The sequence below is a fragment of the Cynocephalus volans genome, chromosome 2, assembly GCF_027409185.1.
Source record: "Cynocephalus volans isolate mCynVol1 chromosome 2, mCynVol1.pri, whole genome shotgun sequence".
In the NCBI taxonomy this organism is placed as follows: Eukaryota; Metazoa; Chordata; class Mammalia; order Dermoptera; family Cynocephalidae; genus Cynocephalus; species Cynocephalus volans.
The window spans coordinates 83,193,581-83,265,669 of NC_084461.1; the positions used below are offsets into that span (position 1 = coordinate 83,193,581).

The 72,089-nt window shown below is 38.8% G+C and overlaps 1 protein-coding gene across 1 annotated transcript; it reads right to left on the reverse strand.

The window, feature by feature from the left end:
- Positions 1 to 18,989: 18,989 nt before the first annotated feature.
- Positions 18,990 to 56,538, reverse strand: PCSK1 (proprotein convertase subtilisin/kexin type 1). Its single transcript, XM_063086897.1, has 14 exons — positions 56,359 to 56,538; positions 52,941 to 53,045; positions 49,592 to 49,702; positions 47,497 to 47,643; positions 46,041 to 46,117; positions 40,385 to 40,473; positions 37,355 to 37,527; positions 36,116 to 36,328; positions 33,540 to 33,640; positions 25,544 to 25,777; positions 24,430 to 24,587; positions 22,834 to 22,967; positions 20,892 to 21,053; positions 18,990 to 19,364 (listed from the first exon to the last, which is right to left on the reverse strand). The coding sequence occupies exons 1-14, from the start codon at positions 56,536 to 56,538 to the stop codon at positions 18,990 to 18,992; spliced, it is 2,259 nt and encodes a 752-aa protein (XP_062942967.1).
- Between the last annotated feature and the right edge of the window lie 15,551 nt (positions 56,539 to 72,089).

The window sequence follows — 72,089 nt, forward strand, 5'->3', positions numbered from 1 at the left end:
ATGGATTAAAACTAGAAATTAATAACAAACAAAACTCTGGAAACTATACAAACACATGGAAATTAAACAGCATTCTACTTAATGACATATGGGTCCAAGAAGAAATCAAGCAGGAAATCAAAAAGTTTATTGAAACTAATGAAAACAATGATACATCATACCAAAACCTGTGGGATACTGCAAAAGCAGTATTGAGGGGAAAATTTATTGCATTAAATGCTCACTTCAGAAGAATGGAAAGATGGCAAGTGAACAACCTAACACTTCACCTTAAAGAACTAGAAAAACAAGAACAATCCAATCCTAAAGTTAGCAGACGGAAAGAAATCATTAAGATCAGAGCAGAACTGAATGAAATTGAAAACCAAAAAACAATTCAAAAGATCAACGAATCAAAATGTTGGTTTTTTGAAAAGATAAATAAAATTGACAAACCATTAGCATGGCTAACAAAAAAAAGAAGAGAGAAGACTCAAATAACAAAAATTAGAAATGAAAAAGGCGATATTACAACTGATTCATCTGAAATACAAGGAATCATTCGAGACTACTATAAACAACTATACGCCAACAAATTTGAAAATCTGGAGGAAATGGATAAATTTCTGGACACACACAAGCTCCCAAAACTGAACCGTGAAGATGTAGAAAATTTGAACAGACCAATAACAATAAAGGAGATTGAAGCTGTTATCAGAAGGCTCCCAACAAAGAAAAGCCCAGGACCAGATGGATTCACAGCAGAATTTTACCAAACATTCAAAGAGGAATTGACACCGATTCTTTACAAACTATTCCAAAAGATTGAAACGGACGCAAATCTCCCAAACTCATTCTATGAAGCAAACATCATCCTGATACCAAAACCAGGTAAAGATATAACCAAAAAAGAAAACTACAGGCCGATATCCCTGATGAATATAGATGCAAAAATCCTCACTAAAATACTAGCAAACAGAATACAGCAACACATACGAAAAATTATTCATCACGATCAAGTGGGATTCATCCCAGGGATGCAAGGTTGGTTCAACATACGCAAATCAATAAATGTGATACACCATATTAATAAACTCAAACACAAGGACCATATGATCATCTCTATAGATGCTGAAAAAGCATTTGATAAAGTTCAGCACTCATTCATGACAAAGACCCTCTATAAGTTAGGTATAGAGGGAAAGTATCTCAACATAATTAAAGCCATATATGCCAAACCCACTGCCAATATCATCCTGAATGGGGAAAAGCTGAAAGCTTTTCCTTTAAGAACAGGCACTAGACAAGGATGCCCACTCTCACCACTCCTATTCAACATAGTGTTGGAAGTACTAGCCAGAGCAATCAGAGAAGAGAAGGAAATAAAGGGCATCCAGATTGGAAAAGATGAAGTCAAACTGTCCCTGTTTGCAGATGACATGATCCTATATATCGAACAGCCTAAAACCTCTACAAAAAAACTGTTGGAATTGATAAATGATTTCAGCACAGTAGCAGGATACAAAATCAACACACAAAAATCAGTAGCATTTCTTTTCTCCAATAGTGAACATGCAGAAGGAGAAATCAAGAAAGCTTGCCCATTTACAATAGCCACCAAAAAAATAAAATACTTAGGAATTGAGTTAACCAAGGAGGTGAAAAATCTCTATAATGAGAACTACAAACCACTGCTGAGAGAAATTAGAGAGGATACAAGAAGATGGAAAGATATTCCATGCTCTTGGATTGGAAGAATCAACATAGTGAAAATGTCCATACTGCCCAAAGTGATATACAAATTCAATGCAATCCCCATCAAAATTCCAAAGACATTTTTCTCAGAAATGGAAAAAACTATTCAGACATTTATATGGAACAATAGAAGACCACGAATAGCCAAAGCAATGCTCAGCAAAAAAAATAAAGCTGGAGGCATAACACTACCTGACTTTAAGCTATACTACAAAGCTATAATAACCAAAACAGTATGGTACTGGCATAAAAACAGACACACTGATCAATGGAATAGAATAGAGAATCCAGAAATCAACCCACACACTTACTTCCATCTGATCTTTGACAAAGGCACCAAGCCTATTCACTGGGGAAGGGACTGCCTCTTCAGCAAGTGGTGCTGGGATAACTGGATATCCATATGCAGGAGAATGAAACTAGATCCATACCTCTCACCATATACTAAAATCAACTCAAAATGGATAAAGGATTTAAATATACACCCTGAGACAATAAAACTTCTTAAAGAAAACATAGGAGAAACACTTCAGGAAATAGGACTGGGCACAGACTTCATGAATACGACCCCAAAAGCACGGGCAACCAAAGGAAAAATAAACAAATGGGATTATATCAAACTAAAAAGCTTCTGCACAGCAAAAGAAACAATTAAAAGAGTTAAAAGACAACCAACAGAGTGGGAGAAAATATTTGCAAAATATACATCTGACAAAGGATTAATATCCAGAATATATAAGGAACTCAAACAACTTTACAAGAAGAAAACAAGCAACCCAATTAAAAAACGGGCAAAAGAGCTAAGTAGGCATTTCTCTAAGGAAGATATCCAAATGGCCAACAGACATATGAAAAAATGCTCAACATCACTCAGCATCCGGGAAATGCAAATCAAAACCACATTGAGATACCATCTAACCCCAGTTAGGATGGCTAAAATCCAAAAGACTATGAACGATAAATGCTGGCGAGGCTGCGGAGAAAAAGGAACTCTCATACATTGTTGGTGGGACTGCAAAATGGTGCAGCCTCTATGGAAAATGGTATGGAGGTTCCTTAAACAATTGCAAATAGATCTACCATACGACCCAGCCATCCCACTGTTGGGAATATACCCAGAGGAATGGAAATCATCAAGTCGAAGGTATACCTGTTCCCCAATGTTCATCGCAGCACTCTTTACAATAGCCAAGAGTTGGAACCAGCCCAAATGCCCATCATCAGATGAGTGGATACGGAAAATGTGGTACATCTACACAATGGAATACTACTCAGCTATAAAAACGAATGAAATACTGCCATTTGCAACAACATGGATGGACCTTGAGAGAATTATATTAAGTGAAACAAGTCAGGCACAGAAAGAGAAATACCACATGTTCTCACTTATTGGTGGGAGCTAAAAATTAATATATAAATTCACACACACACATACACACACACACACACAAACCGGGGGGGGGGGAAGAAGATATAACAACCACAATTATTTGAAGTTGATACAACAAGCAAACAGAAAGGACATTGTTGGGGGGGAGGGGGGAGGGAGAAGGGAGGGAGGTTTTGGTGATGGGGAGCAATAATCAGCTACAATGTATATCGACAAAATAAAATTAAAAAAAAAAAAAAAAAAAGAGAAGGACATCACAGAAAAATCTTTATATATCCATGAATATTTGCTCTATTCTGGAACTTTTGACATAGAGAAAGTGTAATGGAAAGCATACTGGACTGAAATAATTTCTGATTTCCGCTCTCCAGGCTCAAGATGAAGGAAGTAGGAATGGTACATAAAGAGAACACTTCCAGGGCCTTCTTTGTGGCTCACCCTATTATCTGCTTTAACCTGAGTAATCCATGTGTCAGTGAGAACAATAGGCACTTATGGCTGCTCCACATCTTTTGAAAACACTCTCTTGAGTCTTGATAGTTTTCCCCATTTTGAGTAGTGCATTGTAAAGCATGAGGCAAAAACTGCATGGTAATCTTACTGCTTAAGGTACAAGCATATGACCTAGGTTTTCCCATTTGGATGCGGCCCTACGAGATATGATGAGAAAGGGGAGAAAGGGAGCAGTGTTAGCATGTCGTCACAGAGAGATTGACTTTCTGGCAGGTGTGGTGGCACAGGAGTTCTGTTTCTTCTGGGGTCATGGTGGTGGAGTTTCTGGCACCCAGTCTTAGGTATGATCAGTATTGAGCAGTGGGTAGTGGCGGCAGGGGTGTTTTCACATTCACACATCCCCACAGGTGGATGGGCTCTGTTCCTGTATTCCTAACTGCTTAGCATTTTAAATCTAGTTCTCTGAATCTCCTTGAGATTCTGACAAAGTTTTTATGCTTAATAAATCCTATTTTGCTTAAATTAATTAGAAATTATCCTGTGATATGCAACTAAGAGTACTGACCAGAATAATGAAAACAAAAAATAGTAACAAAGAAGCAGTTTAACCTCAGCTACAATAAACAGGAATGGTGTTGAAAATGAAAAATTGTAAGTGACCAACAGAATAAAAGAACATGATAGAATTTTACAGAGGTCTTCAAATGTAGAAATTCTTTTCTTGCTTAAATATAGGAATGTTTTCCTCAACTTTCTCCACAGCATCCAAGGAAAGACACTAAGGGAAAAAATCTTGAGTATTTTCAAGAGTTTATCAAATAGCATGAAGAAAATAAAAACTGTCCCAAATCATTGTCTGAAATAACTAATTATTTGCTTTTTTTTTTATAAATTTTCTTTCATTTCTTACTACATATATGCTTTGGCTCTTATGAGTTTGATTATACAGTATAGGTTCATTAAAGAAAGGTTAGAAATGCACAAAAGAAAAAAGGAAAACTTTCCTGTGATGGTTAATTTTATGTGTCTACTTGGTTAGGCTACAGTAACTAGTGATTGAATTAAACATAATCTAGGTGTTGCCGTGAAAATATTTTGGAGCCGTGGTTAACATCTACTATCAGTTGACTTTATAAGTAAGGAAGATTACCTTGGGTAATCTGTGTGAGCCTCATCCAAACAGTTAAAGGCCTTAAGAGCAAAAACTGAGATTTCCCATAGGAGAAAAAATTCTGCCTCAAGACCGGCATCAACACCTACCTGAGTTTCTAGCCTAGTGGCCTGGCCTTTGGATTTTGAACTTGCCAGTCCCCACAATGCTATGAGTTAATTCTATGCTATAAGTTAATGCTATGATTATTGCATGATCTCATTTGTATGTGGAATCTAAAATAGTCAAACTCGTAGAATCAGAGAATACAATGGTGGTTTCCAGGGGCTGAGAGGAGGGGGAAATGGGGAGATATTGGTCAAAGAGTACGAAATTTCAGTTATGCAAGATAAATAAGTTCCAGAGAGCTAATATACAGCATGGTGACCACAGTTAACAAATACTGTATTGTATGCTTGAAATTTGCTAAAAGGATAACTCTCAAATGTTCTCACCACACAAAAAAATGAAATAAGAAAATAGTAACTATGTACATAAGTTTATATTGCACTTTTTTCACTTAATGTTATATTATCATAAGCAATTTCTTATAAAATTTTCTACTTCATTTTTAATGACTTAATAACATTCCACTTCACCAAATGTACCATAATTTATTTGTGCGTTCTTCCAATTTTGCCACATTTGTATTTCCTTAGGATATATTCTCAGAGTGAAATTACAAGGGCAAAAATTAAGAATTTTTATGAGTTCCTGATACCAGTGAATGTTCTCACCAGTAATGAATGTGTCTGTTTCACCATATCCTCATCAATCTTGACTATTGGTTTTAAAAATCAGGAAAAACTTCAAATGTGGTGGGCAAGATCAAAACAGGTATTGCATTAAAAATACTGACAAGGTTTAATTTTGTCCCCCATCTAGTTTTATTTGCTATTTATATTTCTTCTTCTTTTTCCTTTTTTTTTATAAATAGGAATAAATATTTGAAATAAGCATTTAATGAGTCGATTCACATTGGAGAAGATGTCTCCAAGTTCCTATATTTGCACTAACTTACATGGTAGCAAAAGAGAAATAGCTAGAGCAATAAAAATGGAGTTGATGAAGTATATAAATTCTAAATTCTAAATTTTAATGTAAAAACCTTTTAATTACCTGTAACTTTGATGTTGAAGATAATTTTGCAAGTACCTGTAACTCACACTGGAATGGCTCAGTATAAGTGGAGCTGCTATTGTCTATGGAAGCAGATCAGTAGACAAAGGTGAATCATCATAAGGAAACAGGAGTCTTTTAGGACTGGATGAGCCACTACCATGGATGCTAGCCTAGATGCCAGTCCCCTAGTATAAAAGGATTCGGGGTTGACAGAACAATCACAGTGATGTAGAGTTTGCTGTGTTTATATTCACATCAAAGTTATCTTTAAATTAATATTCTCTCTCTCCTACACAGCATATTTGTATTTACGTTTGATTCTATGGCATAAGTTTAGTTCTTCTCAACCAGCCCTTATAACATTTTTGTTAAAGATGAGAGGTTTACCTGCATTAAGGGGAAGTATCTTAATCTGGGTTAGCCCAACCCATGTTAGAAGTTACTACCTGAGTGCCAGGGTTGGACAGATCAAGTATATAGCAACCTGTCCTGAACAGGACCATTTCTGTTTCAATGTATCCCCCCCACTGGTTTCAACCTATATCACATAGGCTTGTCTAAAGGGAACAATATTGATTAATGTTGAAAATTCTCTAACACAACAGTTCTCAAAGTATGTCAATACACCTCTGACAGTCCCAACATCCTTTATGGTTGTTGTCAAGCCAATAATAGTTCTGACATGATTTGCCTTTTTTGCTTTGTTGACATTTGCCCTGATGGTGCAAAAGCCATGGTGGTGACTTAGCAAGAATCAAGGCAGTAACATACACACACACAAAAATCCAGATACCCTTAAGTATACTTCTGGTGAAGCAGTAACAATTAAATATGGACCCTTGAATATGTGCCTTTTAGACTGGGTGATGAAATGGAATTTATATAAAGTGCTTTGCTGCATGCCAAATTATCATGGTTGTCTTGAGGAAAAAGATTTGTACATTCATTTGAGTTGCAAACTGAACTAGTTGCTTTTTCTTCATGACATACTATTTTTACTTGAATAAATGACTTACAAACTATGGTTATTCTGACCTGGTTATTTGGCAGAAATTTTCTTGAAAATGAATAAAATGAGCCTGTCTCTTCAAGGAAAATAATTGCTAATATTTGTTGCCAATGATAAAATTTGAGGTTTCAAATGAAATTAAAATTTTGGAAAATTTGTATTCATCACCAAGAGCTTGACAGTTTCTTAGTACTTAGAGACTTTTCTTGTGAAACTGGTGATGGTATTAACTAGTGTAACTTTTAAAAATAGTTGTATGATGAAATGTGTCAACATTTGGAACATCTCAGTAAATCAATATTGTCCAAGTAACAATGCATGGTATTACAAAATTATGCATGGATAAAAGCTCTATTTATTTATTTATTTGGCAGCTGGCTGGTACAGGGATCAAATCCTGGACCTTGTTGTTATCAGCACCATGCTCTAACTAACTAAGCTTACTGGCCAGCCCTTTGATAAAAGCTCTATTTAGGGTTCAAGATAGACTAAGACATTTTAATTTAAGGAAGTACAAAAAGTTTATTGATATGGTTTCAGAGTCTGTGTTGTATCTTTTAAGAAACTACTTGCTGAGTCTTGGTGGACTATCAAAAGATATCCACAACTATATTCCTTCTCTTTTCAGCTCTATGTGAGGATGCACTTTCTTCATATACTCCAACCAAAACATATTGCAGCAGGTTGAATGCTGAAGTGGATAGAAGAATATAATTTTCCTCTAATAAGTCATACATTACAGAGATTTGCAAAAAATGTAAAACAATGCCATTCTTCTCACTAACACTTTGTTTTGAAAATATAGTTATTTTTTATAAAAATATGTTATTTATGTTAATATGTAATGGGTTTATTATTGTAATTTTGGAATGAATTAGTAAATTGATATTTAATTTTTTTAATTTTAATTTTAAATATAGAACATTTCAATACATACAACCCACATAAACAAAAGCTCTTTGAGGTTCTCATAATGTTGAGTATAAAGGGGATCTGAGTCCAAAAATTTTAAGAATTGCTACCCTAACAAGTTATTCATGGAGAATTTTGCATGTGAATATCACAAGGCTATACCAAGCAAGTTCCTGTATTCAGCAATAGAGTAGAATGACCTCCTGATTTGAATGGAAAATTGGGTGTTATGACCAATAACAGTCACACGAATAATTAATTGAGGCATCAAAAAGAAAAGCAAAGCTTTAAAAAGCCTCTTGAGTGCTTTGCTCACATGCACCAAAGACCTGTTGGACTTGGTCACTGACGTGTGACGGGGAGCGCAGCTCTCGGTCTCCTGGAAGAGCTGTTTGCTTTGCCATTTCATACACACGCTTCTTTGATCTCAGATACTAGTCTTCTGTCTGGCTTCCTTGTGTTTAATACATCTGACATATGGTTTGTTTCTTTTTCTACCTTTTATTATGTTATTTCATAAGGCTTCTTTGAAATCAGTATGAGGAATAATCGGCAGACTACAATTCGGCATTAAGTGCATTTCCTTATCAAAATACGTAGAATTATATGGCATTCTTACGATTCAGTGCTTCAACTGATGACATATCATGTAGAGTTGAATAAAACTATATAGCCTGACATAGTTAAGTCTATTATTACCTGACATAGAACATAAAAACAGAAGAGGTAAAAAGGTATATGAGACTTTATAGATAACCAATCAGCTCAGTGAAAATAGTCAGAGAAAGAAAGCTAGTCCCCTGCTGCTTTTCTGATGCTGCCATTTCCCTTTCTGAGCCTTGAATTTCTCTTCCTGTTTTCTCTTTCCCTGGGACTCTGGATTCTCAGCTAGAGTTTGATACAACTTAAGGCTATTGTCATGCAGTGTTGTTATCTGTGCTCATGCATCTTCACCACTTACTGGCTATGTGACCTTGATCAGGCGACTTCAGCTATTTGTGCTACTATTTCTCTCTCTGCAAAGTGGGGATAATAATAAGTGGATCTGCATTACTGAATAAAGAGTAAGTGAAACAATCCACACACTGGGCTTAGGCTTCTGCCTGCCACTTGTGAGTCGTACGTGAGTATCCACTATTCTTCTCCTCTACCTTTACTCATTGGGCGCTTTCATCTTATTTGCACATTAAATCAGTGGGAAAATAAAGAACTCTATTAGTTAATTCAATAAACACATATTAAACAACTATTACATACCAGGCATTGTGCTAGGGCTGGGGACACAAAGATGAATAAAAACAGTGCTCATGAGGGTGAAGGCCATGTCCATGGAGCACATTACTCTATTTCTGGCCTCTATCAGAGTGCCTGACACATAGTAGGTGTTTAATAAATATGTGCTGAGTAAGCACATAACCAATCTTATGAGGTAAGCATAATTACTCTTCCCATTTTACAGATGAAGACACTGAGACTTAGAAAGGATGAATCTTAGCATCAGCATTGAGACCCACCTCAGTTAGACTCTGGAGCCTGGGCCCAGAGCCAGTACCTGTGCTACATCCCTAGGAAGAAACTGCTAATGCTGCCAATTCATACTGCTTGAGAAGGGTGAATTTTGCTTTCCAGTTTCTAATTTCTGAAGCATATCATGGCCTTGCAGCTAAGCCAAATGCTCAACAAAATATTCCATAAGCATTTATTGAGTATCTGCCTTATTGTACAACACTGTGCTTATTTGGGGGGATATAGCAGTTAACTTGAGAGGTGTTAGTGGAACATACATTCCATCCAGGGAGACAGACATGAAACAACTAGGTATGTATGTGGTTGCCCTTGTGATGAATACTGCATAGGAGCATATATCAGAGGCTCTGACTCAATCTTGTGCAGCGGTCAGAAAGGCTTCCTTGAGGAAGGAATTTTTTAAACGAGCTCTGAAGGGTAGGTAGGAAGAGCATTTCTGTCAGAAGAGCATATCCCTGAGAATAAGATAGAGCATGAGAGCAGCAGGGAGAAGGCCAGTGTGCTGTGCCCAGGCAGTGAGTGGGACACAGATGACAAGAAGATATACAGACAGATCAGGCCCAAATTCTCCAGGGCTTACAACAGAGGCTAAGCATTTTGGTTGTATCCTAAGTACAGTGCGTTTTCAAGAAGAGAGTGATGTGATAAGATATGCAATTTAGAAACATGGCAGCCTGAGAGGAGACCAGGGAGAACTCTGCTGCAATAGCGATGGCAAAGAAGATGGCAGTGTGGACCAGGATGGTGGTGCTGGAGATGGAGACGTGGGTAGACTTGAGAGATGCTCAGGAGACAGAGTTCATAGACTCAGTGACTGAGATCAGGGAGATGAGCAGGAGACAGATCTGGGTTTTACAGGGCCTGAAGCTTATGGAATTGAGGAGCTCTTGTAGAAATGGCTACTGTATGCAGGAAGGTCCCCAGATGGCCGTTGAAGTCGCAGGTGTTCCATATACACACAGTGAGGTCTGAACAAAGGATGGGAGGTGCTTCCTTCCCTGCACCTCTGTTTTATTGAGGAGCAACACTTTTCTCAGTATCTTCCCCAGCATCCCTCTCAAGTGTAGGAAATTGGATAGAGAAAGAGATAATCCCTTCCAACTCCAAGACTCAATGATTGTGGTGGGAGCAAAACATCTTAGGAAATGCATTGACATCTGTAAGCCATGAAGACAATCCATGCCTGTGCTTTAATAACAGGATATAATTATTATCCAACAAGATCTTTGAACTGATAATTATGCTGGGACAACAGGGCTTAACAGAGGCTGTCCTCAACAAATTGGGACAAGGGCCTCTCTACTATGGGACATAAGAGACTGGGTGGGTCCACTCCCTTTTTCCCACATCTGAGGTGTCTTCCCTCGTGAAGATGACTTCCAGCTCTCCCCTTGCATCCCTGCTGGTGGGCTCTGACTCACTCCCCTCACAGGCCACAGATGGCACCTGTTTTCTGTCAGCTGACTGGCACTACAGCACTTTCTGCTGAGGCAAGGATAAAGCATGAGCCATAAGCTCTAAGAAATAAACAGACATGTGGTGATCCTAGGCCTTATTTCTGACAGAATCCAGAATCAAGCCGGATAATTATTAACTGGAGGTAGTTGGTTAGAAGATAATGTCTCCCTGATTGAGCTGAGAGAACACTGGTCCTAGAAGATGCTCCAGGAAAAAAGGATTCCATCTGGAGAAATGCTGAGGAATGTATCCCCATCTTGGAGTCACAGCATACCCCAGTATATATAAAAAGGACTCCTGAGAAGTCCTACAATTAAGAAATGCAAAATACTCACTTTTTCTACAAATGTACAAGACAGGGAATTTGTTTCAAATACATAGACACACACACACACACACACACACACACACACACACACACACACACACACACACTGTGATCAATACGCTGAAGAACATTCTTTGGGAATTAAAAAAAAAAAGAAAAGAAAAAAGAGGATGAAGACACATTAGCACCAAGGCAGGAAGTCCAAGGAACAGGGAGAGAAATGAAATGGCCCAACATAGTAGAGTATCCCTGGAGTCAGTACCCCGGTTCTCTATATGTTTTGGCAGCCGTGGGTCTGGACTACACATGAATTCATGTGGGGTTGGTTCTTGATCCAAGGGATGCCTGAGCCATCGGGTTGGTCTGTTACTCCCCTAAGAGCTTTGGCTCACTTCAAGATGGGTCAAGGAGTAATGATTGACAAGGACAACTGCCTCTCTCAGTTTTAAATTTATTGGGGTTTCCAAAATTTGAAGTAAAGAATCAGTATAAATTCTATCTAGGTGTTCCAGGAAACATAAGATTGCATATTAATGCATCAGTTTGAAAAACTTGAAAGTAAAGCTAAAGAGTAAAATAAGGTGAAACAGTGAAAACATGAGGAGACAAGTTTTAAAATCCTGGCTTAGCTGTATGACTTTAGGCAGGTGACTTAACCTCTCTGAATTTCAGTTTCTATATCTGTAAAAACACTTCACCTGCAGGATAATGCAAGCATTAGGAATAATACATCTTATTCTCATGAATTATTATATCATCATTGTGAAAATATAGAAATCATGTGCTTAACACATTGTGAATTTTCAATAAATAAAAGCTATTTTTATTATTTCAAGTAGCAGAAAAGAATCAATAGTATAAAACACACAGTACTCATTTGATTCCCACACTATAAATATCTTCTAAAATGTTATGTCACATTTTTGTCTTGCTAATGTAAGGCACAGCCTGAATTCTGAAATTACTGCCAGGTTAAAATCTCAGTTCTACTATTTACCATCTGTGTGACCTTGAAAAAACCATGTTACCTCTCAGTGCCTCAATTTTCTAATCTGCAAAATAGGGACAATAATATTATTTATCGTATATTTGTTTTACAATTCTTGTGATAATTGAATTAAACAATGCACTGTGCTGTGACTATAAAGAACTTATTGTTTTTATTGTTATTTTAGCACTTCATAATGCTTTATAAAAATTTTTAATTTGAAAACTGGTACTCTAACACATTCCACAAGAAGTGACTGGACATAAGACAAAATTAAAGAAATGATTTCTTTTATTCATTATCTCCTTTCTCCTCACTTGTCACCTCTGGCTTTTCTTGGTCTTAGGAAACTGCTTTCTGAGTTTCAGCTGTCACTTTGATTCCTCCCTGGTCATTACAGTTCTGTCCACATGGCAATGATTAAACAGTTCCCAATGTGGCCTTAGGAAAAGAAGATTCACATTTGAGTGACAATCCCCAAGGCAACACAATCTTAGCCAGCAACATTTTACAGTATTTCCATCTTCTTTATTGATTCTGATATATTCTCCTTTATTGGATTTATAGATAAGAGCTACAAATTCAAATCTGTTTGGCTGTAAAATTCATTTTCTTTTCACAACACGACAATAATAACAAGAACAATGATCTCACTAATAATAAAAACTGACACTTACTGAATGTTTACTATGTATAGGAACCATACTAAATTATTCCTCTGCACGATTTTATTTAATCTTAACAGCAAACTTATAAGGGGTAGACTTTATTGTTACAGATGAGGAAATAAGGCCCAGAAAGGTGAAGTAACCTGCTCAAGGGCACACAGCTGGGACGTGGTAGAGCCTGGATGCAGAGTCATGTATGCATGGTTCAAGAGTCCACACCTTTAGCCATTTTGTATTGCTGTTACATTTTCAGAATTTTTTTGCCCTTTGATGATTAGAACAGTATAATTTACAGTAACTAACTGAGAAAACCTAAGGCTTGTGGCTTTTTGGTTTCTGTAAGTAAAAATAACATCATAACAAGAGGGCAGCAGGCTCAGCGCCATTCGTTCATGTCATAAAAGCCTAGTGAATGTGAGCAAAGAGTGACCGGAGCCAAGGGATAAACAAAGTGAGTCTGATCCACCTCTGAGAGGCCAGATAGATGGCAAGAGAACTTGAAACCACCATACATCTCTCTATCATTATAAATATCTCTTATCTTGAAAATGTTGGCTCAAAATTTATACTATCCAAGATTTATGTCCTGATTCAAAACAAACTGGCGTTACGCACACTACCATGGAACATTCAAGTTGCACTCATTTCTGCAAAACTGTAAACTGAAAATTGTGCATGAACTGGGGGAGCACTGGACCCTCCCCCCAAATAAGTTTGGGGCTGGGCTCTGGTGATATCTGAAAAAGGAGAAGTGATAATAAAAGAAGTAACTAAAATATTTAAGGCAGAAGTAACTGTAAGATATTTAAAGCAGAACCAAGCCAAAGGCTACTCTCCTCACATCATCTAGAGTTGTAAGTCACCTACCCCTGTGGCTACTAGGGACAGGGACAAAGAGAACAATCATGACAACCCCACAGGTACAAATCTGAGAATGTTTTCCCCTACTCTCTTCTAAGAACAAGAATTCCTTTTGAGCTTGTGGCCCCCTCTCCAGGTAAATAGTCAGTGAAGATACCTGTAGCATAGGGGTGTGTGGAGGTGGTGGGTACTGGGCTGTGGAGGAGAGTGAAAGTGCTGCATGGGTCCAAGCAAATTGACTGGAAGTAGCATGCATGGAAGAGACCCCTCATAGAAACCTGGACAGTGGCCTCTGCCTCCCTGACATATGCCATGACTATGATGGCCACATAATACTATAGTCACTTCCTTGTACCTGCATTGACAATAGACTAATGCTTACAAAATATCCATATATAGCAGCATACATATAGGCAGTGTGTATAGGTTGCATGTCAAAAACCCAGGCAAGCCAAACTTTACTTTTAAATATTAGAATTTTATTTCTGTTAAGAGTTGCCTTTCTAATAAGTGTTGTGAACTTGATCTCAGCTAATCACATGTTTTCCCCCTTACTCTAGGATTGCATCTAAGTTCTGAGAAAGCTGATGTAAATGCCAAGGCAGTGGGTGGGGTGGAGGTGGGGGTGACATAGTTGTCTGTTCTGAGTTGTCTTCCATCCATGCCAGTAGGAGCTGCAATATCCACTCAGCCTTTGGGAAACTTCATGTGTGATGGCCATTGATTGCCATTTCCATGCTACTCTTGGGTATGTGTGAATCACATCTGTTCCCTGCTGTTACCTCCTAAATAAAATACCTGTACAAAAGTCATTATCTGAGGTTCTGTTTTCAGGAGAAACTAAAACAGATTTTTAAAAATTAGAATTTCAAAGCTTGGTCTTTGTTTTGCTAGGGGATCAGCATTAAGAGGGATATGGTTTAAAAGCAGCTCTATTTTCAAACTCTAGGCTCAAGAAGACACAATTTGAAAGGGATGGTTATTGGTGGAATGAATAAGTGGAACTTTAATTTCATTAGTTAGTTTTGTTACCTCAGTAAGGCTGACAACAACAAGCATTTATTCTCATGCTCACAAGTTGACAAGGTGACAAGTTCAGCTGATTTAGCCTGCACTCAGGATGAAGCTCTGCTGGGCTTGGTTCCAGAATGTGGACTTAATTTAGATCTGTTCCACATATATTTGTTCTGGGGACCAGGCTGAAGGAGCAATAGCTTCCTGGGGCATGCTCTTCTTATAGCATCAGATCACTGAAAAGTAAGAGCTGCCAAACTCTGCAAGCACATTTAAAGCCTCCGCTTGCATTACATCCGTTAATATTTCACCGGCCAAAGCAAATCGCATGGTCAAGCTCAACATCAATGATCCAGGAAAGTATACTCTTTCCACAGGGGCAGAGGGAACAGGGTGAATACTCCAAACTATCACGCATATTAATGCTATCATCTTGCAAATTAAAATGCAGTTAGAAAAATATTTCTCTTCCTCCTTATGGGTTTAAATTTGTATTTAAGAATTAATGTCTATCCTTGGGACAGGTGTGTATTTGTGTTTGTACTCATAGCCTGTACATAGTCAATCCAATAGTTATGAAATGGACATGAAAAAGAAAACAGAAACCATTGATGGATGAATGGATAAAGAAATTGTGAGATATATCTATATCTATATACTCTTTCTATATATATATATATCCAGCCTTAAATAAAGAAGGAAATTCTGTCATTTACAGCAACTTGAAAAACCTGGAGGACACTATGCTAAGTGAAATAAGCAGACGCGGAAAGAAAAATACTGCATGATCCCACTTATATGCGGAATTTAAAAAAAGATCAAACAGATAGAAACAGAATAGAATTGTGGTTACTGGAGCAGGGAGGGTGGGGAGAAAATAGGGAGATACAGGTCAAAGAGTACAAAGTTGCAGCTGTGCAGGATGAGTAACCCTAGAGATCTAACATACAGCATGAGGACCATAGTTTGTAAAATTGTATTGTATATTGGAAATTTGCCAAGAGAGTAGAGTTTATGTGCTCTTACCACAAAAGAAGACCAAGGAGGAGGAGAAAGAAAGAATGAAGAAGAAAAAAAAGCAAAGTGAGGGGTTGGATGCGTTAATTTGTTCGACTGTAGTAATTACTTCGCTATGCATATGTATATCACAACATCATGTTGTACACCTTAAATATATACAACCCATCAATCAGTGAATGAATCAATTAGTGAATCAGAAGAAAACAGAGACATGTCTTAACTCATCCTGACGGGAAGACTTTCAAGATTTCTGGACGTGGAGGACAAAATCCGGTTAGAACAGTCCTTCTAGAATTCCTGAAAGATTATTCTAGTTTGACTGAACAACTATGACTTAGGAGAAAAGAGTGGAGTTTGGGGGAAAACCATGTAAGTAAGTCCTTTTAGTTTGGTTTAATTTTCCCTCAACATTTTAGTTAAGGCTCAGTCACACAAAGGAAAATGAAACATACCTTACTAAAGTAGATTCTTAAATTGCCTCCTAGAAAGCCTGTTTTCCTAAGAAAGAATTAGTTTTCTAATGTAAGCCTACTACTTTTTGTGTTTATAATCCATTTGGGAAACACAGTAAGAGAGGGGGATCCTGTTTTTTATTGCAAACATGAGATTTTTTTCTTTTTGACTTAGTGGAAACCATTTATTCTTCTGATTTATAAGCATATTTTACATATTGTGATTAATACATCAAGTATATAATGTGGGAGTTCCCTTAGGAATGCTAAGACCACACACGTTAAACTCAACTACACATTGTATTACACTATTAGACAAATTTCACTTATACTATCATAACACATATATATTATACTTTTTTTATTGACAGAGGAACATGCCTTTCAAAAATATTTTATTGGATGAAACTTTCTTATTCTCAAGAAAACTTTTGGTTCTTTAATATAATTTATTATGCCTTTTAAAGTTCTGCTTGGTAAAAGCATTGGTACATTATAAATACCTATAAAGAAAATATAGTTTAAAATTCCAAGGGAAATATTATATGTTTCCTCTCTTACATTTTCACAAAAAACCACACGGGTACTAAGAAAGACTGACATAACTATTTTATGTCTGAACAATATACTCCAGGTTGGAAACATTCAGACATGACTTCACTTAAACATTAAAGCTTCTCTAGGGTGAACCTTTGGCTACAACCCAATGAATTGGTTGGTGTTTTAACCAGGAAAAGATATTGGTAGGAAGGACTCAAAAGAAAGTTTCATATGTTTAGCACTAGATTGGGAATGGGGAAAGGATGAGTTTTAATTCCAACTCATTCATTTATTACCACTTATAGGCATCTCTGAACCTTAGTTTTTGGGTTTTTTCATTGAAAATTACTCTAATAGCTCTCTGGTCCTTTTCAGTTTTAATATTTTTTGATGTGCTGCAATATTCTAAATTCTATCCAACACTTTATATCAAGCAAAATGTGAAACTTGCAAGGACAGAATGATACTCCTGCAAATCTTTTAGACCATCCTCTAAGCACCACGGGCATTGCTTTGGAATTACCCTCAGTCTTCACAAATTCAAATGGTAGAATAGCAGGTGAAAGTTTGTCTTACCAACCACGCTTCAAGCCAAAGCAAGTGACAGATTCTAGTGTTCTCTTCCTGAACTAGTTCAATACCATGAGTGGCCTTATGAAGTTCAAACTTCATGGAAGAATTGCAAACAGCAAACTCAGTGGGAGAATGCCAGCATTGTAGGTGACTGGAGCCTTTGGGAGCATATTGAGAGAAGGAGGCTAGAAGGTTGGTGATTAAGGAATTAGTATAAACGAGCATCCAGGTGAGGTGAGAGTCAATAAATATAGCAAACTGGATTTCAGAGGTACTTTCAGCGTCTAAAATATTTTTTTTCCTTTTTGACTTATAAATGCAACCAAAATTAATTAGATCATAACTGTCATAATCATTATCCTATACAGATGTTGCTTAAAAGAAGGTGAGGGTAGTTTTTCTTCCTAATGCATTTATACTTTGTACACATTCGTTTAGTGTAGGAGTGGGCAAAATCAAATGCCTATTGGATGCTGACCAGTAATGAATAAGTGTAAGTGGTATGGAGCAGGGTGCTATGGAGACCCACGACTCAGGTCTAACCAGGCAGCTGCTACTCAGTTCCAGCCAACTGTTGCCATGAGGGTAGATGGGTTTGAGAATCAGGTTTTATGTGAAATCTCATACTTTCAATAATCATTCACATGTTTAAAACATTGTGCATATCAAACTCAAAGTATCTGAGAGAAAAACGAGGTCTGTGGGCTGACAGTTTGTTTTTTGGTTTGAAGCTTGGAAGCAATTTGGTGAGAATTTGGATACTACTAGCTGCAACATTGGAGACTGGTTATTGCCAAGGAAGGAACATTGTTTCAAAGATCCAGAACAACCTGTTCTAATGAACACAATTTGAAAAAACAAAAACAAAACCTCTCATTGGTTCTCCCCATTATTATTTTCCTTATTATATTGGTTCTGCATGTTATGAGAAGTTTCCAGTTATTATTGTTTAAAAATTTATGACTAGGAATTTGCCAAGTCCCAGGTGTAAGTTCATTCAGAGAAAGTGGCATAAATTAGTTCTCTCAATATTTAGTTTGTGGTTGAGAAAGGAGACACCTTCAGAAGAAGGGGAAATAGAGGAAGGCCAGGGTATTTAGCTTGAGTCACAGCCACTGTTAGAGCCATAGAGGCCTCTATACTGCGCACTGAGCAAAGAATGGTCTGAGACCACTCAGGCCAGAGAAGGTCAATTTCAAGGACTGCTTCTGGATCAAAATCATTTAGTTTTCCCCCCAAATGACCATATCGCCACTCTAGGAATGAGTAACTTTGTAGTAGAAAGGCCTAGGGTGTGGGTCTAATTGTGAACTCTTGTTAGAAACTTTCCAACTGCTTCCTTGCCATCAAATTTGAAGAGCCACATGGTAAAGACAGGGAACAAGCTATAGCAACCATTTACTCTTTTTCTCATTCCTTGCAGATTACTTTTTCATGTTAATCGATTGCCTGTGTTTTGCCTTTTCTTTTGAGAAATGAAATGGGCTCAGGTAGGTGTACTAATGAGGTGTGAGGGACTTGTGTCAACTGTGACTCCAGAAAGAACAAAACACATCACTTGCGCAGGCAGGGTAGACATGTTTTGAAAGAGCCATAATCAATTCTGGAAGCTGGATTTCCTACTTGAGCTCATCCCCCTCAAATGTACAGGTTGGGGAAAAAACCAAAAAGTACCACAAAGGATGTAATATGCATAGGAATCAATGACAAAACAACCACTTCAGACACAGGCAAAATCTAAGGGGAAGGAAGAAGCATGAATTTTTCCAACTTGGGACTTCACACTTATTTTAATTTTCCTCATTCAGAATGTCCACCAGAGCTTGCAGCAGCCGATCATCTCTGTGCTTGTAAGGTTTTGTGTTGTAGAAAACATCAACGTAGTCGTTATACAGACTATCCTCAGAGTCTTTAAGCTGGGAAGGTTTGTTCAGCTTTTCCAGGGCTTCGTAGAAGTTTTCGTAAGGGATGTTGAGCTTTGCACTTGGGGACTTTGGTGATTGCTCTGACCGCAAGTTTTTTCTGAAAGCACTTTGTAGGAGTCGCAGCATGGCCTCAGAAGGGGCTCCCTGTGCCAGCTCATCCCTCCTGTCTTCCACGCTGCCACTGCTGGGGCTTTTGGACGCCAGGAGATTCTCGTTAGGGTTTTCTTGTGCGGGCTGCTCCTAAGACACAGAATGCCAGCAACAAAGGGAAGAAGGTTTATCATTCACTGCCAGGTGAGCAGCCTTAATGCCTGCCCACCGCCCGCCCCTTGAGAGGCCATGTGGGCAGCAGAGACAACACAAGGGTTACTCGGGTTGCAGTTACTCGGGTTTCAAGCCTCATTTTTTCATCTTACTGATGTACCCTAGGCAACCTTTTAAATCTCCCTGAACTTCACCTGTAGGATAGGAATAAGAAAGCTTCCCTTTCCTGTGGTTTTGAAGGCTGAGCGAGTGAGTGTAGGTATGTAGGTACGTGTCCAGTGTGTGTTGGTTCCCTTCACTTGTCAGCCTGCTGTGGTAGGTTCCATATGGGGAAAAAGAAGATATTAAAACATTCAATGACTCATAAGGCACTGACCAGTTGTCGTAGCGTGGGAGAGGTTTCCTAGAGGTCTCTTGCTCTGTCAGGAGCTACCTTTTAGCCATTGAGTTGTAAGAAGGGGCCAGGGGAGAGTTTAAGGTGGTGGGCTGGGGAGGACTGGAGAGATCAGAGAGTCATTCTTTGTCAACCACTGTGGAAGTGTTTCAACATTTTAATAATGGAAGGCTTCTTTAATACCCTTTAAGGAATCTCAGAGAGCGGAACACTCAGAAGGTTAACCCACTCTCTGGCGGGAAAGAAGAGGCCCTGGACTCAGGTCCTGGAGAGAAGCTGCTTTGAAGAATAAAACGGGGCCAGAATCTGAGCTGAGGCCTTCACACATAGTTTTTAAGTTTCTTGGATAAATGCAATGTCTTTGTATCTTCCAAAACACCCAGAACAGAGCCGGACCTATTCAGGGCAGGTCATTCTGGGAAGGGCAGGTCATTCTGGAAATTTTGAAAACTTACCTACTACATCTGAAGTACTGTGCTAGCTGCTGGGAGATACAGAAATAACATGTGGTTCCTGCCCACCATCTGATAGGGGAGAAGCCAGCAGCTTTAGTAGGCTGAGACCCAGGAACATAAATGACTGACTTTAGCTATCCTCTGAAATTTCCTGAGTGAAATCTATAGCTCCCCTTGTTGCCAAGAAGTGTCGGTTAAGAAATTAGTAAAGAGAAGCCTACATGGTTTGGCCACCAGAGCCTTCGTTCTCTTTCTGCAAAATGTGCATACTAATATACAGGGATTATAGGTTAAATGAGACAATGCAGAAAATGCTTAAAAACTAAATGCACTAGAAACAGTAGGTATATGTGAACATGTGGAATGTCAGTTTTCTTTGTAATCTGATATCTGTCATAAATGCAGAAAATTCATGTCAGGGAGTTTAATAATTTTGAATTTATCAATTTTAATTTCTAAATTCTGGATAAAAGAACAAATTAAAAAAAAAATAAGATCTCATCCTATGAAAAATAAAGACTTTACCATTACCACTGCCTTTCCTCTTCGTTCATGTGTGATTTAGTCCCTGCCTAAAAGTTAGGCGCAGCTCCACTCACCACATTGTCTACTTCAGTTTGAAAGCAAGCAAGCTGAGAACAGAGCCGCACAAACCTCGCCCAAGTCCACCATCTTCTCCACCCCTCTTCGGTCATTCTGAACGGTGTTGTAGGACGTGTACACGCGAGGCTGTTGCATGTGCTCTGGCTGCGAAGAGGTTCCATGCAAAATCAGCTTCCAGTTCACAATCCTTCCTTCATTTTGCATTCTTCCAGACTAGTGAATAAGTATACATATATTTTAGTGTGTGTTTTGAGTAATATAAACATATTTGAAATACCTAAAAAGGATTTCATAGCTAAAATCTAATTGCAAGATTCTGTACATTTCCATGTGCAGAGCTCTATGTTGAAAGAAATCATTGGATTCACTCTTGTTATAAAAATTAACAGTTTATAAGTTAAATATTTTTAAAACTGATGAATTGCTTCATGATCAAGCATTTAGTTAAAAAAGGAGAACACGGTATGTAAATCTTCTTTTCCATAATTGGATGTGTTCTTGAAAATTTGACTATCAATAGAATTATATTTTCCAATTATCAACTTATAGAAACGTTCCACTGGGAAAAAAAGTCAGCCTCTATGCTGTGTTATAAAGTCTCCAGCATTAATATCCCTTAAAAATTGTATATTTATATGAAAAATAATAATTTTTAGAAGCTGAATAATTATGTTATAAATAGTGTGCTGAAATCTAAAATATCTTGAAAAAAATCTAAAAGTACAGTGCCAGATTTTGCAGACTTGATATAAAATAGTCCCATCTTGGTAAGTCGATTTTTTTATTTTCCTGATGATGAAACAGAGTTGAAGAATAGATGATAAGTTCAAGAGCAGGTCCACCCTACTAAGAATATTTTCTTGTTCTCCCTATGAAAACAGGACTTTATACAACTTTCATTTCTAAATCACAACTTTAGCAGTCTTTAGGAGAATGCTATTCTCAGAGAAAAAAGGTGACAATGACTATGGAATTTATATTAACTTAATTGACACCTTCAGGAATTTAAAGTAATTTCTTGCAATGATACCAAGCTGACTCTAGTTCAAGCCTACTCTATACAGCTCATTCATCCTTGCAGCTCCAATGAAATGGTACTCTAAGGAACATGTCACAATTTATTTATCCACTTTTGTGCTGATGGTCATTTAGATTGCTATTACTAGATATGCTGCAATGAATTGTACTTGCTTTAGAATAAAGACAAAGTTGATACTTCCAAAATAAATAAATAAAATAAATAAAAAGTTATCTAGACATTGAAATCTACACTGTTAATACTTATTACATATTTCTCTCAGGAAAACTCAGAATCAAAACACTGTTCATTTATATTCTTACCTATAGAGAATGCTGGAGAAATGATGCAAAACATGAATAATTCAGCTACATCAAGCTTTTTACTTGACACTCTCACTGTGTTTTTTCATTTTTATGACTGTGTGTTAAAATTACAGAAAAATGTCAGAGTGTTAGTAAACAGAGTGAAAGTGAAAAAGAAATGAGAAAGCCTTTTCAGTTTGTTTCATGACTGAAACTGGAAAACAAAGTCATATTAAATAAGATATCTTGCCTAACATTAAGCTACTTCTAAATAGCTGCTGCAGAATAATTTTAAGAGTGCCTTTATGCAACTTTGGCAGATTATCATGCCAAAGCTGGTCTGAGCATTTGACCATTTTTGTGAATGTGGTTGATGCTGGTGGCTGAACAGATCATGTGGCTGGCTGCATTCAGACATGGGAATATCTGTCCGTCACATTCTTTATCAGTATATCTTTTTTTCTTCTTACAGTATGGCTGGTGCCTAATTTTCTTTTATTATTATTATCTATATAACTAAGTAGGCAGGGCTTGAAACACTATACTTTCTCTTCCATTAAGGAATGGTCAAGTTGTTCAGGGCCCTAACTGATGATGACATCAAACTTAAAAGTGCTTCAAAGTGTTTAAAAGTAAGCTGGTGTTTCTTCCTCCTCTCGTTCATACTTACCATGTCTGCAATTCGCAAAGTCCAGGTGCCTATAGGATTCTCTCCCCATGTGTGAACAGACATGAAGTCCCAATTCTTAAAGCCATTAGGAGATGTATCCCGCTCTCTTTCAGCCAACAGTACAGTGCTGGTTCCTATGTTCATGCAACAAACACAGTTAGTGAATGTCCTCAGAGCTCTGATAGCAGGATATACTCTAGCATCTGATAACTAAAAATGAAAGCTGGGAGAGATCAGTCCTCCTAATTTTCCCTTTTAGTATAAGACCAGGATAGACACATTCATGAGGAAAAACAACGTTTCTATCCACAGTATTTAGCACATTTCCTGGCATATAATAATAAGTATTATTTTCCTCAGTAAATATTGTGGAAAAATAAATAATGAATGAATATGTTGACTAAGGTTTATTTGAATAAGGAGAACACAGAGAACTACATTTACAAATTGGAGTAAAGAAGAGAGCAAAAGATCCAAAATACATTTGAGTGGAACCATCATTTCGAAATGTAAAAGGAAATCTTGAAAATTTAATAGGTGCCTGAATCTATAATCTAAGGTAGACATAAAAATTAATTTATCATTTGATTATTAATTATCATTAGTTATTTAATCAGTGTATTAATTTATTAAAGCTATATTAATTTAATAATCTCTGGTCATATAAAAACTAGTAATAGGAGTAACTCGATTTTCAAGTCCAAGCCCTCTATAGATCAATAAACATTTCTAAGTGAAAGGGTTAAATGAACTACAGGTCCACTAATGAAAAAAAGTTTTGTCACTATTTTAGGCCAATTCCAAGACATCTAGAAATCATAACTCCAAAATTAACAGATCCTACTCCAAACCTCTGGGAATTCACATCCTGGAAGAAAATCACAGAGATAGCTCATCTTTCTCATATAGCACCTATAGAAATTGAATTTCGTCAGCTAAGTCCTAGTAAAATGGAAAAGAGTAATAGGACAGCTTCTCCCATTGTTGTTTATGGATTGTGGTTTATGGTTCACAAGCCCTTTCCCGTCCACTATCTCATCTGAATTTGTACCCTCTCAGAAAAGGGAAAATGACCATTTATCATATCATACTGCCCTATTCATACCATTATGGAAAATTTGTTAGTCTCAACCTTCTTTCATAAATCAAAATCAACCTTCTCAACCTTCCTTCATAAATCAAAATCAAAATTCCCAGTTTTAAAATGATTCCTTGGATGTTTCAGATACATCTGTAAATTTCATTAATTAATTATCAAATTTCACTAATGTGTTACCTAAGAGAAATGAAAAATAGATCAGTAATCTAGGAAAGTGAACACAGTTTGAAAATGCATGACTCCAGAAAAGTTTATTAATTGGTCTTATTTAAATAGGCCTCATTCTCTGCTTATCTAAGAACCAGTTGGATGAGCAGAGCAGAGGGAGATCTAACACCGAGAAAAATGAAAAAATAAGCATGTTTTTTAAGACCCAAAAATATCTATTAGAGACTTAGTCCTATGAATAAACAAAAACAATCATTGATTTGATTTACACTTAAAAATATAAACAATGGTTTGGAAGTTTTTTGTTCTGTTTTGTTTTGTTTATTTACCGGCAGCAGAAGTGAGTGTGACATGAAGGTCTCCCCTACGGGAATATTCAATTGTTGCTTCAAATTGTACATGCTCCAGGGACTTGATGGCGTTTTCTTGTCCTTCACAAGCTCTTGTTGGAATTTCAATGATAACTTCCCCATTAGCTTTCAGGGCTCTAAGTACATCAAAGAATCAGCATTGAATAAAATATCTCTCTTCTTCCTTGCATTCTATGCTTATATGTACACATTGGTCTGGACTAGATACTCAACTAGGCTTGCTGTTGCTCCCTGTTCTGAATAGAATCCAATCCAGGATTAGCTATAAATGAATTTTAATGCATAAGAAAATGGTAAGGAACACAGAAATTAGAATATAATGCTATTTGCCATGGAATCAAATCCAGGCCTTGGATCTATCAAAAAAAAGTGGCTTGCTATTGCAATATCAAAAAGAACCTCTTAAAAATATTTATTTTATCTATAAGGCCTTCCTAAAACATGTGCCCAAACCTCTCACCCTCAGGTATTTTGTGCAAGTGAGTCTTCAGTATAATCGTGGTTGCCTTGATAGAAACAACAAAACACTCATAGCACATTCTGCTTCTGTGGCCCGATGATGTAGGCCAGAGGTGGTCTATGTACACGCAGTGTGATAGAGGATCCTTCATGGAAGAAAAGTCATGAATCACACTGCACCAGGTCATGAAGCGAGGCTATTCTGAAAGTAGGTTTTGGATAATACTGCTTAGCAAGTGAATTTTGTCAATTCTAAGATGCATTTTTTAGTAGTTTAACATCTGAATTTGGGATGTTTCTTAAAATTAATGGGTGGTTGGTCATAGCTTAATTGATAATGCCTTTTCATAGTGGTACATTAAACAATGGTGCTCCTTAGATTTAATGCTACATGGTATATGTGCTACGAGAGGAAAATGCAAATATGCTAAGATAGTTTATAGATCTTTGGTCTCCTAGTGATTCCCCATGGAAACCCACAGAGAACACTGGCAAACTCCAAATCCGTCTACTTCAAAAGGGCAGGTGAGAAAAAAATTAGGCAGAGTGACAAACACTTTAATCAAATGGTGCCATGGGCACATCTTTGTTTAAAATTCCTGGAGTCACTTACCTGGGCTCAAAGTCATTGTCCTTTACAACACACTCTTTCTTCTCAGGCACACTGCTCCAGGTCCTGGGATCAGCTAAATCCACCAAAGCTTTTGCATTAAGCAAGCCGAATCCAAACCGACTGTTCACCATCAAGCCTGCTCCGTTCTTCTTCCATCCAGGGTTATTGGCCAGTGGGTCATACTCAGAAGTCCAGACAACCAAGTGCTGCATATCTCGCCAGGTGAGATTTGGGCTGAAGGAGAAGTGACCCAAAGTATCTTTTAGTGCTAAATAAAAGCATCTCCATGCAAGGATTATGAAGTGCCTTTGCAACTGTACTTACATTATTATAGGGTGTATTACTGTTGGTATGTTTTTAAAATCAGAATTCAAAATAGAGTACTGAAAACTTCTCCCCATAACATATAAATTAAGCTCTTACTTTAAGCAAAATTCAGTCCTCAGCATTGTAGAAGTATAGAACTTTGTCCCTGATTTCTAATTACGTACATTTTATTTGAGCAAAAAATTAAAATGACAATACTTCCTTTGTGTCTTCCAATCTTATGCTGCCCATGCGAATCTTTAGCACTTTCAGCATTGTGAACCCATAGATGAAGCCTTGACTTCCATCTTAGAAAGAGCCAGATTTTAAAAACACAGGCTGGCTACCTACTATTGAACACATTTTGCCTTTTTTCTTTATATATCGAAAGTGGCAAGAAACTCTTAACTACATGAGGTCATACTTGCAAGACACTATGCTAAATACTGTGGGGATAATTAAGGAAGTGGTTCTTGTCTTTAAGAAGCTTACAATCCAGTAAAAGAATTAAGTGTTTTTACAACTATAATGTATCCATTGAATATTTTATTCATAGCTTCATATATTATGGGAGTTTAGAGGAAAAAGAATTTCCATGGAATAGAGAGATCTAGGGAGGCTTTGCTGGAAAGAAATATTGAGCTGAGCTTTGAAGAGTGGGTATTCTGTCAGAGAAGAGAGCATGAGGTCACTGGAGGAAAAGCACCAAGGTGGAGCAGGGTATGGCCAGATTGCCATCTGGTTTGCTGGAGCAGGAGGGGGCAATAAGGAGAACTAAGTTTGAACAATGAGAATCTTGAGTGCTGGAAGGTGGGCTTATCCTTTGTCCTTTGGGCAGTGAGAATCATTGAAGATTTTTGAGCAAGGAAATAGTAAAATCAGAAGTCTTAGTAAGATAAATTTAGCAACAATATAAAGATACATTGGAGATGCAAGGGATTGTTGGATCTATTATCACCCTACATAAAATTTCATTTCTCCACACACACTCCCAAGCTCTCTTATCCTGCTATACGTTTTCTTCTTCCATAGCACTCATCCCCTTCCATACAAATGGGAAACATTTGTATTGTCTGTCTCCCTTGCTAGAATTTAGCCATGAGAAGGGGTGAAATCTTATCTATCTTGTTTTCTGTATACCGAGCTCCCAGAAGAATGCTAGGCACAGGGCATATGCTGAGCGAGTATATTGGTTGGCTGAATGATTGAATGTGTCTAAGTGTTAACAGCCCCGAAATATAATTTTTAAACTTATTGCTGTTAGTCATTAGATTCCTTTAAGATCTCAAGCTTTTCCTTGACTGTGAGACCTGCACTGTTTGCCTCAAGCCAATCAAGCACTAATTGATAGATAAATGCCCAAGTGTTTGCTTCTCCAGGCTCCTGTCTACTGCTAGGTTGTAGAACAATCATCAGGGGAATCTGGCTCAATTTGCTGCCTTCTCCCTGAGGCCCATAGTCTACTGGTTAAAACATTCCCTGATGACAGGAAAGAAGCAATGTGCTTTCCTAAACATTGAGAAGTTTGGCTTCTTGTTAAAAACCTGTGTGTGATTTTCAGGCCTGACCTGGGAGATTACAAAGGCCTCTGGCAGGCCTCCCAAGGAGAGCTGCCCCCGCCCCCATCCCAGACTTGGTGCATGGCCAGCAGCCAGCAAGCAGCAGGCTTTGAGGGGAGTTGCAGCCAAGGCCTCAGGCCCCCTGGCTCATCGTGTTCTTTGCATAGTTGTATTCCCAGCCCCTGTGAGTGCCGTCATTCCCAGGTCTCTGCCTGAGCCTCTGGCAGAGGTTTTCTTCAGGTGTCTCTGCCAAGGCCTCCTTATGGGGGAAGGAGGGAAAAACCTTGAAGACACTTTTCTCCATTTTGACTCAGTACTTTCCCACTCCTACCCTCCCTCGAGCCTCCCCATCCCTCACCTCAGGGTCCTTAAAACTGCTGTAGCCTTTTGTTTAGGGCTCACTTAACAGTGAGACCATCCCCCCATGTTTGTGCTGGTCTCCCCGATCAGTGTGTCCTGTTCCATGGGGGAAAATGGAATAGGGCAGATTGGTGTTTTCTCTGGTTTTAGACTCTTGCTTATACCATAGCAGTAAGTTTGATTAAAGGTTTCACTCTTTCATTTTTGGCTTGTTGCTTTAATGGGCTACTCTGACACCTAACAGCTCAGCTCCCTCCTGCTCAGTTCACCTGAGCTCCTGACAGACATGCCACTTAATCCCAGAGAGTGACTGGTGGGGGCTTAGAGGGACTCCAGTTCAGTGATTCTCAGTGGGTCCCAGACTGTTTGCATCATAATCACCTGGTGCACTTGCAAATAATAATTCCTGAGTCCCACCCCAACCCTACTGATCAAAATATCTAAGGGTAGGGCATGATTTTTATATTTATAATTGGGAGAAAATTGCCTAGCCAATTCTGTATTAGAGTGAAAATAACAGGATTGGTAGAAAGATTATAAGAATATGACCGGTTAAGACAATTATGTCATTTCAAATCACAGGGTCAGCATAGAGAGCAATGGAAAGCACGTTAAATTGTATTCTACCACCAAAGAACTGTGTGACCTTAAGCAAGTCACTCTTATCTCTCTGGACCTGAAGTCATTCATCTGTAATATGAGAGGGCTGAATATGACAAACTCCAGAATTCCTTACTATTCAGACTTTCTAACTGCCTAATACCATAAATACCTCTTTGTAGGTCTCGTTTCCTTCTTGGCCATCCCACACTCAAGAATTATTAACTAGCTGAGCAGAAATGACTATTTTCTCAGTGAAGGAATTAATTCTGTCCCATAAAGCATTTTATTGTAATGCTTGCTTCTTTCCAATCCTTTAAATGGAGTTTTAGGTAAAAGCCTCTTATCAAGGTGGTAAATGGGCAACACACCAGTTTTCTATACGGGTCATCAGTGTGCACAGGTGTGTGTATGGAGGTGGGGATGGGACAGGGTACTGATGGTCATGATAATCACATGCGAAGCATAGGCTTTCTATATTTCTATAGCAGAGCATTTATTTTATATTCAGTTGCAGGTTTTATTGTTTTTTTCAATTTTCTTTTATCTAGTTTTTGCAAAATATTCAAGGAGCTTCGTTGTCACACAATTAGGAAAATTAAACCTATTTTCCTAACAGAGTTAGTCATTTGTGTGCTTGTATTTCATAAATGAAAAGGAGCTGCTAACAATAGTGCAACTCATTCCTGACAACCTTCCTTTATTAATTGGTGCTCAATAGCATCCACAGTAATTACATTTTTAAAAACTGCATTGGGCTGCTAATCAAAGATATGTTTATAGAAAATAAGGGTTATGAAGTTAAACACTGAAATGAAGCTTTGCTTCTAATTAGAGGAGATGTAGGTAAAGTAATCTAGAGACAAAATCCTAGAATGAAAAGTCTTAGGGGCTACCTGGGCCAGTTCACACCTACATGAGCCCGGATATTCAAGATTTTCTAACCTGGACTTTCCAACATTTCCCAACCTACCTGTCAAAGATTTTTTTCTTGTGATTTTTTGCCAAAGGTCTGATGGAACATTGAAAGTCCATTTCTTTTTCTCCAGAATTTAATAAAAACAGGAGTTTGGTTCACCTGTTTGTTTAACACCTCCAGAGGTGTGAAGGGATTCAGTGGTTCACTTCAGAATTTTTCTACTGTATTAAAAATTATTATGATTCTTTTGATCTCTTCTCAAAAGACCGATGCTATTGTCTGCCATTTTTCTTAAGTATATAATAATTACTACATCATAATAACAGTGCCACAAGCATTTATGCAAGGAATTTCTTTCTTACATATTCACTTCCAGGATATGCCTACTAAGTACTCTAATGGGCATCTTCACAATCATAGCTGGATGAGGTTGTAGGAAAACACAGTTGTAAAAGGAACTATAACAGTTGTATCTCAAAATTTGATTAAGGTACTACCAGCATTAAAACTGCCTGGAATTCTTGATTAAAATAGGGATTCCCAGGCTGCACCAGAAACTTCTGAATCTGAGTTGCTGCCAGTATGTCCTAGGAATCTGCAAATTAAATAAACTCCCCAAGTGATTATTACATATGCTGGTGTTCAGGAAACATTGTCTCAAGGAAGGAAAGCATTCCTCTGTACAGATTTTGGCCAGAAACTGTCTTTTCTCCTTCTCTTTCCTCTTTCTATTCTCAACACTCCAACTACATCACATTTAATGCAGCACAGTAAGTAGTCTGCTTGTGACAGGAAATTTTTTGTGAGAAACTCATAAATATATGTTCACTGATCAGCCTCAGTCTCCTAACCCTCTTTTATCTGAGGGATGACAGGCTGCCATTCAACATTTCCTCTCCCTCTCAGAGCTGTGGGAGGCAGCAGAGTGTAGTTGCTGATAATGCAGGCTTTGGAGTCAGGCGGACCTGAGTTTGAATCTCTTTGTGAGATCTTGGTTACATTTCTTAAGCTCTCTAAGTCTCAATTTCTTTATTTATAAAATGCAACTAATAATTTCTGTCATAAGAATGTTGTAAGGATTATACTTCATATTGTACATAAGAGATTAGCACATGTCTGGCCTGTATTAAGAACCTGATCAATACTGGGTGTCATCATTCTTGGTAAGTTTAGTCAAGATTTCTCCTGTCCCCATAGTTGTTCCTTGGGGTATGTCACATGGTTAAATGATTCTCTCAATCATGCGTGTCTAGGGAGGACATCTGATCACACCTCTAGAAATTCTGGCATTCAGATTTTCTAAATAGTAGCCTTAGTATAGACAATTGAATAGAGTTCAGAGAACTGTACATCTGAGAATAGACATCTCGGTAATCTCTATGTATTTTGGTAGGAAGCATGTAAATGTCAAGGTAGATCATATCAATCTTACTGATTAATTGAATCAAAATGAAGGGAATTAAACTTTCATGATATGCACCTGGGATATCATACAGTCTCAATGTCTCTTAAATGATGAACACTGTGAGAATCTGGTGAAACCTACAATCCACCCCCCAGAACAGTGCCATACACACACCCCTAAGCAATTCTGCACAGTGAAATCCATCTGTGTGTTTCATAGCAATGAAGCCCTGCTTTAGCAATAGTCCATCAGAGACTAACTAGATTAACAAGGCTAGATCATTCCCAGCTAATTTTCTCCTTGCCTAGAAAAAGGAGAGTTGGAGTTTTAGAAAACAGGGATTATTCTTTTTAAATTTCAGTTCTTATGTGAAATTAACATTCTGTCTGTTCAGCTAGAGTGATATTTCTACTATATTGGTTACTAGACAAGGATGTGCTAGGCCTGACTACTTATATTTACATGCATCTGACAAGTGTTGGGTACAGAAGAAGAAAGTCTCTAGACTTAAAATTTTAAGAATGGCTTTCTTTTAACAGATCCCTGGGGCTAAGAGTCTGAAATGATAAATGTCACAAGCCTATTTCGCAGGGTCCTGTGCTTCATAGAACCCCACTTTCTTCCAATTCAGACTTCTCACCATCAACATCAATATTTCATGTTGAATTATCTATATATATATTGACATCTTCAATTTCAAATCTGAGAATCTTATAAAGGGAAGAAGTTTGAAAAAAATTATCTGGTTTGACCCCTTCATTTTATAGATGGAAATATTGATTCCTGTATGTAAATTTACCTGACTAAGGTCACACAGCTAGTGATATAGTTAGAAATTGAAGCCAGGTGTCCCCTGAAATTTTTATTGCTTGGGCTATTTTTCCTCAAAGTTCATTTGGATCTGCTGATGTCAGTCTTAGCTTATGTTCATAGATTTTGTCTTCTGTCTATCCCCTTCCCATTACAAGTGAACTCAGATTCTGAAGACAGGTTTTATGTTGGGCACAAGATCTATTTTTGATTGAGCACCTGGATTTGCTTCTTCCCTTACCAAATGTCTTCTCAACCCCTCCAGTAGGTAGACTCTTGATAAGAGCCTTGCTAGGTCTGCCTTGCTTAGCACTGTGGCATCTCACAGCTGAGATTCCCAGGAACTATACCACATCTCCACAGGAAGCGCCAGGGTTTTCAGAGCTAAGCTGGACTCACCTGGGCAAAGGCTCTGCAACTCCAGGACTTTTCCACTATGGGAAAGGCCAAGATGTTCTACGCCTCTGCTACTGTGAACCTAGTCCACTGAACATGACATGACAGGATGGCTTTGTCCTCTCTCTAGAGAATATGTGCGTTCTTCTAGGATAACCTCCTTGTTAGGAAAGATAATAGAAACTTCCAAATTTAATTGCTTCTTCTAATATGCATCCATAGCACCTGATTTAATATTTAAAGATTTGCTGCCACCACACAAGTTCAGAAAGCAGGAATGAGGAAACATAAAAAGCTGTGCACGTGCAATGTGACAGTTAAGTTTTTTTCCTCTGTGCTAGGTATTGGACTTTTGGGTAACTATTATAAGAAGGAAAATGTTAAATCATTTTTAACATCATTTTTCATCTAAAATAAATTTCAGGGGGATTTAGAATTTAAATATGGTAAAAGAACCATCATAAAAGATATATAAATATATGTTTATCTAAATTTGGGTTGGGAAGATTTTTTGAGCATAAAAGCAAAAGAAGGAGCCTTAAAGAAACAGACTGAGAAATAGAAATATGTACATATTAACTTCCTTACATTAAAAATCACATATAAACAAATTTAAAAGGTAAATGTCAAACTGATAGAACATTAATAGGTTTTCTGAATCAAGGCCATAAAACAGAAGCAAGGCCATAAAGAAGCAATCACAGAAGACAAGTGGTCAGTAGATATAAGATATTAAGCTTCATTAGTAATGAAATAAAAGCATATTAAAATGAGATACCATTTACACTATCAAAATAGCAAACGTTTTAAAAGATAATAAAAGTGGTTTTGGCAAGGGTTTTGGAAACTCACTTTCGCACATGTTCCTGGCGGGAATATAAAACGGTCTAGTCTTTCAAGGCAGCAACTTATCATTATGTATCAAAATCGTTAAAACATGCCTGCCCTTTGGCCCCCAAACACCAATTCTGAGTGTCTATCCTGAGGAAATTATCAGAGATGACAACCAATATTATGGACAAGGGTGTCTATCTAAGCATGATTAAATGACTAGTAAAATTTGCTTTCATACAATGGAATACTAAGAAAAGATAAAAATCCTGTCTTTAATTCTCATGTACCCTATCATGGTTATTTCAGCTCTGGGACTAGCTTTATATAGTCTGAAAAAAGGATGTTTTATAAACTTGTTGTTCCTAATACTTTCCATAGGCAATTATTTGGACAAAGTCTTGCCTGATGAGAATAAGCAGAAGTGAGAAGGTCTTGCAGCTGAGTGGGAAGGAGATTGGAGGTGGGGGGAGCATGAGTGTTTAAAGGTCAAGGAACATTGACTTAGACATGAGAAAGTGCTTTTAATATATTTTAGGATGGATTAAAAAAAACCAAATTACAAAGCAATGTGTATATTAAGATCCCAATTTTGTAAGATGTGTGTCTGTATTAAATCTACATCGAGATGTTAACAATGGTTATCTCAAAATGGCAGGAAGAGAGTTTATCTTTCTTCTTTCTTTCTTCCTTTTTTTTTTAGTTTTCCAAAATTTCTATTGTAACCATATATTCATAAAACAATATGTGTTACTAAAAAGAAGCAGCAGCAGCCTTAGCAAAGGTGATGAGAAGCTTTCTGGGCCTTACTTTGCTTCCAGGGCCAGAGCGAAGATGCCAGCAGCCAGGGGTGCCGAGGCCGAGGTGCCCGTGTGGGTCTCAGTGCAGTCATTGTGCAGGTCAGCACTCGTCTGGATGGCATCAGGAAGGAAAGAAAGGCGAGGACATGTGAGGAGTGTGAGCCTGTCCCTAGGATTAACCACACCAAGGGCTGCATCTGCTATGACCAGGAGACTCAGCTGATTCGATTCCCTACTTCCTCCTCTAAACACGGGCGGATGTTTGCCATCTGCTGATATTTTAGTTCACTCTCCTCTATATGCAACATGTCTATAATTCTGGCAGCAAGATGTCTCTTCTGGGAATGAAGTACTCCCACTATGAATATTTTCTCTTCTGAGATTCCCAAACGAAAAGCTGTCTATAAAAAAGGAACTGTTTCAAAATCACTGTGAATCATGCTGGCCCATTAATCATTGGGTCCATTGTGTTTGGTCTGGCATATTTAGAAATTCTGCCTCACACAAAATTCCCTTTTGCCTTCAGATTGACATTTGGCTGCCTCTTCAGTGCAAGGATGTAAAGCCACCCTGACCATAGCCCCTTGCGCAACATTTCCTTAGTGTGTTATCTGCATTCACTGTTGACTAGATTTGAGGCCCACAAGTTAGTCTACATTTGCATTTTGATGAAAATGGTGGGTTTTTGAAATGAAAAGTGTGGTGCCGGTCTTAGTTCTGAGTTCAAATTCTAGAGCTGCTACTTATTAGATGTGTCCCATGGGCAAGTCACTTGGTTTTCTGATCTGTAACATGAGATTTACATTTCCTGACTCATATCCTAAGGCTTAAGTGAGGTCCTGTCTGTGAAAGTACTTCTACACCATATTATTGCATGTAAGGAATTACCCAGGCTAGCTTTAGAGTAATGAAGAGGTTGCTGAGACAGAAGAAATCAAAAAGACTTGCAGTCCGTCTGCCTTAAGGACCACAGCTCTGCAGGTTGAACAAGGAGTTGGGCCAAAGGATTACTAACATGACACCACCCAGGCTCCAGCACTATAGTTTTTCAGCTTGAGATTTCAATGTGTGGGAGGGAAGTGTAAAAAAATAATTTGTTCTATTATCACTCCCTTTGACTTCCCGCTTGGAGTTGCTGAATTCTCAAGTTAACGTGGCTCTGCTCCTCAGAGGGCTCTGGAGGCAAAGTTGCCCTTTTTACCTATTGACGTAAGTAAGCCCCCAGAGATGACTGTGCTGAGGAAGAGGTTTGCGTAAGAAAGAGGCTATGTTACTGCAACTGCCTCAAATAGAATCTACCAGCTGTCTCTCCTATAGCTGGTTTACCTAAGGAGGGATCTTTACAAAGATGGAAAATCTTCCTCCTGCTTCAGTTCAGGGTAGCCCAGATGATGGACAGTTTATGACATGATGATTCTAAAATGCACAGCAAGTCATTTTCGAAAGGCAGCTCTCGGCACCCAGGGGAATGACAACAGCCAGGGGCTCTGCGCACAAGGGGCACAGATGTCTGATATGCCCCTTTCAAAGGTTATAAAATATGCCTTCCATAAAGAACCCTGGGGTAGAATGTCACTAATTTTTGAACAATTGAAGATAAAAGTATGAGAGGGAGGCTAGCGCTTTGAAGTTGAGACCACAGTTTTACTTTCTAAACTAGGTTGCAAAACTAGGCAGAGGTGCAGAATAGTGATCCTGTATGAAGAAGACATTAGTGCTGACAATTTTGTTGAGATGCTATGAATAGGACTTTTGCACACATTCTGAGATAATTATTATATGGTTCGCCCACAATCTAATTGGATTATGATCTGCAAATTCATTGAGATAAGGATCTACATACTTTAGCTAGTTGGTTCATTCTGTGTCAGGAGTTAAATTTGAGGCTTTAAATTTTTAAATTAAAACTGCCTCTCTTTTTCTCAAAGCTCCCGAATGGCCCTTCAACATCATGCCCTTGAAGGGAAATCCAATAATTGCCCTTGGCAGTCTGACTCATGGAAGCGAAGGCATAGGCAGGCGTGGGCTGGAGGAACTCTCTCAGCATGTAACATCCCTGAGCTGCTCACCAAGATGCTGAGAAGTTCACCTCAGGGGACATTGAGTCTGTTATTTTCTTGCAGGTCATCCATTCTTAGGAGACATAACTAATGTAGACTCTGTATTTTTATCATCTGCTAAAGGGCAAGTCAGATTATATCCCTGCTGTCAAAGGATCAGCAAGTACAAGGGAGATAAAGCCCCTACAACCCTGAAATCTCCTTTAAGGCTGTTTCCAGGGAGGCATCAGAGAAGCAGAAAAGACATTTGGAGTTTCAACTGTATGTAATGACAGGTTTGGTGGTGTCTCAGGGCTGAGTTTAAAAATGACACAGAGGGAAGATCATCTTGGCAGAAGTGTCATTATCCCCGGAGAGAAAACTTCCCACTCTATGTCAGTCTTTCAAGTGAGTAAACGTGAGTCTCCCCAGCTGAGACGTCAAGCTTAAGCAAATCAGTTCTACCAAAGGTCAGTTAGGAGAATCTTTCTCGGTGCAAGCCACGCTCTCCTACCCAAGCAGAAAGAGTTAGACAAAAGCAACATACGATTCGCTGGTCGGTGTAATCCCCGCTGCTGTACGAGGTGGCCAGCGTGGAGGAGCACTTCTCGGCGTACCAGGGGGACAGGCCTTGCTGGGAGGCACTGCTGATGGAGATGGTGTAGATGCTGTCCGTGTAGCCATCACAGTCACAGTTATCTCCCTGACGTCCCCCATTCCCAGAAGCCCAGACGAAGACGGAACCCTTTCCTTGTCTCCCCTAAAGGAAAAGCCAGAATGTATATACATCTGTTATTCTCTATTGTGCTCACTGTCGTATCCCAACAAAATCCCCAACAAATACATGTGAAGTTCTCAGACACAGTTTTTGGGGGGTCTATTTTCAAGTCCAGTTCCTGCAGCATCAATGTGGGAAGTCTCATGAGACTGTTATTATTAGCCACTAGACTCTGGCCCTGCCTGTCTCCATCATCTGGGCCCTGTGCGGGGAGGGGGCGGGCGGACTGAGCACGCGCTTTTCTTCCTTTCTTTATTAGGCAGATTCATAATCTAGCCTTTAGTACTCACTCATATTTTTTCACTTTTCTTTTGGCTTATGTTACTATGCTTGAATCTTTGAACTTCCTCTTTTTTTTTCTTGCTTGAATCTTCTGGCTGACTGATAGAATGAGAAAATCAGGCATTATTCAGATCTGCCTCGCAGCTGTGTTAAAAGGGACCATTCCATTGAATGAAACTTGTCAAGGCCACCCTTTCTATGATTTTTCAATGTGTGCTCTCCAGAATTTGTGCTTTTGTTTCATTCTGTGGAGTACAAGGTCTTGGAATCTGTGCACTGATGCAGTAAACCCAAGGGACAGAGCCACAAAGCCAAGGCACAAGCATTCGACGGGCACATGAAGAGCAGAAGGCAATGTGTCGCTACATGTAAGAATGCCTTTTCAGAGCATTTGAAAGAAGTCTGGGTAGTAGTTTACTTAGTGTAAAAACCCAAAAGCAGCAGAACAATGACAACAGGAGGAAGAATGTCCAGACATATTTTTAAAGTAAATATCCTAAAAGTACTAAATCTCCTTTTGATGTCAGACCCAAACAGAGTAAACTCTCTTAAGCTTTAATTCCATCCCTCTGAAGACATTTTGGCTTTCTAAGTGCATTAAAATCATGAAGAACTTTGGTAAGAAATTCACAACCATTTCTCTCCATATTACCAAAGTGTCCTTCCTTCCTGCTCATACCCAAACAGTCAGGTTGCATCTCAAGTGGGTCTGTGTTAGCATCTCACCTGTTTGACACCATACTCAAAAGCCTTCTGGGCTAGTCTGCCAGGCCCCTCCACAGTTTTCCCATCATCATTAGGGCCCCAGCTTGCACTATAAATATCCACATGTCCAGGATTGAATCCAATTGAACTGGCCTCAATAGCATCGGTAACAATGCCATCCAGCATTCTTATGCCTGAGTAGCAAAACAAACACATACAATGTTTGATGTGAGTATGCACATGTATAAAAGTGCAATGCTCTTAATATTTATTTTTTTTAAAGGACTCTCAAAAGAGTCAAAAACAAGGTTAGGCACTGAATATCCATAATGCCTGCCACCCAGCTATTAACAGCACAGAAGGAAGGGGCAAGTCACTGCCCACTGCCCCCGTAACTTTCTTGTCTGCCCTTTAGAGATAACACTATGCACTGTGAAGGCAGCTGTGATTTTTTTTCCCACTCAAGATTCTCTTCCCAGCAGTATGCCTGAGATTGAAGGAGAGTAGCATCATTGGATGAGAGGAAGTGGTCATTAATTACAAAATGTTTCCCCTCTACTCCGGCAAAATGACAGATTAGCTTTCAGAAAGACCCATCAAACAGCCCTCCCTCCATGTTCCTGCTCATGACTGTACCACAAATGGCTGTGGCCCAGTCTGTGCCATACAAAGGGCCCAGTATGGGAGAGAGTACAGCTTGAAAAGATCTAGCACAATAGGAAACTAACAAATAGGGAAAGAACTCTTGTTTCTAAACACTGATTAAAAATAACCCAGAGGCCATTCTTTTATGTGTTTGCTAAGAAACATTTTCAAGGAACATGTTTCCTTTTCTTCTAAATAATCACAAGGATGAAATCATTGCCATGGATTTCACTCCCGAGGGAAAATCATTTTTCATCAGGAGAATGTCGATGTGGTAGCTCCTTCTGCTTTCCAACAGGCTGTCGTCCATCATCAGACTCATGAAGTCAAGAGCCAGGAAGGCAAAAGCAATTTGGACAGACACAAGCAGCTACCTGGTTATTCCTAGCTTCAGGCTGATAGTACGAGAAATGCACAGCTTTAGATTTTCTCACTATTATGTACTATGGAGCAAAGGCAAAAGCACATGTAATTGACATGATGAGTGAAAGTCATATTTCTTTTTAAAAAGTTTAAAAATGTATCTGGAAGAAAAAAATTGTAACTGTGCTACTTACTGCTATATGATCTTGAGCAAGCCACTTACCCTCTCTGTGCCTCAGTTTCAACTGTAGAATGGGGATGATAGTAACAGCTCACGTGCATTGAGGATAGTCTATATGCAGGCACCGTTCTACAGGCCTTACACATATGAGCTCATCTATCCTTACAATAACCATTTGAGGTAGATGCTGTAATTCTCCATATTTTACAGGTGGAGAGACTAAGGCCAGAGAGGGAAAGTGACTTGCACAAGGCCACACAGCTTGAAACTGGGGAGTCAAAATTTGAACCCTAGAAATCTGGCAGCCAAATTCATCCTGTTAACTGCCAGGATTCACTGCCTGTAGGGTAAGTGATTGACATACAGTCAATAAATGAAAATTATTGTTGAAAAAATGTATTTGGGGCTAGATCATCAGAGGGTGGAGCAATGAAAAAAAATCATAGGCTTATAATCAGAAGTCTTGTGTTTCACTGCCACAAACTAGCTTTCATTACCTTGAGAACCTTGCTTCTGATTCTTCCTCTATGAAAGGAAGGAAGCAGATGATTCTCTCACGAACTATAGCAGTTTAGTTCATTATGACTTAAAATGTGTTCGTTTTCTAGTTGATTATATAATTTGTGCTTCTGCCTTCATTTTCTTTAAATTAACACAACACTTTGAAGATGTTAGTATCAAAGGAATCAGAAATGGCACTTAAAATGTAAGACTGCCCTGTACTAGTGAGAGATGCATTATATATGCCAGGATGTATATTTATTTGGTTTCTAAAAATATATAACCAAATTCAAGGTATACTCATGAAGAGTTTAATAGAATTTTACTGTAACTGACATGTTCTACACTTGATCTTTTGTGTGATTATAGTTTTGAAAACCAATCTAAACTCAAAATTTGTAGCATAACCATGAAAGCCTGTGGCAGGGATAGTGTAAAGAGGAGAGACATTATTATTTTTATTATTATCATTATCTAGCCCCTGCAGATCCACTCTCCACACTTCTCCATTGGAAGGTGGACTGTGTCAGTGGGGTGTCTTGCCTTCCCGTTGGGTTCAGCCAACTGAGGACACCAGCAGGAAGGTGGAGGATGACAGAAGAGTGAGGTTCCCCTAGATCCTCCCTGCCTAGAAGTAGCTCTGTTGTACTCAAGGCCACAGCTCCTGTCCAGGGACTTCTCCGATGACCACACCTTTCTCTTTCCACTTTCCATTGATCTCTCCTTCCTTTTGCTCTTTTGGGACTAAAGGTGGTAACATTTGTTAGCTCCTTGTTTGTTTCCTCTAACTCTTATAAATAGTCTCTGTATTAAAATGTCCTCAATTACCCTAGTGGAATTTACCATGTGTTTCCCCATAAGGACTAAAACAACTAGAGATTCTACATCCTTGTTATTAAAGATAACCTTTGGCTACTTAATATAACAAGTATGTATTTTTAAAATTTTTTGAAGCTGTTCTTTGCCATGAAATGAAAAATCTCTACAGAATTGAAAGGCTGGAAAAGTCCTTGCCTAAATTTACCTCCTCCTTCTGTTCCCTTTGCAAGCACTCAATTACCAACTCTTCCAAATATGAACATAGAGAAAATTAGATTGGGTTTAAATGATATTCAACATTTCCATTTTTTTTTTCCTGCAAAGATGTATAGGCTATATTTAGCTATCCATTTTCTGGGAATCCAAATCCACTGATTTGCTAGCAAATCACACTCAAGTCCAGCAGCAAGTTTTACATGGAGTTCATTTCTTCCTCTGGAGATTGGGAAGCATCCTTCCCACCACGCACCAGCCGCACTTACAGTAGGTAATGCAAGCCTCAAGCTAAAGCATCAAACTACAGGAACAACCCTCTGCTTTACCTCCGACTTTGGAATTATATGCAACTCCGACCCCACATTTGTGATTATTTGCTTGCATGGCAATTTCTCCTGCACATCTGGTCCCATGTCTGAGGATTAAAAAATAAGAGTTGTAAACAATCCCTTGAAGTTGATACGACAAGCAAACAGAAAGGACATTGTTGGGGGGGAGGGAGGAGAGGGAGGAGGGAGGGAGGCTTTGGTAAGGGGCCACAATAATCAACCACAATGTATATCGACAAAATAAAATTTAAATAAATAAATAAATAAATAAATAAAATTTTTAAAAAAGAGTTGTAAAACATCAATAAAGACAAACAATTGTTTTGCATATGAATCCATGGTACATGGATACATTAATTCTTTGTCAGACTTGTTGCTGTTTTATTCCCATTGCAAGAGACAAAATTTATATTCAGAGAGGGGCACAGGTCCTGGAGCCAAAGCATATGAATTCTAATCTTGGCTTCTGCCACTAATTAGTGGTGTGACCTCAGGTAAGTTATTTATCCTCAAAGGATTGTTGTGAAGATCCCATGAGATAATGTGTGTAGAGCCCTTAGAGCAGTGGCTGGCATATAGTAAGAACAAGTGTTAGCTATTGATACTATTGGGAGCAACTCTGACACTCAGAAACAATTTCAAAGAAATGGCTTCTCCTTCATACTTTATAGTAGTGAAGTGGCTCCTCACTTGTCTCCCTAGTGACTGCCTTGGATTAGGTTATCCTTGACCTGCCCTCATAGGATATGACAGAACAGAGTCCCCTTCTAAGCCCTCCTTCACTCCTCCAACCACATACCACACTAAATCTTCTGAGGGTTTTCTGGTACCAAGAGGAGTTTGAGATTTTTCATGAGACACTGCAGGCTAACTGGGAAACCAGGGTGCTCCCACAACTCTGACTGGCACCAGAAGTTTGAACAAGACTGGCTTCGCAATCAGGCAAAGAGGGCAATTTAGGATTTCAGGGCATTTAGGAGAACATTCATCTCTAAACTCACCAAATTCAACCACTAAAGCATCCGTTCTATAAATCAGGGGTAATAATGTCTTTTCACACCACCATCCTGACTCAGGAGGGCCAATAAGCCGAGAGCCCATTAATATGAATCCCTGTTTTTCTTGACTTTATTGCATTGTGGAAGCACCTGGGAGTTGTGAGAAAGCTGCTGCTGGCTTGGAGGAGCCGTTGACTGGATATGCCGACACAGAGGAAAAGAGAAGCAAGGGTTTGCTCCAAGCAACGATGTCTGCCGGCTGCTTGTAGACACTGGCCATCTATTAATTCAGCCTTGCACAGAATATGAAATTCCTAAATTGACTGGGCCATCTACAAGAATTCTGTTTAACTCTTTTTTTTTAAAGTACCAGTGATTTTCTGGTCACCTTCCACTACGTGATGGTCCTGCTCCGGCATGTTAATACTGGATAGGAATTCTAAGTCAAAGACTACACTTTCAGGGGTCATTTCTATAGTTCATTACAGGAATTCTAACTCAGAATGATATAATTATCTTTAATTCAAGGGCTTCCCTGATTTGGCAGTCATCTGCTTCTTTTTTGTTTGCTCACATTTTCCCCTTCTGGGAAGTGGTCCTCCGTGATTCTTTGTCATTCTTTCAGTCACGGGGCCCCTACTCCTCACAGTTTTCAAGGATTGATGCAGATTCTGGGGAAGAGATCTCTACTCTTCCTTGGGAATCTTGAGCTTTAAGTTCCACATGAGGCTCGTGGATCTTGCTGCCAGGCAAGAGTTTACTGAGAAGGAAGCTGAGTGCAGGCGAGCCGCTCCAGGGGATGGAAACAGGTTGGTTGGTGTCCTGAGGACATATTATTTGAACTCCTGGATCTTGCAACATCTGAAGCTAGAGCATCCCTTGGGTGAAACTTTTTTAAAATCCCCATTTTACTTAATCTTTGAATTAGGATTCTTTCATTTGCAACTGAGCTGTCCTCACCAACATGCCCATGCTCTGAGAAATGTGTGCACATTTGAACACATAGTAGGTGCCTTATACTTTGTGGATGGATTAGCCCACTTTGCCTTTGTAGAAGGAGAAATTCAGGTGTCGTCCTGTGAGAAATGTGTTTCTGGAAGCCACCACTGCCTACATTTACATTTACACAGGATAGGGACAGGACCCAGGATAGCAAAAAGTCCAATACAAGTCTCTAGCCTGAGCCAAGAGAATCAACCTGTTGACAAACACATATCCCCATAATTGTGCCTCTGTCTTAAAAAATGATGCAGTGTGTCACCGCCTATTACTTAACTCTCCTCGTATAGTAAAGACTGACTGCTGCATAGTGAGAGTAGCAATAGGGTCATGGTACAAATGTAGACTGATCTTTTTTCCTCCTCTTATCCTCACTTCCCACCTCCATGCATTAATTAAAAGGGAAGACTTTATCGAACTATGTCTATGTCACTCTTTATAGACCCGCAGCTCTTTTTCTTTCCTAAGTCAAGCACTGTGATAAAAGAACCATCTATTATCTTAAAACAATGGTAGTGACTGGTGTTTAAACAAATTGATTTTTTAAAAAATTATTCCACAAGATAGTTTAAAGACTACTATTATTCTGGTTAAGATATCCTTGTCACATATATTATTTAACTAGAAAAATAATCTGTAATTGGTGTTGAAATACTAAATACAGATTCATGCCAGCTTAATAGTAAGAGTTACCCGCACTTTTAAGATTTTATTGTTTAGTGATTCCTCCAGTGATTTGCAAAGGAGCATTCAGATGTAGCTTCTACTAATCTCATTTACATAGTGAAAAAGAACAGCTGCAATACAGAGAGTTTGGAGAGATAATGCCCTTAGAATTGGAGGATAATAGGTTTCCAATTGCAATAAAGACCAAGACAAAATGGAGCCATTCATTTTCTAAACCTAGGGGATTTATGTCTGACAACATTCTAGAAGGGTGGCCATTTCTTGTTATATCTCCTGATTAATGATAGGGATGCTACCTTTCTGGTTGGTAGTCAAGAGGACACTGACAGATAGTTGCTCATTGTGTCATTTTCAAATAGCAGATTTTGAACTGGCTCAGAAAATTGACTTGCCTTTGTTTCTGCTCCTACTGGATAATATTATTCTCGTTATACTAATTTCTCACTAAAAGAAGGTCTTTAGCAACTTCAGTTGCTAAATCAAAAGCTTTGATCATCATCATCATCACTGTCATTGTCATTATCATCATCATCTCATGGGCATCATCATCACAGCAGTTATTTAACTTTTTTTTATGTACCAGGCAGTGTCCAACCCATTTATATATATAAACTTACTTCATCTCTGTAATAACGCAATGAAGTAGATATCCGTTTCCAAAAGATTATAAAACTTAAGTACAAAGAAGTTAATAATTTGCTCAAGGTCACTCAACTGATAAGTGGCAGGTCTAAGATTCGATCTAAAGCTTGTTCCAAAGTCTGTGTTTTGAAGTGTTGGGTTATGCCATGCTAGCTCCATGCCATGTGAAAAGTCCATGGCAGGCTATGCTCTGAAAGCTCAGAGATTTTAGGCTCAAGATAAATATCATCATATGAGCTGCTTCCTTGGGATCTCTGGAGCTCCCTGAGTTGGGGGAAATGTAGCTATTAGAGATAGTGTCCTGTAAGATTCCCCCTTTTTTAGCGAGGGAAGAGAGAGGTCTGAATTCCCCTCCTAATGACTAGAGAATCTCTAGAGTATCCCTTCACCAAGTATTCACATACTGTGAAGTCACCACACAAGTTATCACCTGCAGTAGATCCTGGGACCAGGACAAGGATCTGCCTAGGCAGGAGGTATGCTACCCGGGAGGGAGACTGACACCTCCAGCTGAGTCTCCTCAGCTGCACCTATGTGGCTGAGAGCAGATTTCCCACTTAGTCTTAACCAAGGGATGGAATGAAATCTGTTGTTTTTACTCCGTTCTAAAAAGCGTGCTCCTTTCTTCCATGTACTTATTGCCCATTTCCTCAGGAAGTTCCTTTCAGAAACATGCCCATGCTCTGAGAGCAAGTGCCTTGTCACCCATTTTAGGGGACAAAAATAAAAAGCAGAGGCAAAGAGAGGGAAGTGATTTCCCCAAGGTCACCCCCTATGCCAGTAATTGGCAAAGCCTCAACTGCCAGCCAGCCTAGCATTACAAGACCGTGTTCCAAAAGATCAGAGGTTCCTGCTGATCCCATACTCTCCTGACTCAGAAATAGGGCTGAGACTGTTGGGGTGGGGGTGGACCTGCTATAAGTTCCTGAGAAACTCCCACTTTCCTCCAAGTCTACCCCTGCCAGTGGTTCCTATTCGTATTGTTACTGAAATGTTCTAACCTTTAAGGGTATATGTAGTTAACTCCTTTACTTAAATCACCAAAGAAATAAGTGGTACTGAAAGAAGTAGAATCTTTGAACCCTCCATAAGCCTCCCCTTCTCCCCAAAGAAAAACCATACACCCAGAAGTTGAGGCCAAGTCCATGTGCCCCAGCCTCCCTTCCTGGAGGTTGCTGGCCTTCTGGAGGGGGTGCCATCCAAAGAAAGGAACAACTTTAGGTCAATATTACTGCACCAGCCTCATGGGAGTTCGAGAGAGAATAAAGGAAAGAGTGAGAGTGAGAGAAAGAGAGAGACAGAGAGAGAAAGTTGACTGACCCAAGTTGGGTAACAGTCCAAGGGACAGAGCTATCCAGAGAGACCAGAGGAGCACGTTATGTGACATTTACCAAGAGCTTTTACTTGCTTTGCTTTTTTCATCCCCACTTCTAGCTGCAAGCCCTAATTTTGCCGTTGGCCTTCATCTATTCTGGTGCAAGTCTCTTCTGGGTGGAGAAAATAAAGAGGAAAGTTTGAATGTCTCCTTGCAGCCTGTGAGTGATGTCAGTATGAACAAAGATGAGTTCTAACATGGGCATGGACACTTTGAGGCCATGAGCCTAGAGGGTAAAGTTTCTTTGGGGCTAAGAGACAGGGTTAGAAATCTCTTGCCTCTGGGTCTCTTTTGGACTCCTGCTTTGGAAATTCTGGCTCTTGTCCTCCCTTACCACCCTGTGTCTAAAACGGAGAGATAATTAATCTAGGAGTCAGATGCCGTCCCCTTTCTCTTCCCTTTGACTTTCCACCTAGCAGGAGCTCTGGAACAGGCTACTAACTGATTCAGTACCTTGGAGACTGGGTTGGATTTGGGGACCAGGGCTCAGGTATGAAACTCTAGTCTGGTGTCTGGTCATGCTCTTCTGGGGGAAATGGCTGAGGATGGTTGTAGCCACCACAGGAAGTTGTTGACTAACATCAAGCATGTTGCTAATAGCAAAAGATTTATACGATAATTGGGGTGAGCTCGAAGTTTGTACTCTTTATGCCCCAAACATTCTTTCTAAAGCTACAAATCTTCAGTAACACTTGAGGGATAAATTTCATAATATCAGAAGAAGAATTTTACAATGTGGAAGTTTAATTAAAATATGGTTTTATAAACCCAAAGGAATATAAAAATGGAAGCTTCGATTCCTGTTTTAAAAGCAACAAAATATTGTGTACAGATGCTGTGCATTAACGTTTTCTGAGTGCTAGAGTGTGGATCAATTTTATAGCATAATTTTCACAAACAAGATAAAAGCATTTTAAAGTACTTTATTCTCCCGAAATGCACGATTACTCACTTGTTCTCATTTGTGGGGTCATATCGGGGAAACGGATCATGGTCATTATCATTAAAATCATAGCTAGCCTCTGGATCCTGAAGAGATAAAATAGAACTGTAGCATCATTTTTAAAAAAAAAAGAAAAGAAAAGAAAACAACACTTCTCAAGGCTTCCCCCCATCCCTTCTTATCCTGGATAATAGTTCAAAAGCCTTGATTTCAGAGTTTCTGACCTAGTCCCAGAACACTTACTGTATACACAAAGCCGGCAGAGAGGATGAACACCCCAAAGTGAGCCAGCACCCAGTTCTCAGTGAATGTCACCAAACCTACAGCTTATCAATGCCCATAGGATGTTAGAGCTGGAAGGAATCAGAGTTTGCTTAGTTCGGTCACCTCATTTTTCAGATGAGAACATCAAGACCCAGAGAAACTGAGTGATTTAACTAAGGTCACAGAGACAGTGCTACTTTGACACTCATCTGTCTTATGAATAGAGGTGCAAAGAGGTTGCTGCGGGGTGAGGCTAAGGTCCATAGCGATCTTCTTCAACTTCCCCAAGCACACTAAATAAACATGCAGTTTAATGAAAGAGAGTGTGCTTGAAGTTCAAGACAAGCCACCAGGTCCCACGCCCTTTTCCAACCAGATTGCAACAATTAAACCTTTCCCACATAAGAATTCTATGACTGCTACTGCTACTTCTCAATATTTTCCATGTCCCTCGATAATTCCTACTTTCTATCTGTGCTAATCTTTTTAATCTCTTGTTTTCCTTCCCTTTTCCTTTGCTCTTTAGCTTTGTGTTATGGCTGGGGAATGTCAGGTGGCTGGAAGGGAAGAGAGAAAGACAAGAGACAATCTTGAAGATGAAATGTCTGCCACCCTGATCTAAAGATCTAAGAGGTATTATGGAGTTCATATTATATTGTGAACTTCATAAACAATTAAGCAGATCATTTTCATTTATTTATTTTCCCATTTCTAGTAAACTTTTCCATTCTCAGCTTGGCATTTTTGAACTGTCTGGGATTCACTTTGAATTGGCAATGGAAGAAATCACATCCATATAACTTCATAATATCAGGGATACTGAGTCATAAGTGATGAGTGGTGGAAGACCATGAAAATGATCCCAGGCATCAGTCTTGATTGGATTTCTTTACTGTCCTAAACACTGAGTGGCTCAGAGTCTGAATGGCCTTTAATAGTATAATAGGTAAAGGTACTTCCCCCACGTTCTCCCAGCACACATACTTTCATACAGTCCTTGACCCCACTGAACTCTTGAATGCCACTGGTACAAGACAAGTTCATATGGGCTGGTGAGAGGGTAAGGGAAGGGGCAAAGCCTTAGCCTATCATTTCAAGGGCTGACATCAGAGAAGCTTCTCTCCTGAAGGGAAGGAATTCCCTAAATGTGTGTCTACATGGCAACTCCCTAAGTCACAGTCATGGGAGGGCCCAGACTCACGTAATTGGCATAAATATCTGTGTGATTCCACTCCAAGCCATCATCCAGTACAGTGATAACAACTCCTTTGCCCGTAATGCCTTTTTGCCAAACAGGTATCACATGAAGATCCAGCTTGGGCAGGGCTGCGGTCATCCTTGTATCTTGCTGGTAAAGATAAACGAAAGCATTGGAAAAATCGTGATTTGCCTGCTGCAAAATGGAAACTTAAGCCCCAGCCTGGAGACCCCTCTTTCTTTTTCCTTGGGTCACTCTACTCTTTAGAAAAGGCAATTAGGTGAAATGAAGAACAAAGTTGAGGGTCGGCCAAATGGATCATGAGACTGCTGCTCTTCTTCCAATTGTTCTAATGGAAAATCACTTGAAAGAATTAATCACCTGAGCCCCTTCTCTTTGAACTATATGGCTTCAAAGAAGTTTGTCCCTATGTTTCTTTCATTTATAATGACATGCTCAAACTTTTTCATTTTATTCTTTTCCTTTAATAACAGGCCAAAGCTTTATTTGATGGCATATGTTTCTATCTCCCACCAAATCCTGAGCCTTGGTTGCCACATTGAATCACATTATATTGTTGGTGCAGAGTCACTCACGGATGTTTTAGAACTTTTCCTCTAAAAGAAAAAGCAGAAAATGGAATGCTAAGGAGACCAGGAATTGCAATTTAATTGCCCACCTCCAAGTATGAGCGATTTAGTAAATAAGTATCTTGGAGAGGAGATTTGGGGTTTTTCTTTTCAGATAATTTTTCCAGCAGTTACAGTATGTAGGACTCATGGGAGAAGAGGTGAGCAGCAGAGGAACACAGATAAAACACATTTCCAAGCAGGCGAGAGGTACATTAGAAGAATGCCAGGCATCTGGTGAAAGGGTTAATAAGAAATTTGTAAGTAACAACAATCAAAAGTATCAGAGAATGGACTTCTCCTTTGCTGATGCTCCTGCAAGGGCTATGGTGAAGCTAAATCACAGGAAGCTAGAACCACACACAGATTGTTGGCCAAAGCCAGACAAGAAAGCCTCCGTGTCAGTTGCGGGAGCAACTACAGAGTGTGGTTGTTAAGAGTATGGCCCCTAGAGCCATGATTTATGGTCCCACCAATGGTAGCCATGTGATTTTGGCAAATTATTCAACTTGTCAATGTCTCTGTTTCTTCATCTGTTAAACAGGCATCATTACTGTATCTATAACATAAGGTAGTCATGAGGATGAAATGTATTAATTCATGTCAAACACTTAGAATACCATTTGGTACATAGTAAATGCATAAAAGGTGTAAGCTGATATGTCTCTTCTGCTGCAATGAGCAAGTACTGCCTAGGTAAAGAGAGTGTCAAAAGGAACTGATCCCTTTTCCCATCCATTATTCATCAAGAGTGTCTAAACCTTAGCTTACAGTTGTCATGAAGAATGATCTTTTATAATATTCTCATCAACAAACCCTTCTATTAACATGTATTATTACTAGAGAGGCTTAACATTAAAATGGGAGAGAGAATACCCCGCAGGCAAGCAACAATACTTACAATTTCTCCACTTAGTGCCCACACACCAATAAAGATTGGGTAACAATCTTAAAGGGAGAATTGTTTGCAAGTCTAGACATTTGCAAATAGACTTTCCTGAGTTCCTTCATTAGCCTCCTTCAGAGATTCTCACCCACTGCATGTAAGAATTGTCATTCAGTACTATGTATACTGAACTATGTTCACTGTACTCGGTGAGTGATTGATTTAAAGGGTTCTCAAGAGTTACTTCAACTGAATGTGATTTTTGCCATGAGTACTCTTTTTGAAGCCCCTAACACGCAAGACGTGATTCTTCTGCATGTACCCCAGATAAGTTTAAGAAAACAAGAAGATGACAGCCCCTCCTCTCATGAATAACTAAAGATCTGTGTTTCAGACACAGTCACCCAACAAAACAGAAGATTCAGATAAAAGAAGATCCCATCAGCCCTGATGTCTAGATAACCTAGCCCTCTGCTGAATTCTCCATCATGGGGGGAAAAAGCCATTGTGCAGATAAAACAATGTAAAGAACCCAGAACTGAGGTCCCACACAGGAACCCAGGTTTCTTCTGTATGTACTTACCAAGTACCACTGCTGATTCCACATCGGATCGTTGAAGAGATCCAGTGCTGAGTCTCTCAGAGGTGAACGTTTACTTCTCTCTTTTTCATACTGTTGTTCGGCCCATATCACCTGCAAGGATTTTTACAGCAAGAAAATCAGAAGTCAATAGCCACCTCTGTATAATCGTCTTTCCTCTATCCCCAGTACCCTTCCCATCAGAGTTCGGGCAGCTCCACAATGCTTTTGTGTGACTACAGATCAAACTGGCAGAAGGGATTGCCCACTAGGGAGATGAGCATTTCCTCTATTACAGTAAAGTATACCTTTAGGGGGAGGAGAAGCAGACGGTGAAGTGATGAATTCCTCAAATTACTTACACTGGGGGTACAATGGAAGTAAAGTTCAGCCTGCTTTTATCAGCAAATGGACCATAATACCCATTTTTATATTGAGGTTCCAGGGCTCTGTAGCTGAAAATTTGTCCATTCTCATGGAATGAGTCAACAAGCTAAGAGACTGCAGAGATTGCTGCTATGGTGCTTTTATAGCCTAATTTCTCTTTCTTTAACATGCAAATGTATAAATTGCAAATATTACACAAGAATGGGGCTGTGTCTTTGCAAATTTGAAACTCTGGCTCCCCTGTGCTTCGCCCTCCTGCTTAAGAGTATTTAATATGAGAAACAGATTCAGGGTGATGAATGAGCACTACTGACCATGAACACTTGCCATTAATTCAATCTCATGTATTATGCAAAGAGATCTGACAATACGAAAATTACCTGCCCCACATTTATGGCATAATCCTATTATACTTGAGGCCCTGAGAGAGTGAGAGGCTGCCTTGTAGTTGTATTCATTATGAGATAATGCTATACTCTCATTTTGCTGGGCAACACAACTATTTCCTACCCCAAAACACACATTTTTTTGTTGTATACATGATGACAGTCCAGTGTGTGGTGGGATATTATTAATGTGAAAGTACTCATGAGTTAGGTGCGAAAGTAAAAACTGAAAAATAATTTGCAACTAAAGGATAAAATCAGACACTAGGACTGTCCTGAATTTTAAATTAGAAAATATACTGCAAACCTATTATAAACATTGGGAGGAACTTGAGAGCTAGAAATTAGTCACTATAATTTATTTTTAAAGTGCTTGTATTTTCAAGCTTAATTGTTTTGGCTTAAAATACCTCAATGCTTGGAATACTGCCATCATCTGAGTTAGCCTTTGGAGGATGGCTGCTAGGGAACAAGTACCAATCTTTCGGGGAGAGGATCACTTACAGTTGGAAATTTTATTAACATATGTGCAAAGATAGGCTGTCACTGCATTTCACAGGGCTGATTTGAAAGAACATTATCCCCCATCAAAAAGGAGCAATAAAATTAAAATCAAGAGCAATTCTAAAAAATGGAATATAAGAAGGGGCACTCTGCCATCTGATCAGATAAACATCCAATTGTAGGAAACAGGGCTGTGATTAATGTCATTAACTCAGAATTGCATATTAATCTCTAGAAGAGCAGACAAAATGGAATAGAGAAAATTGGTGGTGTCTTTCTGTTATTATAAAATAGGTATCATGTACTCAATTGTAAATAATGATTTTGATCTGGAAAGAGCATTAAATATCATCTAGTCCAACCTCCCACTGCAAGCTTCTATGATTCCAGGATTTTTTCTAAAATAAAATTATTCTTGGGCTAATGTTTCATAGAATTATATAAACTCCTTTGTTATGAAGTTATAATGGAGAGTAAATTCTTAGCTTTTTCTCATTATGCCTTGGGATTCTCCCCAAAATCAACTATCAAGAAGACATCTAGACTAGGATTGGGCCATCTGTTCATTTTCATGAGATAATTTAAGTAAGAATAACAGTTATGTATGCTCCACTCTGTCCAAATTTCTCTGTGAAAATGAGAAGACAGTTCAATATGACTTCCTTGTGCACTAATGTTGGACATACATTTAGGCAGAGAAAGAAATTTCTCTCTTGATTTGCTCAAGGATTAAGCCTATCCAGAATGCTGGAAGTTGTCCTACTTTTCAGAAGCACATACAATGAGCCATCTGTCTTGGGGTGGGTAAAGGAAAATCTCATTGGACAAGAAAGTTTTAAAGTAAGGTTCAAGGCCTCTGATTTGGTCTCCCACATCTAGTCATAACTTGAAAAAATGAATTGGCAATGGGTGTACAGGAGCCATGAGGTTGTTTTCCGTAGTCCTGATACAGCATTATTTGTAGGGCAAGATTGCTTGTTTTACATTTGAACATTGGTGACCCAGCCCAGTCATTCCCTACCCTCATAATTTATCTTCATCTTCTTTTAAAACTTATATCAGTTGCACAACAAATAAAATAGCAAATTATTTCAAAGGCTTCATGAATTCCATGTACTTTCAACAGTTCTATCACCTTTCTGTCATTTATACTTTTTTTTTTTTCTGAGAAGTTGAGAAGATGCTTTTAATCCTTTCACCAAGAGGATGTTTTCTATCTCTTACCATAATTCTCCAGGTGACCCAGGTAACAGAAATCATGTATAAAGGTATTAGGCAAACCAGGATAGATTTCCAATAGTATAGCACATTCTTGAGAAAAAGCAGCATTGTGTATGCAAATTGCAATATCCCAACATAGTCAACATTTTCTATTGATATGTTTGCTGATGTTAAAAATTTACTTAAAAAAATCAATAGGCACATTAGACATACATTCAAATTATCCCACTCTATTTACCTATTGTCATTCTAGACATCTTCTGCTGTTGCCTAATCATTGAATCTGTATACAAACCAGGATGAAAAGCGATCAGGTGGTTTGGGTCAAACAAGATAATATTTATGGAAACATTTGCCTCATGAAGACATGGATTTAGAGCTCTCTTATAAATACTATGTCCCAATATAGCGAAACCAAATAGAAATGGTGGAATGTTTTTCAGTTATACTGAGATGTTATTGAAAACAAGAGTCATATATTTCCCGGGCATCCCCATGTTGGTATTAAACAGCTTGGTATATAACAGGTACATAATAAAATGTTGTTGGTTGATTGTATTGTCAAACATTTCTATTAGGGCTGCCACCTGATTTTTAATATTAACTTTCATGCTCTTATACTGAATTTGTGAAAAAAAAATTTATACATAAAATTAACTCAACCAATCCAGTCCAATCTTGGTATTATTATGTGTAATTATAACCCTAAGGAAAGAAATTATAAATATTACAGATAAACAATTGTGGTCACAATTTTTAAAAATCATATTTGCAAAATGCTTTTTCTTTTATTGGAAATCATAAAGAAAGAAGATAAGTCAGGTATTGGTTTGAAAACAATGCACAAAACTTACGCGATCATCATCAGATAATCTCTTAGTGATATGAAAGGCACTCCTTCGAGACCTTCGGGGATGGTTTTTGTGTTTGAATAAGTAGTGATTCTCCAGTGATCCAATCTATAAAAGAAGAAAATTAGAAATGTACTTTCGAAACCCAACTAACAGGAAACTTTTATTAAGCCTGTTCCTTGTACCTGAAGTTAACTTTTTTCTTCATTATGATGGTACTGATAGAGGTCTTGAAAAGACCCTCAGGATACTGTCACTTGGGCTCACAGTGTACATGGGGGCTGCGGATAATTCTGTTTCACACATTTTAAAAGAACTACATTTGTTTTTTTGTGTGACAATATTGTATAAGTAGACAGTTCTCAAAAAAAAAAAAAAAATATCCATTTAATCAAATGTATCCTGTCAGAGAACAATTCTTTCTGGAAAGCAAGCAAACACTTCGGGTACTATGATCAGTGCCACACTCAGCTAAAACAATTTATTGTTGTTATAAAATGTAGCCATTGAATCAGTAGTGATAATGGTTATCAGCTGTTATTTAGTGACCATTTGATTTTCCACTGTTTAAGACTTTCAGGAAAAAGCATGCCAGATTTAGAATAGCTGTTCCACCTTTGTGTGTATATACTTCTCTGGCTAGCTGTCAACACCTCTGCTCCATTTAGAACTACATTCTTTATTCTTTTAAGCTAGCATCCCTTTACTCAAAATAGTACTAAATTTGAAGCTACCAATTCCACTAGATGCCCTGCAGTATTAAAATTAAGAGGCAAACAATTGACAATAGTTTATTTCAGAAGAAGTATCTTCTTTAAATTGGTGGTTCTCATCACCTAGAGGATTTTTTAATAGAGATGCTTAGGCCCTTCTCCAAGCCTGAACCTCAGACAGTGAGTCTGTTATAAGCTGTAGATGGAGTTGGGAAGAGAGATCAGTAGCCTTGGGAAAAGATCACCAATGCTTAGCTCTGTTTCTGCTGTCAAGTGGTTTTTCTTTTTGTCACGTACCTTAATCCTACCTAGCTTTATTTTGAGGCCATAAGAGCCTCAGAATAGTATTGCTAAATTAGCATAATTTCAGTAATTTCAGTAATGCTAAGCAGAAAGGGAAACAATCAGAACTAGGAAAGCACTATCAGTCTTTTACCAAAAAAAAAAAAAAATTATTTTAAAAACTTTTGTAAGTAATGCCATTTTAACTAGAAATGGCTAGAGGAAATATAGCACTGCAAATCGTATGTAAATATAGACGGATTTTCCCCACTATTTAAAAATTATTCTTGTGACTACACCATCGTTTCTCCAAAGATCCTACCAAAAATACTGATTTGTTGTTTTTTACTTTTTTGGATTTATGTTTATTTATTTTGATAAACAATTCCCACATTGAATGGTATAAGTTTGGATGCATGTCTGGAGCTAACAGGTAAAAAAAGGAAAAGGGATTTAGTTTTGGCTCTCTCTCCCAATCTAAGTTACCAGAGCTATTTAGCCCTCCAGTAGCTGCCCAAGAGAATACATGATTAAATCCCTAGTACCCCACCCCCCTTGCAGGACATCCAAGATTTCCATAATGCCCACAGTACACACCAATACGATTCCATCTGCTATTTACTCTTCCTTTTGGTCCTCCAAATTCCTAACAATTGTGTGCAGTTACCAGACTTATCACCAAACTGCTTTGTGTCTTCCTGTTTTTCCACAACCTGTTTTCCATGCCTGGGGTGCCTTCTTCCAATCTCATCATATTCTCCTGGAAACCCATGACTCTTCTTCCTAAACCATGTGCAAATTTTTCCTTCTTTGGGCAGTCTTCTTTCACCCCTCCCAAAATTCCCTCCTACTTTCATTACTTTAATCAACAAATATTGCACATTGTTGAGTACTGTTGAAGCACAACCTCTATGGGTACACAAATAATGGTCAGGTGCAATGGTCTGTTTCTAAGCTATTTTCCTCTAGATTCTTGATTCCCTGAGAGTGTTTTTTGTTTTCCTTCCTTCCTTCCCTCCCCCTCCCCCTCCCTTCTCCCTCCCTCCCTCCCTCCCTCCGTCTCTCTCTCCCTCCCTCCATCTCTCTCTCTCTCTCTCTCTTTCTTTCTTTCTTTCCCCCTGTTTTTCCTGAGCCCCTAACACACAGCCTGGCCCAGAGCAAAGCTGGGCAAAAAAAGGAAAAGGCTACCTCTACTACTGGGACACCAGGAAGTCAGTCCGTGCATTGACTTTCCTGCCGAGCATCTCAAAAACTGTTTGGCTCATAAAGTGGGAGAATGAAGTGTATTCTCCAGTGGACTCGATCTATGGAATCGCCAACGCCCACACTGATTACTCATCCGTGACTTCAGCAGCGTCTCAATCACCACCTCCAGAGAAAACGCGCCAAAATGTTTTACAACTCCCTCCTCCCCCGCTTCGATGCAGAACAACTTCCAAAGCAAGGGGCAGGGGGCTTGATTCTGAGCCAAGGAAAAGGAAAGCTCTAGACAGATGTCACACCCCCTGGGGTCCCTTCGGAATCGCGCAGCCTAAGCAGTCTCCTTCTTAATGCCTTCATGCCCCAACCCTCCGCAGCTGTCTATTAACCCAGCCCCCACTTGGACAGGCAACAGTTTCTATCATAAGCTGAACCTCTGAGAAACGATTACGCATCTGGCTAAGAAACAGGAAAGAGATAGTTTCCTTCCCCACAGCCAGATTGGCAGCTCGACCCTGCGGAAGGGTGCTCGAGTAAAGTTACAAAGCTCAGACTTTACAAGTTCCCAGTTGAACACCCAGAGCTCCCCCGAGGTGTAGAACTGGTCCCGTGTCTTTCACCCACCTCTTCTCACGCCAGCTTCCCAGTCCACTTCGCGGCCCCCGAACCCCCAGGTCGTGAGTCCCGGCAGCTGGCGCTCTCCCAACGCCCTGGGCATGCCCCCAAAGGCTGCCGCCGGTGGCCTGTTTGGTCCCTTGCATCAGGACTTGGATCTGATGCTGCCATATTGAGGACAAGGAAACGGCCGGCTCCTGACGCAGACCGCCTGAGTCCCGGGGGACAGAGCGCACTGCCTTTCCCGGTGGCGCTTGGTTGGTGAGAGCCTGAGTGCATCTCAAGTTCCCTGAACAAGCGTGGAGGGATTTTTCTTCCAAACCGCGCGGGAACGGCTGTCAATTGCAGAGCCGACAACAGTAAGAATAAGCTCTGCTCTACCCAGCTGCAGCAGCTTCCTTTTCTGCTTGGCTGCGCCCAGCCCAAACAGTAAATAATGCAAGCTTTCTCTCTCTCCAAGCGCGCCAGAGGCGAGAGCTGGAGGAGATCCTTGCTCTTTGCCACACTGGGTGCTGGAGAGTGCATCCTGGGGCTCCCACTTGGGAGACCGCGTTCCAGTCCCGCCAGTCCCCGCGGGCCCCCAAAAGTTTTTCGAAAGTGCAAACTCTTACCTGACCCAAAAGGTCATAACCCAGCTCCTCGGCGATGGCCGAGGCTGCCTCCAGGCCCCCGGGGATCTCCGCAGCCCATTCATTGACAAACTGCCTCTTCGCTTTTACACTGTTCAGAGCACACCAAGCGCAAAAGAGGGTGAAAGCAGTGCACTGCAGAGTCCAGGCTCTTCGCTCCATGGCTTACACACTCACTCGCACACAAGTGGGGAGGAGAGAGGGAAAAGAAACAAGACAGGAGAAAAGCTAGACAGACTCGTCCTTCCCACCCTCAGGCTCTGGACCACTCCTGGCTCCGGGTTGCTCTGCCAGGAGCTAGGAGGCGCGCGAGGAGAGGCTGGGCGGCGGCGAGCGCTCACTGAAGCGCTTCGGTCTCCCGGCTGAGTGGAGCCCCAGCCCTTCCCAGCCAGAATGGAAATGAGTGTTTACACGTCAAATCGACGAAAGCCATCTCTTGACGTCAGATCTACCTGGGCTAGGATCTGGATAGTATTCCCGGCGGGGTGGAGAAGCGGCTAAAATAAGCAGCAAGGATTAAGAAAAGGAAGAAACCGTTTGCTGGGATGAGTTAAGTCTGCTCCCTGTCTGCCCATAAATTCTGTAGACATGAGAAACATCTTCACTTCTCAGAGGAGTGCCCCCTTTGAATATAACTACCAAAAACCAAAGGCTGGGAATGCAGCACACTTTTCCTGTTTCCCATCCATTAAAAAAAAATATTTACTTCATTATCTAGTGGGGGGGGTCGGGGGGCCGGTGGTGTGTAAGGATTCTTAAAGTGGCCCTTTGGGTATCAGCACCTGCCATGAAAATAGGGCTCTTAGGTCTTTCAAATTGGACAGAGACTGGGAGGGCAGAAAGAAAGGAAGCAATGCTGCCCAAGTTCTGCTTTAAATCGCCTAAGAAAATGAGCACGTCTACAAGACAGTGTTAAAGCAATACTTTTACAAATACATTTTAACCATTCAAACCACCTTAGTTTACATGTTTGCTTCCTTCTGCCCTCTGTTTCTCAACCTCAGTAAAATATCTAAAATTCTATTCCAGATATGCAGACCCAGTACAACCTTTACAGAGCTCATCAATAATAATAATAATAATAATAATAATAATAATAATAATAATAATAATTAATCACGTGATTTTTAAAAAAATAATAAATTGTTTTATTTATCAACGGGGGTGTGTGTGTCTACAGTCCCAAATACTGTTGTGTTGACTCAGGGAGGGAAAGAGCAGGTTTCATTAACCCGGAGCTTTCCATTTTTCCTTCAGTAGAGCTCTTCACTTTGGTGCTGAACTAAAACTGTGCCATTTTCCCCATAAAATGTACAATGTCTCTTTGTGGGAAAATGTTTTCCCGTGGAAAGAGAACGAACAAATGTCTAAATGAAACCCCCAACCCCACCGAGGGAAATGAGTTCAGTCTACCATGGAGGAACCTATTCAGATCCTAACGGATTAAATCTGGCGGGAGATACCCGTGTTTAGTATTCAGCACCGAAGTCTGGACAGCGACACACGCTCAACTCTGACGGAGCTACCCTCCCTTGTGAGCACCAAGGACCTCCGCCCTTCAGCTGGCCAGCAGCAAGCTGTTTCCTTTCTAACTGTGCCCTTCCCCTCGTTTGAATAGCAAAATAGAAAACTGGCCGCAGCGGGGAGTGTGGTTAGGTTCATGATCTTGACTACTTGTGTTGCACTCCCGGGAACGCGTTGGATTCAGCCCCAAAGTAAAATTATCAGGAGGTGAAAGCGAGCAAGTGTGTTGCGTTCAAGAAAGGGTTTTTTGTTTTTGTTTTTGTTTTTTTCTTGTTTTTAAGCTCCCAACCGCCGGGGGGCGCAATCTATTCTAGAGAAAGAGAAGAGAAGGGAGAAAATTGGAAAGAATGCATGAACACGTGGAGAAAGGAAGCAAGAGATGTTCTTTGTGAGAAGCATATAAAACAACACTTGGTGGAGGATGGGGCTCAATAATGCTAATTTTTCATTTGCCTCCATGTCTGTAGAAATGTGGACTAGATCGATAATTTCTTTCAACATAAAGCATCTTTATGAAAACAAATGCCAATTTTAATGAGCCACGTGGTGCCATAACTGGTTTTATAGTAACGTAACTCTCACGTAAGATGCTGTGGAATGGGCTCAGACTGATAGCTCTGTTGTCTGTGCTGTAATCTGCATGTGTAAGTGTTGATGGCTGGGTGAGCTGTCTTCTTGTCCCTTCACGCTTCAACCTTAGTTGTAGCCTCAAAGTCTCTAGGATGTTTCATTCTCACAGCAGACTGATGCTAACTGTGGGCTAACAAGGCAAGGGAAGCCCATGGCAAATGTTTAATAATGGTAGATATGGTCAGAGTAGGAACATCTTTATTCCTTTCTTATAATTGTTTAAGTAAATCAGTTTGGTAGAGTGTTGTCAATAAAGTCAGTGTTTCATTAATGAGGCATTTGTTTTAAATGGAGCACCATGCAAGCCTGGAATAAACATTTGGTTGATATATTTAATAAGGCAAACTAAATTCTCACAATGAGTAGACAATATCTCCATCCACACAATATAGATCAGTAATTTATTCTGAAGTTGGCTGATTTTTATTCTATGAACCTTACTTGCCAAAACTTCTGGGATGCAGAAGAAATAAATTGTTTGCCAAGACTAGGGGTGCAAGAAGATTTAGAATACATCTCAATTTTTTCATAGGAAGGGCTAGTCGTATCCTGCTTTGTGGATCATAGTAATAACCTCCAGACCCATCACTGTTGTATGTTATGTTACAAATTCAAAGAGCCAACTATCACTCTTAAGCTGGTTTTAACAGCATTTGATTCATCTGATTAATTTATACAAAATGGGATAATTCAGAAACTAAAGAGGACTATATTTCTATTATGAATTAACCAGTGAGTATCATGACGTTCGTGACTGCTCCCAACTGCCCTGTAACACAGTTAATCATTTATTAAGTTTTCTTGGAGAGTAATAAGAGCAAGGCTAATATGAGCAGGAAGTAATAATATGTGCAGAGGGGATCTGTGGATCGCCATATCTCTTTAGACTTAGGAAACAATTTTTTAAAAGCTTTTGTTACTGTGAAATAAAGCATGTGCCCTCCAGTACACTAACCAACATAATCAATGATTTCTCACAAAGTGAACACCATGTAACCATTCAGGTAAAGACAAAGAACATTTCTAGCCCTACATCTAACCCTATATATAGAATTATATTTCAAGATTATCAAGAAGCATTAGAGAAAAGTTGAAGAAATAACTTAGGTTTAAGATTTTCTATTTACCATGTAGACTTACCTGTTTGCTATGGGTAAGAATAACTATACATTAATTTAAATATATAATTAATTAGTGTGTAATTAAACTAGAAAATCTTTAGTAATGGAATATCTTATAGAAGCAAACCTACCTACAGTAGTGTTTCCCAACAAGGAAAGTAATGATATTTGTATGGTACACTGAGGTAAACTGGAAAGAATTTGAGAACATCTGTATGGGACTTGGTAAAAAAGTTAATGGCATTTTCTTTATGCAGTACAATTATGATAAATAAAATACATTTGGGGCAATATATTAAAATTGAGTATAAATAACTTTAAATTGAGAAATATGTATATGATTTCATCAATATAATTTTTATCTCAAGTTTTATGCTTGAAAGTCTATATACCATTTCTAATCAAAATATTTTGATGACAAATGATTTTTTCAAATTCTTGATACGTGCTGTCAATAAAAAAATAATTATCACAAATACAGAATAAAAATTTTGAAGCCAGTCTATTACTACTAAAAAATTTGCAACATTTGATTTTAAATAATATAACAGTTCTTCCTTTATATTTTCTTAACATATTTACCATTGGAATTTCATATGAGGATGCATATCGATTCAGAATTCACCTACATTTTATGTAAAGTATTACAAAATAATATAGAAAGTCTAATTTGGAAAATACACATGCCTTTTGGAGAAGTTACCTATCCTGCACCAACTTTACCACAGATGAATAAAAGGATCTAGTATATGAGAAGACTGATATTGGGGCCACCACCTAAAGATACATCTGCCAAAAGTCCCTGACTTGCTTTCTCATCAGCTGTCTTCCTATGACCAAATTTTGGTAAGCATGCTATGCTAATTAAGTGATTCACTATGAAATCCTCCAGCAGATCCCGACCCTTTTCACTTGATGGCAAGGGACATGCTTGTAGCAGGTTGCTGAAGTGATAGCAAGGTGGTAGACACTCTGCTTGGTTGAGTTCCAGGAGCTCAGCATCAAGCTGCTTGCCTGGACTTTGCTAAGGATGAGAAGACCAAATTCCTGGAGGGATGTCTTTAACTCAGCTAGTTGAAAAGCTCTTACCTATAGAAATGAAGGTAAGTGAGTAACAAAGTAAAGTCTGTACACTGAAAGACTCTGAGATGAATGAGTAATTATGAAGGATTTTTGCTAAAAGAACCAGAAAACACTTAAAGTCTTTAAGTTACTTACTAAAACCAAATTGAATTTAATTACTAAAACCAAAGCAATGAGTGCTATTTCAATCATTGAAAAATGATTGGTCTTTTCAAGTGAAAATGGATGTGTAAATGTGGTTACATGCAAGTATTTTGTTACAACTTTTCTTTCTTTAGAACGGGTTCTTTTTAAATATGCATTTACTGAGTTTTAGAATATCCCTGCTTCTACTTCCAGGCAACGCTCCTGCTTCCTCTCTGCTCTCAAACACTGCCATTTTCATGTGGAAAACCTAACACATAATTGCTTTCTCTGCCCCTGAGGTATATTTTTCTAGGAGAATTATAAACTCTCAGTATTGAAAAGTGACACTGAATGTTATCTAGTTCCTTCTTTCTCAAAGTGTGGTCCACATACTAGCATGATAAGTATCACTTTGGAGTTTGTTAGAAATGCAGACCCACAGCCTCCACCCCAGAAGTTCTGAATCAAAATCTGCATTTTTAATAAGTCCCTTATGATTCATATGCAATTAAAGTTTGAGAAGTACTGATCTAGTTAACACCCCTTTAAATAAATACATGACACTCCTTTGTAATATTTCTATCAAGTTGTTAGGTAATTCTCGGTCTCCCAAAGCAACCTATTATTTGGTTTGGATAGGCACAAATGGTTACAAAGTCCTTCCTTATAATACCATCCATCTTCCCTCATTACCTACCTTCAGTCAAGCATGTTAATTTTACCCTATAATACCACGCTGACAAGTCTCACTCTGTTTTCTACATGGCAGCTCTTCATACTTTGAAAATGGATTATTATGTCTTTCCTAACTTTTTCCCTCTGCAGGTTAAACAACACCAGTCTTTTTACTACTTTTGCATACTATTTTTGTCTCGATAGGATTTTTTCTTAACATAATGTTGAAAATATGGTACCCAGAATGAAATGTAGTATTGTTGGCCAAACCTGTGCTGATTAGAGCAGGAATTTCACCTCTTTTTGGTGAAATTTCATCCTTCTGCCACAATTGCCTATTTTTTTTTTCTTATTGAGCTAATAGTCTATAAAACTCTCTATTTGTATTCACGTGTGCTACTAAGTCACATTTCCAGCCTGACTTGTATAGTTTTCATGTTTCTGATCTGTGTGTATGGGGGCACGGGGATAAGTGCGAGATTAGATTTTTTTCCTGCTAAATGTCAGCCTCTCAAGATGATTAGAATTTTAATTTTATCATTGGATAATTTGCTCCTAGCTTCATGCTATATTCACATGTAGTCAGCTATACAAATATATCTATTGGTGTCTTCATCTAGGCTATTAATAAAAAGATTTAGAAAAACAGGACAGAAGATAGACACCAAGAACTCTCCTGCAACTTAAAATTGATCTAATAATCAGTACTCTTTAGAAACAGTTACTAATTTACCAGTGACTGTTCAAAAGGATAGCAGGAAGACCTTGTCACGAGATATGTACAAAGTCTGTAGGACTGACTCTAGCTGGCAATGGCATGACTTGATCTATGTCATACCAGGTGCCAGTGACCAATACTTTTTGGGAGTAATAGAAACAAAATTTTAAATAATTTGTTCTGAAATTGATGATAGTCCACTGATCAAGTTCATGGAACTTAGCTTTTTTTCATTCTTGGAACTAAGAATCTTTGACCATTTTCAGTATTTTAGCACTGATCCTTATTCTGCTTTCTAATATCCTTCAGTGGTCTCTGTCACTTATTCAGGTTTCTCTCTTTTAGAATATATTTATTCTTACATTGAAACTTACCCATACTACCTTTCCCCTTCTCCTGAATCAGGCTCAAGTAGTAGTAGTATAAATAGTATCATCTAATATATAACATTTTCATCTATCAAAACAAAATTCATCTTGGATGAATCAAAATTATTTTGGTTGCAAAAGACAAAATGCTATATCCTAACTGAAAGTAGCTTAAGCAAGAAAAGGGGGGAATTTATGGATTCATGTAATTAAAGCATGAAGAAAAGAAATATAGAGCTGGCCAAGGAGACTGGACCTGCAGACTTAAATAGTACCAGTGAGTAGTCTCTCTCTCATTTTCACTCTCTCTCTCTCTCCACTTCTCAGCTTCTACATTTTTCTAGCTCTCATTTTTTAGGCTCTTCCACAGGGTGAGGAACATGACTATGGGTCATGATACAGGTTTCCAGTTCATGATACAAGGAGAAAAAGAGGCCTTCCTTTTCATGCTCAGTATTGAAGTCCCAGAGAAGAACTCTTAAGTGCTAGGTTTGGGCAATATATTCACCCTGGACCAATCACTGTAACCAAGTCATTTTAGTATTATGATTGATCAGACATAGGCCATATGGCCAACCTTTTGTTTGAAAGTGGGAGGAGGGTATTAGCTTTACTATAACTTGTAGCCACATTGTTATTTATTGTTTTCAGTAAGAAAAGAGAAATTTCTGAAAGGAAGGAGACCAGTGAGGTAGATGTCCCCATAATAAAGGAAGAAAAAGTGTTTAGGAACATAAACACCAATCACCAGGCCCTTCAGTAGGGAAAAAGCAAGTAAAGAATAAGCATTGATAATCCATAGTTTCCCCTTCTGAATATTATCCCTCCTGCATTTCATGCATTTAAGCATCACTCAATATTTAAAAGCAAATATTAATGTTGAATTAGTTAATTTAGGCAAAATAAGATGAACATAATAAGTAACAGATTTAAGTCTTTTAAAATTGTTTAAAGTAGACTTGGGCTAGGGTTATGAACAAAAAGATTTCTTTTTTTTTAACCTTTTATTTTGAAATAATTTTAGATTTACAAAAAATTGCAAAAACGGTACACAGAGCTCTTATATACTACTTCACTCAGCTTTCCCAGAGGTTTACAACTTACGTAACTAGAGTGCAATTAGCTAAACCAGGACATTGATATTGATACAATACTAACAATAATAATCTAGAGAACTTCTTTGAATTTTTCCCACTGCTCTACTAGTGTATCTTTTTCATATTCCAGTATTCGATTGAATGATTCAATAATTCAGTAATAATTGAATAATTGAGACTCTCCATTGCACTAGGTTGTTATGTATCCTCCAATCTGGATATTCCTTCTTTCTTTGCCTTTCATGACTTTGAAACTTTTGAAGAGTACTATTGAGGTATTTTGTATAATGCCTCTCAATTTTGGTTTGTCTGGCATTTTCTCATATTTAGGTTTGGATTATGCATTTATAGCAAGAAGTGATGTTATGCCACTTTCAGTGCCTTATATCAGGAGGCACATGACGTCCATAAGTCTAATTACTAGTGATGTTATTTCTGACCACTTGGTTAAGATGGTATCTGCCAGGTTTCTTCACCATGAAGTTACTATTTGAAAAAAAATTCAATGCAAAATTTATTGTTGAAATCATGATGAGGAGAACCATAGTGTAGTAATATTCTCCAAATTTATATTTTTTGGAGAAAATGAAAATGATTTCACTTTCATGGACATTTATGTTTACCATACCTACTACTTATTATCCCACATGTCAGGAGATTGCTTTTCAGTCTTACTGAATGTGTATTTTGCTTGTCATATCTGGCATCAAGACCAGACAACTCTTCTAATCACAATTAGAGACGATTCTTGAAGGCCTACTTTTCCCTGCTTGATTACAACTGCTTCAGTGCAATCCTCAAGAATTACATTTATTTAAACAGTAAGTAGATTAATTTCAGCATTCAATGGAGGGAGGCGAGAAGCAAGGGGGAAGTCAGGTTCAGTCCACCACTATGTAGCCCTCAGTGGCACTGCTAGAAAGAAAGCCTGAGGTGAGCAATCCTACACCTGGTGCTGGGGGTGAGGTGTGTGTGTGTGTGTGGGAACCCCAGCACAGACAACTCAGTTCTCAACTGCTTACAAGGGGTCTTCAAAAAGTTCGTGGAGAGATTCATATTATCTTTTAATTCCATTTTCCACAAACTTTTGAAGTCCCCCCATATTTCTGTTCTGTCCTCCTCAGACCCTTTGACCACCACCAATTGGAAAGAGAAGACAAAGTCACAAAAGCAGAATCAGTCCACAGCAGGTTAATAATTCTACATTAGTTTTTGATACTTAAACTCAGGAGATGTCTAATAAAAATCTGGTTTTCTAGCTTCTTTTTAAAAACTGGAAAGTGTGGGTCTGGAAACAGTGGTCCTCACCATCCTCAGACACTGAGACAAAGTGTCAATTTCTGCAATTATGTTTACCCCACCTTTTTTTAATAGTAGAGTTCAGGAATCTTTAATTATATCAAAAGTAGGGAAAATAAAGTGTTTAAAGAAAATTTTCTCTTATGCCTGACTTACTCCATTCAGTTATGGTATCTGCCTGTCTCCTGTGAGCATCTGTTTCTGCAACCCATTCCCTAGAGCCTTCTGTAGACTCTTTTCTGTACCTTTCAGAGCTGGCTACACTGCTGTCATAGTTCCTTACTCACAGCAAGAAAGAGAGGAAAAGACAAGAAGGTGCCCCTTCTCAAGCAAACATGTGTATTGGCCAGGTCTGAGTTGTTACATCCCAGGACAAAGCTCCAGGTGGCAATTGTTCATTCTGAGCACACGAATGTGGGAAAGAGATGGGCTTGTGGGTGGGGGCGTGGAAGATACAGCAGAAGAGTGAAGGACTCAGTTTAAGGCTACTCCAGTCTGAATTAATCAGAAATCTGGAGTGATGTCACACTTACATATGGGAGCAAAGTGGGGTTTGGCATTGGGCCAGCTGGGAAAAAAAAATGATTGTAAGATAGTGTTTTGTAAGGTGCAATGGTTGACATACTGGCTTCTCCTTTCCTAGTGCTCTGTCACTGGACAAAGCAGAGGTAGCAACTCTAATTTTATTTGCAATGCTCATTGAGAGTTGATGGAAAAACTGCCACCATGTGATTAAACTGTGCCCAAACTCAAGGTGAGCGTTATTTCAAAAAGCATTAAGCACAGAGATAATAACAGACTCTAAACGAACCACTAGGGTTTGAATCCCAGCTCTGCCACTTATTAGCTGGGGACATTTCGACATGTTTTCAACAGTTCTTTGTTTTAGTTTTCTCATCTATAAAAGGGGGATGTCGTAGTGACTTTCCTGATGGAGTTGTTGTATATTACAACAGTGTCTGGTGGGAGTAAATGATAGCTATGGTTATTGAGAAAACAGTACCCTGGTTACACTGTAGTTTATTAAACAAGTGTTTTTCAAATCCCAGAGTGGAGAGGAGGTTTGTGGAGGCAGCTTGGCTGGGGAGATGATTTCAAAGCCTAAAGCCTCCTAGACCTGGCACCCAATTCTCACTTTTCTCTCTCCTATTTCTCTACTCATTAATTTCCAGTGTATTCCCTTTCCTCTTCTCCTTCTTTCTCCCATCACTCTTCCCATTCTCAGTTTATTTTTCCTATAAGCCTGTTGAGAGAGACAGGGCAGATTTTGTTACCTCCAGTTCACTGAAATGCTGAGTAGTGAAGTAATTTACCCATGGCTCACACAGCTAACTTCACACATCTGACTTGGGAACCAGGTCCTTCCTCTTGGAGCAATTAGCATTTGATTTCATGGTGGAGAATAAGGAGTGATGGAGTTAAGGGTACTGGGAAGACCTAGAGGGTTTCTCCCTCTAAATACATTGTCTTGGGCCGACCCTGTGGCTCACTCGGGAGCGCAGCGGTGCTGGGAGCGCCGAGGCTCCGGGTTCGGATCCTATATAGGGATGGCGGGTGCGCTCACTGGCTGAGCGCGGTATGGGCGACACCACACCAAGGGTTGCGATCCCCTGACTGGTCACAAAAAAAAAATAAATAAATAAATACATTGTCTTAAAAAAAAAAAAACATTGTCTTAAAAAAAATAGCTGCTATGTTAACTCGGTGTTTTTAAGTGTGCTGGAAATGTGTTAAGTGTGAAAGCAGGAGTCAGTGTGTTCAACATTCAACATCAGGAGTGGTTAGATTATACTGCACACAGAGAAAATAGTCAAAGGGGGTACTTTGTTTGTTTGTTTGTTTTTAATGTGCTTACTCCTCTACCTTGTCCTCCTGATATTAGAACGACCTTGCTAATAATTCTGCCTGTGTTTGATTGGAGAGTAACACAATTACTTCATTTCCACTTCCTAACTTCTGTGGGAAGGTGTGGATCCAGCTGACATGAGCCACGATTACAGGAGTACAAATAGTAACTGGCGTTTATGTAGTACTTTATCATTTTCACAAGGATTTCTATCTATTGACTTCTCTCTGCACCGTTATTACCACTCCCATTTCACACACAAGTAAACTAAGTCACAGGCAGGGGAGGCCACCAGAGTCGGCATAGTTAATCTGACAGAACTAAAACCAGAACTCAGGTCTGCTGTGCTTCTACCTTCCTTTAACGTGGAATACGATGTTTAATATTTTGAGCAGTTGGGTGTTTGGGTCCTCTTTGCCCCTTTGCTAGCACCGTTACCTAGGACAGCTCCTGAAGCTTCAGCTTCCTCATCTGTGAAACACCAGAAATGATATTGCCTACTACTTATGAGACTCGAATGTGACTAAACACGTAAATCACTTAGAACAGGGCTTAACACATGGTAAGTGCTCAATAAAGGCCACTTGTCATGATTATTGGTCTGTCTTCTTTCATCATTTTCTTGGCTTTGCATCAAAGAGAACTGTCCATGGTCTGAGATTAATCCCAGAGTACTATGTCCCTTGGTTTACATCATCTTAAAATATCATCACCCTTTGCTGCTTTGGTAAGGCTGAAAGCTTGAAAAATAAATGAGTTAAAATGCATAGCATCCCTGGCATTAGTGCCCAACCTATTGTAGGCCAATAATTTTCAAATGATTTAATATACATAACACTACCTGTAGAGCCCGTTTAAAATGGAGATTCTTAAGCATCCCTCCCCCCATTCTGATTCTGGGATGATGTGGGGCCTAGGAATGCACAGACTTCAACAAGTACCCTCAGAGGTCATAAGAAACACTGTGAGACCCTTAACTAGTGTTAGCTCCTGCCCTGTGGCTGATGCTGCTTCTCCTCCTCTCCTTCTGTCTCCTGGTCCACCTCCTTCTTCTCTTTCTCGTTGTCCTCATTTATTGTCCTCTTCATCTTCTTTTTCCTCTCCTCCTTCTTCTCTTTCTCATGGTCCTCATTTATTGGCCTCTTCATCTTCTTCTTCCTCTTCTCCACCTCCTTCTCAATTCTTTCTTTCTTTCTTTCTTTTTTTCACCATTTCAAATAAACTGCCTGAGGTTATTTTCCACTGTTAGGCTAGCTCTATTATTATCTCTTTAGAGAAAATGCCACTGAACCTAGTGGAAAAAAACAGAGTAATTACTCAAAGGAAATATATATATATATAAAACTTCCCTGGAGCCAATTAGGAAGATAATCATTAGGCTGAAGTGATCATTTGCTCACACATTGCTGCAGGGCTGTGGCCCTCTCATGAACAGTGAAATAGCCCATGCTTGTCTCTGAAGCTTATTAATGTTGGGCCCAAATTTAATGCTCTGACAGTAAGTTTTAAAGTCTTTCCTACAAAGATGAATAACTTTATAATCCAATGGAAATCTTACATATATAGATCTTTTGTTGCAAGCCAGCCAGGTACTCCAAGAATGATGTTACCAGTCCCCACTCCCCACCATAAGCCCTAACTTATTGTACCAAAATATTGGGAAACTAGATGAGAAAGTCAAGAGCCAAACAAAAAACTACTTAAACTAACCAAGTATGCTCACCAATTTGGATACCATAGTTATATATCTTTAAATAAATCAGATATTTTGCAATTATCAACTTTTAAAGAAACATACATAGCCAATCCAAACCACAGCTTTCAAAGTATTTTTTAACCTGAATTATATATTAGATTATATTTATCAGTAGCTATCAATTCTTGCCGCATATTAGAATCATTTAGTAGCTTTTAAATAATATTGGTGCCCTTGCCCTAAACCTAGAGATTGTGATTTAATTGGTTTGGCATGGAGCACACTAGGTGGTTCCACTGGGCATCACGGGAAGTCTGTTGATGTACATAAATCAAATTTATTTAACAATACCTGCTGTCTACATCCTTCTGCAAGGCATGGACATAGATTAAGCCTAGCAGTAAAATGAAACAGAGAATTTCAAGAACACTTTAGTCTCAATTACTTACATATTTTGGGGAAAGTGAATATTAGTCTAGGATTTCTTCTTAACTATCTCAATTCTCCATTTCATTTTGCTAGGGTACACTTGATGCTGTCAATATATTCTTGGCACGTAATAACATACAGAAACTCAAGGGCATTCCAGATGAATCTTAGCAATATAAGAAATGAAGGTAAAAGCAAATTAAGTCTGGTGGTCAACAATTTCTCTTGCTTGGTTAAATCTGAGTTGTCATAGAAACAGTCACAAGGGTTGAGTCCACCCCACAGGGCCCTTTATGGAGCTTGTAAAGACAAGCTGGAGAGATTTATATAAAGAGGGTGTTCTTTACACTGTTCTACATTTCTAGCTTATGCCTTTCTGTTCTCATCAAAAATAGGTGCACAAAGATTATGATTTGCCAAGAAACCTGTTGTAACAGATTTTTCACTTTGTTGGTGCAGGCATAAGAATTGTTTCATTTAGTAATGTTCTAGGACGTGCTGTCTGCCTTGATGTTCTGGCACTGGGAATAAACTTTTCCTGTTTTCCATGTTTTAGTGTTTAAAGACTTTTAGGAATTGATTCTTCTCTGATTTTATTTTCCCCTTTTTTTACTGAAACATAATAGATTATACCTACTTGTGGGGTACAGAGTTGAATATCAATATCTGTGTAGAATGTGTGATGATCGAATCAGGATAATTAGCATGTTCATCATTACAAAACATAATCATTCCTTGTGCTCATTAACCAACTTATTGCTAATCCCCTCCCCCTTTCAAACCTCTAGTAAACACAATTTGTTGTCTCCTTCTGAAAGTTCAATATTTTATTGTGATTGTTCTCTTTTTCTTTCTTTCTTTCCTATCTTTCATTTTTTTCTTTCTTTCTCTGTCTTTCATTTTTAGCTCCCACTTATGAGTGAGGACATGTGGTATTCCTCTTTCTGTGTCTGGCTTATTTCACTTAATGTAGTGTTTTCCAAAGTTACCCATGTTGCTGCGAATGGCAGAATTTCATTCTTTTTATGGCTGAGTAATATTCCATTGTGTATATATGCCACATTTTCCTTATGCAGTCATCCATCAATGAAGATTAAGCTGATTCCATAGCTTGCCTATTGTAAATAGAGCTGCAATAAACATGGAAGTGCAGGTATCCCGTCAACATGATGATTTCGATTCATTTGAGTATATACACAGCAATGGGATTGCTGGATCATATGGCAGTTCCACCGTAGTTTTTGAGGAACCTCCGTACTCTTTTCCACAATGGCTGCACTAATTTACAGTCCCACTAACAGTGCAAGATTCCCTTTTCTCCATGTCCTTGCCAGCATTTGTTTTTCTCCGTCTTTTTGATAATGACCTATCTAACAGGGGTGAGATGATATCTCAATGTGGTTTTGATTTGCATTTCCCTGATGACTAGTGATGTTGAGCACTTTTCATGTACCTGTTGGCCATTTGTATGTTGAGAAATGTCTATTTAGCTCCTTTGACCATTTTTTAACTATTTGTTTTTTTACTGCTAAATTATTTGAGTTCTTTTTATATTCTGGATATTAATCACTTGTCAAATGTACAGTTTGCAAATATTTTCTCCCATTCTGTAGGTTGTCTTTTCACTGCATTAATTTTTTCCTTTGCTGTGAGGAAGCTTTTTAGTTTGATATAATCCCATTTGTTAATTTTTTCTTTTGTTGTCTGTGCTTTTGACAGTTTACTCATAAAGTCCTTGCTGAGTCTCACATCCTGAAGTGTTTCCCCTATGTTTTCTTCTAGGGGTTTTATAGTTTCAGGTCTTATATTTAAGTCTTCAATCCATTTTGAGTTGATTTTGGTATATGGTCAGAGGTACAGGTCTAGCTTCATTCTCCTACACAGGGATATCTTGTTTTTCCAGCACCATTTATTGAAGAGGCTGTCTTTTCCCCAGTGAATGTTTTTGGTGCCTTTGTTGAAGATCAGTTGGTTGTAAGTGCATGGTTGATTTCTGGTTCCCTATTCTGTTCCATTCATCCATGTGTATGTTTTTACGCCAGTACATGCCATTTAGTTACTACAGCTTTGTAGTAAAACAGTACAACAGGCACTGTTAATGTCTCTGGCTTCTTTTTTTATTTTTTATTTATTTTTTCTTTTTTTCTCAGGATTGCTTTGTGGGTTTTTTTGTTGTTCCATATAAATGTTAGGATTGTTACTTCTATTTCTGTGAAGAATGTCATTAGTATTTTGATGGGGATTACATTGAATCTGTAGATTGCTTTGGATCATATAGACATTTTTACAATGTTAATTCTTCCAATTCGTGTACATGGAATGTCTTTCCATCTGTTTGTGTCCTCTTTAATTTCTTTCAGCAGTGTTTTGTAGTTCTTATTGTAGAGATCTTTCATCTCCTAGGTTAAATTTATTCCTAGGTATTTTATTCTGTTGGTAGCTATTGTAAATGGGCTTGCTTTCTTGATTTATTTTTCTGCCAGTTTGTTGTTAGTGTAAAAAACTACTGATTTTCATGTATTGATTTTGTATCTTCAACTTTATTGAATTCATTTATCAGCTCTAGGAGTTTTTTGGTAGAGTTTTTAGGTTTTTCTATATATAAGATCATGTCATCTATGAACAGGAACAATTGGACTTCATCTTTCCCAATTTGGATGCTCTTTATTTCTTTCTCTTGCCTGGTTACTCTGGCTAATATTTCCAATACTGTGTTGAATAGGAGTCATGAGAGTGGGTATCCTTGTCTTGTTCCTGTTCTCAAAGAAAAAGCTTTTAGCTTTTCCCCATTCAGGGTGATGTTGGCAGTGGATTTGACATATATGGCTTATTGTGTTGAGATATTTTCCTTCTATACCTAATTTGTTGAGAGTCTTTATCATGAAGGGATGTTGAATTTTGTCAAATGTTTTTTTCTGCATCTATTGAGATAATCATGCAGTTTTAGTCCTTGATTTTGTTGATGTGCTGTATCACATTTGTTGATTTGTGTATATTGAACCATCCTTGCATCTTTGGGGTGAATTCCACTTGATCATGGCATACAATCTTTTTGATTTGTTGTTGCATTCCATTTTCTAATGTCTTGTTGAAGATTTTTG

Excerpts from the sequence above, each read along its gene's own strand:
- PCSK1 (XM_063086897.1), bottom strand. The coding sequence starts at position 56,538 with ATGGAGCGAAGAGCCTGGACTCTGCAGTGCACTGCTTTCACCCTCTTT. Across the intron at positions 53,046-56,358 it reads GTTATGACCTTTTGGGTCAG|ATTGGATCACTGGAGAATCA; the intron begins GTAAGAGTTTGC and ends CTTCTTTTATAG. Across the intron at positions 40,474-46,040 it reads GACCCCACAAATGAGAACAA|ACATGGGACCAGATGTGCAG; the intron begins GTGAGTAATCGT and ends TTTAATCCTCAG.